The sequence below is a fragment of the Eretmochelys imbricata genome, chromosome 4, assembly GCF_965152235.1.
Source record: "Eretmochelys imbricata isolate rEreImb1 chromosome 4, rEreImb1.hap1, whole genome shotgun sequence".
Classification (NCBI taxonomy): Eukaryota; Metazoa; Chordata; order Testudines; family Cheloniidae; genus Eretmochelys; species Eretmochelys imbricata.
Genome location: NC_135575.1, coordinates 130,344,749 through 130,416,837, shown reverse-complemented (window position 1 = coordinate 130,416,837; position 72,089 = coordinate 130,344,749). Strand labels below are relative to the sequence as shown.

Genomic DNA, 72,089 nt, shown 5'->3' with positions numbered 1-72,089 from the left:
CCATATTTAGCAGGCACGGAATGTGAGCTTGAACTTTAATACACTTTCAGGGACTGACTCATCAGTGGATTTATTCCAGGGTAAAACTGGAGTAACACAGTCATGAATCAGCCATCATTCCATATTATGGGCCAGGCTCTCAGCTTGTGTAAATGTGAGTAGCTCCAGAGATTTCACAGTCGCTATACTGATTTATACCAGCTGAGGGTCTCGCTCTTTATCTTTTACTTAATTCAAAATAGACATCAGACATTGTCCTGAAGTGGATTCTAGAGTGTGATTCTCTGCTAAATGAAGGTCTAAATTCTCTGAAGGTCTTTAATTTTCAACTTGTGTTCAGGTTTCAGAGTAACAGCCGTGTTAGTCTGTATTCGCAAAAAGAAAAGGAATACTTGTGGCACCTTAGAGACTTCATCACTTCATCGATGAAGTGAGCTGTAGCTCACGAAAGCTTATGCTCAAATAAATTGGTTAGTCTCTAAGGTGCCACAAGTACTCCTTTTCAACTTGTGTTCAGTCGCTTACATGCCTGATAAGCCCTGGGAACTATTTCACAATAATTAAACAGCTTTTGTGGGGTTTGTTATGTCAAAGAATGCAAAGTCTCCCTCATATTATGATAAGAGCACACCTATTATAACAAATGACATTTAATATCTAGAATGACACAGCCATGAATACAGGGAATATAGTATCTACCAGATGACTAAAGGGTGCTACTGACATGAAATTAGCCACATGTGCCAGCTTTGCAAAAAGAACACTCTGTTTCTGCTTGGCCTTGGCACACTTTTAATCCTGGCTAATTTAACATTAAAGCTACACTAGTTGTCTCAGTTCCACATTGTTAAAGCCAGCTGAATATGCCAAAAACTGCAAAGACAGAAAGCTTGTGCCTAAACAAACAATACTGTCATTTTGCTTAAGGACTTAATCTTGTTAATGAGCAACAGGTAAGGTGACTACCCTGACTGAATACATTTTTCAGAGACAATTATATTTAACATATTGCATGCTGATATCCAATACAAGACATACACTGAAATCTTAACTTCAGTATTATGTAACAATTTGTACTTTGCTTATGTTTTGCCTTTACACTGATTATAGCAGTCACAGTATATTTACACAACCATGTATCAAAATGGCACGGGGGCCACTATTGTTAAGGTTGCATCATGATATCTGTTTAAAAGTCAACATTTCAAGTCCTCTAAAATCAACATGCTTGTTATGCAGGACTATGCAGATATGCAGGCCTGTTTGTAAAGGCCTAAACTCTAAGAATTTAGGTGTATTTTTATCACTTAGCTAGTTATAGAGGTATAAAAGAAAGAATCAAAATCACTGTCTGCTGGTGTAAGGGCCTTCTCTTACTGTGAGAGTCTGAGGCCCTGTGCTTAGGCTAAGATCTTTGGCTAAGCAGCAGAGGCAGCCATAAGCTGGAAAGCGACCGGTCACATCCACACATTCCAACCTAGTCACATTGAAATAAGGTGCTATTGGGCTGTTAGGAATACAATCCTGTCCTGATAATGCCTATTGCCGCCAGAGAAAGGGAAGTGCCTAGAAGATATAAAAGGAAACTTAGTTTCATAGTATCCTATCTGGCAAGAACTCGCTTATCAATAGCTGGGATGTGAAATTCTCATTTCTTTGTTGTTCTGTCACTGTAGTCCCCATTTCCCTATTGTTTGTCTGTATAATCTCTGTCTGGTTCTGTGATTGTTTCTGTCTGCTGTATAATTAATTTTGCTGGGTGTAAACTAATTAAGGTGGTGGGATATAATTGGTTACATAATCATGTTCCAATATGTTAGGATTGGTTAGTTAAATTTCAGGAAAATGATTGGTTAAGGTATAGCTAAGCAGAACTCAAGTTTTACTATATAGTCTGCAGGAATCAGGAAGCAGGTGGATGGGGGAAATGGGAGTGGGGAATTGGAATCATGTTTTGCTAATGGGGGAGAAATGGGAACAGGGACACAGGTAAGGCTCTGTGGTGTCAGAGCTAGGAAGGGGGACACTAAGGAAGGAAACTGGAATCATGCTTGCTGGAAGTTCACCCCAATAAACATCGAATTGTTTGCACCTTTGGACTTCGGGTATTGTTGCTTTCTGTTCATGCGAGAAGGACCAGGAAAGTAAGTGGGTGAAGGAATAAACCCCCTAACAATGCTGAGTCAGATTTCTTTGAAATTACTTGTGTCTCAGGAAGGTTCAGAATAGGGTTAGTAACACAAATTTGGAGTTGTTTGAGCCCACGGTTCCGGAGATGTAAGCCCCACATAAAATAGACATTTAAAAAAAAATTCTGCATGGTGGGGTTCTGGTTTTTTGTTTGTTTGCTTCCCCAGAGCTAGAGATCGAGCTATTGAGGTGCTGTGGCTTAAAATGGCATCAGTCTGCTGATTACAGTACTCATTAAATCTTTGGGGACCCTGTCATAAATATATAGGGAAGGGTAAACACTTTTAAATCCCTCCTGGCCGGAGGAAAAACCTTTTCACCTGTAAAGGGTTAGGAAGATAAGATAACCTCGCTGGCACCTGACCAAAATGACCAATGAGGAGATAAGATACTTTCAAAGCTGTGGGGGGGGGAGAGTGTTGTTTTTGCTTGGACCAGAGCAGGAATGCAGGTCAGAACTCCTGTAAAGAGTTAATAAACAATCTAGTTAGATATGCTTTGGATTCTGTTTTGTTTAAAATGGCTGATAAAATAAGTTGTGCTGAATGGAATGTATATTCCTGTTTTTGTGTCTTTTTGTAACTTAAGGTTTTGCCTAGAGGGATTCTCTAGGTTTTGAATCTGATTACCCTGTAAGATATTTACCATCCTGATTTTACAGAGGTGATTCTTTAATTAAAATTCTTCTTTTAAGAACCTGATTGCTTTTTCATTGTTCTTAAGATCCAAGGGTTTGGGTCTGTGTTCACCTATGCAAATTGGTGAGGATTTTTATCAAGCCTTCCCCAGGAAAGGGGGTGTAGGGCTGGGGGGGGATTTTGGGGGGAAAGACGTTTCCAAGTGGGCTCTTTCCCTGTTGTTTTTGTTCGATGCTTGGTGGTGGCAGCAATAAGATCCAGGGACAAAAGGTAAAATAGTTTGTACCTTGGGGAAGTTTTAACCTAAGCTGGTAAAATAAGCTTAGGGGGTTTTTCATGCAGGTCCCCACATCTGTACCCTAGAGTTCAGATTGGGGAAGAAACCTTGACGGACCCAAACTGAGAATGGTATTTAAGAAAATGTACACTTCTACACTCTGCATGCTCCAGTACAGAAAAACAGCTAGATGGTTTCCATTGCCACCATTTTATATGCTTTAAAGCTTGACTCTTGCAAGTGCTCTACAATCTGAACAGTTAATTTGATTGCTTTGAAATTTGGTGTGCCTCATGGGGGTGCAAGGTTGCATTATTGACTCAAATTTGGCATTATTTGACTAAGGGGTCCGTGAGTTACAGTTTCCATCTGTTCTATTCCATCAGTTTCCCCTGCAAACAGTTTCCATCTATTACTTTGTATTGTTAAACTGAGAGGTCCTAATGACTGGATTAATCCTGATTGCTGTAATCTCACCCTTCAATTAACATAACTAAGGACAAGGTAATCACACACCACCATTTAAGAGAAAGGGGTTTTGGACTGATGTTGGCTGGATGTTGCTATAATTTGTAAAAAAAAAAAAAAAAAAAAAAAAAAAAAATTCAGTGGATGCATCTGATGAAGTGAGCTGTAGCTCACGAAAGCTTATGCTCAAATTTGTTAGTCTCTAAAGTGCCACAAGTCCTCCTTTTCTTTTTGCGGATACAGACTGACTGGGCTGCTACTCTGAAAGCTGTAATTTGTGAGTCATGGGTGACACATTTTGTTTTGGTGCGAATGTAATCAAAGTCTTTAGTGGAAAATAATTAGACACTTGAATGCTTCCTGGGTGGGGAGGTAATGAGGGGAAGGGAGTGGAGGGATGGTCAGTGGACAAATAGGGGGTTTGGAGTTGCAGTAAGAGGAGGTGGATTTATAGGGGGATGGATATAGAGGAGGTGAGAGAGGGTAGGGGCTTGGGTAAGGGAGGCATGGTACACCTCAGCTCTGCCAGCTCACCCCAACCCCCATGCATTCCACAGGTTTGTCAATGCACCCCACTCTCCAGTTCTGCTAATGCTCCCCAAACCCCATACATTCCCCAGATCTGCCAGTGCACCCCAATTAACCTGTACCCCAAGCACCCTGCAACCCCAGCATGGCCAGTGTATCCCAACCATCCTGCACCGCAACTTGCCTGCATCTCCAGCTCTGCCAGTGTGTACCCCAACCTACCTGCACCCCACAGCTCTGCCAGTGCACCCCAACTGTTCACTCCAGCCCCTTCACCCCAACCTTCATACACCCCAAAGCTCTGCCAGTGCACCCCAGCCCCATGGTAGTTAATGCAGAATTAAGGTTGCTTGGTGGAACGTCATAGCCTTGCAGAACATCGAGTTGAGCAAAATTCAAATGTCTGAAAGGCAGTTAAAGTTGCCCATCCAAACTGATCTCTGCCCTCTTTTGGTAATACACCCTGTTAACTTTACTCTGCCAATCCCACAGTTGCTGAAATGCACAAGCTCCTCATCTCCTGTTACAACACATTCATTCTCTACGCTACCACTTATGTTAGTATAACTTAGGTCACTCAAGAGTGAGAATAAGGGCTTGTCTACACTGGCACTTTACAGCGCTGCAACTTTCTTGCTCAGGGGTGTGAGAAAACAGCCGCTTGAGAGCAGCAAGTTTCAGTGCTGTAAAGCGCCGGTGTGGACAGTGCCACAGTGGAGGTGGGGTTTTTTATAGCGCTGGGAGAGTTCTCTTCCAGTGCTCTGCCACAATCACACAAGCCACGGCAGCACTTTAACGTTGCCAGTGTAGACTAGCCTTAAGCAACCCCCCTGAGCGACATAAGTTATACTGACCTAAGTTCAAGTGCAGACAGGTCTAGAGAATACTTAATCCTGCCACGAGTGTAGGGGACTGGACTAGATGACCTCTTGAGGTCCCTTCCAGTCCTATGATTCTATGACAGTGCTATGTTGCAGGAGAGCCTCTCCTGTCGACACAGCTACCAGCACTCACTGGGGGTGGATTCATTAAGTTGATGGGAGATCTCCAGAGGTGAAAGGAAGCTGGTACGTCCCGGGATGGCATACTGGCAAGAGCCCGTGTGCCGTACTGGGACCGGCTTTCCCACATGGCAATTTAAAGCCTGGGGTAGCGGCAGCGGGGATTTAAAGGGCCCTAGGGCTCCAGCAGCCGCTACCGCCCGGGCCCTTTAAATCCCCGCCGGAGCCCTGCAGCCGAAGCCCAGGTCTCGGGCAGCAGGGCTCCGGCAACCACTACCACAGTGGAGCCCCAGGCCCTTTAATGCTCTGCCAGAGCCCAGAGCCGCAGGGTAGCAGTGGCAGCCAGGAGCCCCCAGGGCTCCTCAGTGATTTAAAGGGTCCAGGGCTCCACTGTGGTAGCAGCAGCTGGAGCCCTGGGCCCTTTAAATCGCCCCCGAGCCCTGGGACTCCCAGCCACCTCTTCAGCTGGTAGCTCGGGGGTGATTTAATGGGCCTGCGGCTCCCAGCTGCCACTACCGCAGCTGGAGCCCCGGGCCCTTTAAATCTTCTGGTTGAGGCCATGCCCCCTGCTCAGGGCTCCGGCATACTGGTAAGTCCTTTAACTTACTTTCGCCCCTGGAGATCTCTCTCCTGTTGGCTTAGAGCGGCTACACTAGAGAGCTTCCAGCGGCGTAGCTGCATCTGTGTAGCCGTAGGCATAGAGGAGAAGGCGGATTGAGGCACCTGGACTACAACTTCTATCAGTTAACTTTCCAAATATATTTTTTTAGTTCTTAGAAAAAAATTAATTTTTTAGCTGAAAACCAATAACTTTCTGGATTTGGGATATTGAGTTTTTTTCACAAAAAACAAAACAAAACAAACAATCCACAGCAAACAGACCATTTTCCCCCAAGAAATTTATTTACTTAATATTCCAGTTTGTGTTAAAAAACAGTGTCACCTCACTTCCTTAGGCACTTTTGAAATTCCTGCTCTAATTAACTTTTTTAATGCACTGCAGTTTATTTTTAAAGTAATCGTTAACAATAGCTATTTAAAAAAATATGAAAAAGGGTTTTGTGGGATCTAAGTATTTATGACAGAATAGGGCCCTAAGTAGTGTAGATAGTTGGCACCCCAAGAAAGGATATTCTACTGCTACACCTTAATCTAATTTTCTTCTAGCTTTACTAAATCATTTTGACAAAGTTACAGTAGATCACTCTTTACCCAAGTAATCAGCACCAAATTTTAAAGATATAAAGATATAATCAGACTTTTTGGAAACATTTCAGTCGTAAGCTCCATTAGCTACCAAGTCATAAATGTTTGTTCTCTCTCTTTTTATAAGAACCCAGTTGCCAGAAAATTGATTAATTATCAAATTATCTGGCAAGATGTATACATACATATCTTGCTAGATGCCAAAGTCCACAGTGTTCTTAGATGCAAATAAAACTGACCATGGTTCACTCAAAAGTGACCTCTACAGAAATTAATTGTTTGGATATTATAACACATTTTTGTTGTTCTTTAGTAAAAATAATTGTTAAGAAGCAAATAAATATACACTAAGTATTTCTGCCCAAAGAGTTTAAAATTGAGTAAAATTCACCCTTTGCAGAAGCCAGTACAAAGTCTATGCAGAGAGCCAGCATAAACCCCATGCACAACTTTTGTCCCACTTAATCTCTATTTTGAGGCTTGCATGGGAATTAAGTGGTGCATATGTCTTTTGCTGGCACTCCTTCCTTGAGTAAATGGTATGGCGTCTGCACAGGTAACTCAGGAAAAAAGGCGCAAAACGATGGTCTGCCGTTGCTTTTCACAGAGGGAGGGAGGGCCTGACATGTACCCAGAACCACCCCCGACAATGTTTTTGCCCCATTAGGCATTGGGATCTCAACCCAGAATTCCAAGGGCAGTGGAGACTGTGAGAACTGTGGGATAGCTACCCACAGTGCAACGCTCTGGAAGTCGACGCTAGCCTTGCTAGCTGTCGACGCTATGGAAGCACTCTGCCGAGTTAATGCACTTAGAGCATTTTGTGTGGGGACACACACAACTGACTATATAAAAACGATTTCTAAAAAACTGACTTCCATAAATTCGACCTAATTTTGTAGTGTAGACATACCCATAGTTTGGATCAATATTAGTATTCTAAAAGGTTTGTGGTATGGGCAGAGAAAGCTTGTGACCATGGGCATCTCTCTTTGGCTCCCCCCTGCCCTCCCCGAATGTAATCTCAAGTATGTCACAGCCATGTTGTTCAAATAGTTACTCCAGCACACTTGCAGGAGCAAATGAAGATATATGCCTGCAGTGGCCACTAGTGAACAGGATGGGGATGATGAATACCAGTTGATCAGGTGTTTGTCTTACACATACATACATATATCGTCTCATATTTGGCCCTGAAACTGCAAATGTATGAAATATTTGAAAAACAAAATTATTTAATTTTACTGTGTTTATTTTATAATTCCACCTTTTGTGTCAAATGTGAGGACTGCATGTTGTTATTATTTCATGTCAGATTCACTCATGTGAGAATAAAAATGAAAAGATAAAAGGAATACCATTAAGTATGCATGTATCCACGTAAAAGGTTTCCCTACATTTCGTTCACATACTTCCTACAACAGCTAGAAAAAAAAATGGAAACTGATAAAAGAGCAACTAAAATGCATATTTCATGAATACAGACTGTCATGTTTTCTTTAAATAATTTCACTCAAAGAGTGCTGTGTCAAAGAACTGACATTGTTATACACTGGTAATTTAGCACTGAAAATATAGTGTGAGTATTCAATATACTGTACTATAGCCACTTACCTTATAACTTTAGAGTTGCAGTTGCACCAAAAGCAGAGAATATGAAGGAAGCATAAAACTGCAAAATGGTCCCCTCCCCAAAACACACAGATAAGAGACCCTGTATCTAAGAAAAATATGTAAACCAAAGTACAGTATTAAAGGCTAGAACCTTGATAATTCACACTTCACTAATCTGCTCACCCTATAATTCTCACACACAAAAAACCCATGGTCTCTTCCCACATCTCAACAAAAATTTAATAAGTGTACTGTAGTGTCATACCATTACTAAAGCTTTGTTGTGTTTACAAAATATATGCATAACATCCATTCGCATGAATTGTTATCATAAATAATGAAAACTAAATTGCACTTGTGAAAAAAGCACAAAGTCTTAGATATCTTGAGGTGCATTACCCTTGCTTTTTAACTCTGTCCATTTACTCAATAATTTGCAAAACTCAGTAATTTGCAGTAGGTCTCCTGGCCACTAGTGTGAATTAGAAAGGGTCTCCTGGGGTATATGGGAAGATGGAGATAACTATTCCAGAGCTCAAATGACATCAGAAAGTTTGGTGTTTTCATCTGAAACTCTCTTTGAGTTACAAAATACCCAATTACATCTCCACTTGCATGGGTGCAACTCCAACAGATGTCACTTAGAGCTGCACTCAAATAACTGAGGGCAGATTGGGGCCAGAAATATTTCTTGTTACATCAGATGCCTGATAGGACACAGACATTAACCTTAAAATATCAAATACAGAAAGAACCATAGTCACTATTAAAAAGTCAACATTGCTACATATAATGAGAAATAACTACAGTATCTGATACCTCAGTTTTCAGAGTAACAGCCGTGTTAGTCTGTATTCGCAAAAAGAAAAGGAGTCCTTGTGGCACCTTAGAGACTAACCAATTTATTTGAGCATGAGCTTTCGTGAGCTACAGCTCACTTCATCAGATGCATACCGTGGAAACTGCAGCAGACTTTATATATACACAGAGAATATGAAACAATACCTCCTCCCACCCCACTGTCCTGCTGGTAATAGCTTATCTAAAGTGAGCATCAGGTTAGGCCATTTCCAGCACAAATCCAGGTTTTCTCACCCTCCACCCCCCCACACAAATTCACTCTCCTGCTGGTGATAGCCCATCCAAAGTGACAACTCTTTACACAATGTGCATGATAATGAAGTTAGGCCATTTCCTGCACAAATCCAGGTTCTCTCACTCCCTCACCCCCCTCCAAAAACCCACCCCCATACACACACAGACTCACTCTCCTGCTGGTAATAGCTCATCCAAACTGACCACTCTCCAAGTTTAAAACCAAGTTAAACCAGAACATCGGGGGGGGGGGGTAGGAAAAAACAAGAGGAAATAGGCTACCTTGCATAATGACTTAGCCACTCCCAGTCTCTATTTAAGCCTAAATTAATAGTATCCAATTTGCAAATGAATTCCAATTCAGCAGTTTCTCGCTGGAGTCTGGATTTGAAGTTTCTTTGTTTTAAGATAGCGACCTTCTTAAAACAAAGAAACTTCAAATCCAGACTCCAGCGAGAAACTGCTGAATTGGAATTCATTTGCAAATTGGATACTATTAATTTAGGCTTAAATAGAGACTGGGAGTGGCTAAGTCATTATGCAAGGTAGCCTATTTCCTCTTGTTTTTTCCTACCCCCCCCCCCCCCGATGTTCTGGTTTAACTTGGTTTTAAACTTGGAGAGTGGTCAGTTTGGATGAGCTATTACCAGCAGGAGAGTGAGTCTGTGTGTGTATGGGGGTGGGTTTTTGGAGGGGGGTGAGGGAGTGAGAGAACCTGGATTTGTGCAGGAAATGGCCTAACTTCATTATCATGCACATTGTGTAAAGAGTTGTCACTTTGGATGGGCTATCACCAGCAGGAGAGTGAATTTGTGTGGGGGGGTGGAGGGTGAGAAAACCTGGATTTGTGCTGGAAATGGCCTAACCTGATGCTCACTTTAGATAAGCTATTACCAGCAGGACAGTGGGGTGGGAGGAGGTATTGTTTCATATTCTCTGTGTATATATAAAGTCTGCTGCAGTTTCCACGGTATGCATTTGATGAAGTGAGCTGTAGCTCACGAAAGCTCATGCTCAAATAAATTGGTTAGTCTCTAAGGTGCCACAAGGACTCCTTTTCTTGATACCTCAGTGTGGCTGGCAACCATTACAACCATTCTATGCCTGAAAAGGAAGAATTACTAGTATTACTGTCCTGATAAAGAGCAGGTGTGAAACCACAGAAAAATCTCTTTTCTATGGAATGGATAAACAGTCCCACACATGGGCAGAAAACGGGATTAAAAAATCAATGTGATAATCCCAAAGCATATAAAAACAAAGTTCATGGCCTATATGGATGGCCTCCAATTAGTCCCTGAATCACTGAAACCATCTTTCTTTCACCCTGGGACCTAAAAGGGCCTAACACAGACAAAAGGACTATCTGATTTGGGAGCCCCTTGGAACCATAATTCTCCAGGGATGATGAGATCTGGAAGGTTGAAAGTACCCAAAGTAGAGTAAAAAGTGTCTCTGACCTGAATATTATCAGCCAATATCTTCTCCTTTTAGGAACTCCCCTGTTGCCAAGAGGATTAAGGGAAGCCAAAATTATTTCCTGGCCTTGAACAGGGTGAATGGTGGGAGGGGATTTATTAGGAGACAGCTTCTGTTTAAGTCTCTACAGGAATTGGCCAGGGCTAAAGGCACATAATGCTGATTTGCAGGTAGGGTACTTTCAGCCCTTTCTAACTTTTATTTTATCCATGCTGGCCTGGGAAAGAAACAAAATAGAGTTCTGTCTCAGAAGTCATGGAAGGAGTGAACTACTGAACTGCACTTCTTCAGATCAGAGGCCGATTAAGTGCTAGCTGAGAAAGGGAGTGTTATGGATAGATGGTGCCAAAAAATGCTGTACCCTGTTTAGTTACTCTCTCTTGTCAATCTTGTGACGAGATCTCACTGGCAGAACCTGAGAGTACAGAAATAAGCAGTGGCAATTTGGAATCTTAATCAGCTTGATTGTACAAAATGCTACTTGGCAAGCGTTAACTCACAGACTAAACATTTGTCTGCTGCAGACTTCCCCTCCATTACAAAGTAATAAATAATTGAGTGGATTGTATGAGAGTGTCATCTTGTGAGAAAGGTAAGTGAGAAAACTACACAGGGAAAATGAAGTAACTTGGTGCAGACACTGCAAATAACTGCTACACCTGTAACACAAGCAGTAATCCCAATGACATCTAGTAACTCATGATATACCACTCTAATTCATTATAAAAATTATACTCATTTTTTTGTTTAAATGTATTAAAACACCCTTGGTTTATTGGAACTTTCCACCAAACGAAAATGGATAAGCACCCTATCATTCCTTCCCAAGGAAAAGGGGAGGAAAACTCCATAACCTTCTTCTTACAGAGTTTACTCCCTCATTGTTCTGTTGGGGGAACATGGATCCCCTAGGATCACTGGGAGGTCTGGTTCCAGGCTGGCTCTGTGACATCCTAGGCCCCACTCCTTAGCAGCTCAGTGTAGCCATACTGACAAGTCTCAGGCAGTTGGTAGTTGCTCCTGGGAAGTGGAATCTCCCTTAAAGGAAGATTCCCCAGTACAGAAGGTATGGAAAGATAGCACAGCCAGGGGCCGTATTATTTTTCTGTGTGTTACTCTGGGGGGTTGAGGTGGACTGCCTAGCCTGGCCACTCCCCCCACAGATCCCAGACCCATGAACAGACTGCTATGGAAAAGATTCTGTGGGTCTCTTGATCACAGCTAGGTCCTAAGTTTGGTTTTGCTCTGAAAAGTGACTCTCTAAAACTGAAAAGGAGTACTTGTGGCACCTTAGAGACTAACCAATTTATTTGAGCATGAGCTTTCGTGAACTACAGCTCATGCTCAAATAAATTGGTTAGTCTCTAAGGTGCCACAAGTACTCCTTTTCTTTTTGCAAAGACAGACTTACACGGCTGCTACTCTGAAACCTCTCTAAAACTGGCACTGTGCAGTTCCACATTTATTATCTGTCAGCAAGCTCCAGATCAAATTTTCTCGGTTAACAAGTAAAAAGGTGCTTTTTTCTAACAGTCAACCTTGCAAATTCTACTTGAGATTGAAAACTCAAGCAGTGGTTTCTTTTCTGGCTTCCACATCCTCTACATTCAGTACTAAAGTAATTTAGTTAACAATTCTGCTGATAATATGCAAGGCAGAACAGACTCAAGCTCTTGTAGCTACATGACTAACAAGGAGAAAATGGTAAAACTATAGATTTATCAGTAAAGAAGCAGATATGCTTTCCATACATATAGAGTTCAGATCTGTTGATTACAGGTTACTCATCTGTAACAAGTTTTTTCAGATAAAAGCTTGTACAACTCCACTTGGATACACATGCACTCTCCATGCTTTGCCAGGACCCTTCAGTAAGCTTTGGCTCTTGGGGCTGTGTATATGCTTCCTTCTATTACCAGATATTTGTGCCATTGCTTGTTTGACCTGAGAGTGTATAAAGAGGTGTGGTGCTGTCCTGTTCCTTCCATTACCTGAAAGTCCATTACCCAGCCTAGCGTGGGGGACAGGGCAGGTCATGTGGATCTGCACATGAAATCAACTAAAAAGCCCTCCGGATACAGGTGAGTAACCTGTTCTTCTCCACTGAGTATTGCCTGAACAAATCCCTATCTCTTTCTTTGTTTCACCCACATTACATCTTGTCCACTTAGGGCCAGGTTCTCTTGAAATCAGTGGAAGTTAGGCTCTTGGGCCAGATTTTTACAGGTATTTAGGTGCCTAAAGATGCAGTAGGCACCTTGTGGGATTTTCAGAAGTGCTCGGTATCTAGCCCCCATTGATTTCAACAGGAATTAGGCAAGTAGGCACTTTTCAAAATCTCACTCCTACTGCATCTTAAGCTACCTAAATGCCTTTTAAAAATCTGGCCTTCAGATCTTAAACTCTTTGGGGGAAGGGTCATTTACTATATATCTGTACAGTGCCTAGTATAATGGGGCTATTGGTGTAACTGTACAAATAATATAAATAATAAATATTATGCAAAGGGCACCATTTGAAGCTTTTTACTAGGGCTGCCAATTAATCACAGTTAACTCGTGATTAACTCAAAAATTAATCGTGATTAATCACAGTTTTTATCATATTTTTAAACAATAGAATACCAATTGAAATTTATTAAATATTTTGGATGTTTTTCTACATTTCATATATATTGTATTCTGTGTTGTAATTGAAATCAAAGTATATATTATTTTTTATTACAAATATTTACACTGTAAAAATGATAAACAAAAGAAATAGTATTTTTTAAGTCACCTCATACAAGTACTTTATGTAACCTCTTGGTCACGAAAGTGCTACTTACAAATGTAGATTTTTTTTGTTACATAATTGCACTCAAAAACAAAACAATGGAAAACTTCAGAGCCTACAAGTTCACTCAGTCCTACTTCTTGTTCAACCCATTGCTAAGACAAAAGAGTTTGTTTACATTTACAGGCTCTCTTCTTACAATGCTGCCCTCTTCTTATTTACAATGTCACCAGAAAGTGAGAACAGACATTTGCATGGCACTTTTGTAGCCAGCATTGCAAGGTATTTCCGTGCCAGATATGCTAAACGTTTGTTTGCCCCTTCATGCTTCAGCCACCATTCTAGAGGACATGCTTCCATGCTGATGATGCTCATTAAAAAAATAATGTGTTGATTAAATTTGTGAATGAACTTCTTGGGGGAGAATTGTATGTCCCCTGCTCTGTTTTACCCGCATTCTGCCATATATTTCATGTTATAGCAATCTCGGATGATGACCCAGCACATGTTCATTTTAAGAACACTTTCACTGCAGATTTGACAAAACACAAAGAAGGTACCAATGCGAGATTTCTAAAGATAGCTACAGCACTTGACCCAAAGTTTAAAAATCTGAAGTGCCTTCCAAAATCTGAGAGGGACAAGGTGTAGAGGAGCATACTTTCAGAAGTCTTAAAAGAGCAATGCTCTGATGCGGAAACTACAGAACCTGAACCACCAAAAAAGAAAATCAACTTCTGCTTGTGGCATCTGACTCAGATAATGAAAATGAACATGCATCGGTCCGCACTGCTTTGGATTATTATTGAGCAGAACCCATCATCAGCATGGACGCATGTCCCCTGGAATGGTGGTTGAAGCATGAAGGGACATATGAATCTTTAGCAAATCTGGCACATAAATATCTTGCAATGCCAGCTACAACAGTGCCATGAGAATGCCTGTTCTCGCTTTCAAGTGACATTGTGAGCAAGAAGAGGGCAGCATTATCTCCAAATATAAACAAACTTGTTTGTCTGAGCGATTGGCTGAACAAGGAGTAGGACTCAGTGGTCTTGTAGGCTCTAAAATTTTATATTGTTTTATTTTTGAAGGCAGGTTTTTTGTACATAATTCTACATTTGTAAGTTCAACTTTCATGATAAAGAGATTGCACTACAGTACTTGTATTAGGTGAACTGAAAATACTATTTTTTTTTTGTTTTTTTACAGTGCAAATACTTGTAATCCAAAATAAATGTAAAGTGAGCACTTCGTATTTGTATTGTAATTGAAATCAATATATTTGAAAATGTAGAAAACATCCAAAAATATTTAAATAAATGGTATTCTATTATTGTTTAACAGTGCAATTAATCATAATTAATTTTTTTAATCCCTTGGCGGCCCTAATTTTTACCTTACTGGATTGTTCCACTCTTCAAGTTTTGCAGAGAAGTGCCTGCGGCAACATCAAAACTAAAAACAGAGTAAAAAACAATCAATAGTTGAACTTTACACTCTACCCTAAACTATACTACAGTAAATAAAGGAAGAAAATACACACAATAGGATGTGTGATTGAGAGAAAGCAGAAAGAGGAAGCTAGGGAGGTTCTGATCAGATACTCCTGCCCCTCAAAGAAACTGAAGAACAGGGTAGGGTTGTGGCTCTTGAGATCCACTTGAGCTCACACCTTTGTTTGAGTACCTCAAAAAAGTATGAGACTTCAGGGGACTGACGATGCAAGTCAAGCTCCTTCTTTTGTGCAGGGAGGAGCTAAAATCCTGGATGCAAGGCATAGGGAAGTGTTGGTACCAAAAGCAGCACTATATAATGGTGGGTGTAAAAAAGAGCTTTGTTTTTGCAGCTGATTTATTGGTTGGCCAGGTAAATTTGCTCCTGTTTAAATATTTGTTGTTTAAATGTTGCTGGGTATACTGTGCTGTTTTAAGATTCACTTTTAAGATTTACTTACATCAAAATAAATACACATCCAAAAGGAGTTGGAGTGAGGATAGGGCCATGCCTCAGATACCCCGTCCTATATTTAGTAGCAAAGGAAAGCCAGAGCTGGAAAGAGTGCACGTTACACTCCTTTTAAAAAGAATTAGTGGTGCCACCTCAGAGTGCTCCCAACTGCCACTGGAGGTTCCTATGGCTGGTACAGTACAAATTTTGTAGAATTTGTATTTAAGTAAGGAATACAGAGCTGAAATTCATAGAATTGTAGCTAAAAAGCCCAGACTAAAAACTCTTAGGTCATTCAGGCTGACCCCTGCATTTTTCAGAACGATACACTACATCATTCCCACCAACATCTTATCTCATGTATTCTTGAATATCCACAGTGATGGTGCCTTGACCCTATCCCCTGGGAGTCTACTCCATTGCCAAATTATTCTGTTAAGAATGTTTTCCTATATCTAGCCTAAATATTTTCTCTCCTTCACGTCACTGCTCCTTGCCCTACCAGTGCCACTAATTCTCTGCTTCCATTGCTATTATTACCTTTAAGGTACTTGTAGACTATAGATCATGCTCTCTCAGAGTATTTTTTCTGAATTTAAATATAGTCCCTTCAGTCACTTCTTGTATGTTTTATCTTCAAAGCCTTGTATCATTTTGTTGCCTTTCTCTGTATGATTTCTAGCTTGTCTAAACATTCTCTGAACTGAGGGAACCAGAACACTTCACAGCTTTTATACTAGCAAGCCATGAATTGCCTACAAAAATCTGATGACTGAAATTATTTTGTTTAAAGGTAATTTAGCACCCTCTGGTGTAGCGTTGCTCTATTGCAAATTTCATTTTAGACGAAGAAGAGTGAAATATCCAGAGAAACAATACTGTATACATTTTCATGTTAATGTTTGTGAAGCAATAGTTATGGGTGGTTCAGCAGTTTTATTATTTATGTTTGTATTCAGGAACTTATGGCTCATTGGAAAAATGCTCAGGACGGCAACATGTGGCTAAAAGTTAAACTTCCATTGACTTCAATAGAAGATGCTTAAATATGAGCATAATGTTTAGATCTTTCTGTTCAGTGTATTACAGAAAACACCTTCCTGATTTTTTTAGACATTCTCTTTTAAATATTTTAATCATTTTTGTGTTGTACAATGCTAAAAAAACACAAACAAAAAACGACAACATGGAAGTTAACCAATTTAAGATACTCCTTTTTTCCTTTGCTTACGCCACACATGGTTTCCATTAAAAAAAATAATTTTTGCAAGTAATTAGTCTGTATTGTAAATAAGATCCACTATGATGTTGTTGTTGTGGTTTTAAATTTCACATGACCTAATTATAAGCTCTTGAATAATGCACATACACAGTTTAAGTTCTCATCAATCTTGAGCCCACAGGCACCTATTAAGAATATTTCCCAAAATTTGCAGCCTCTCTGTCAATGCCATTTATTAATTTTGAATCAAACTGGATTTACCTTTCCTCTCCCTTTAAACTCATTACCACTGCTGAAGGTAGGGTTGGACTGGCAGCCACCAAGTGGACTAGATGATAGCTTTTGACCAATTTATAATATGGAGCAATTTGTAGCAGAACCATAAATAATATAAGCCCTCCATTCTATTCCCAAATCCCTGTCAACGTCAATGTTAAAAAAATAAATAAATTCCCCAAACCTTCCCCAATCAGTGTTTTGACTTTGAAAGGGGAGATGCGCCAGGGACTCCATGACATCCAATAGGAACTTAGCTAGTGCTATTGATTTTACGTGGAAGGCACCCATATACTTCAGGGATGGGCAGCAGTATAAAACTCTAAGATAGATACTACCCTAGTAAGGGGTTCCAGGCATATTTTCCCCCGATAAAGTGTTCTGAAAATATGCTATGCTTGCAATATGGTGCAACTTGGTGCAATATGGCACATTTCATTAAGTAAATTACTTTTCAGAAGTATTACTAAGATCGAGAGAGAAACTCAAACTGTGTGGGTGAGCATTCCTATAGAAGTTAGGCCGCTGCCTGGGAAAAGGAGTGAGGGAAGAGAGGACTCAGGCTGCCTCCTTCAAGGCCATGTGTGTGTTGGGAAGGGGAACTTCATGTTGAGCACCAAAAGTTTTGCTGCTGCCTAGGGTGACCAGATGTCCCGATTTTATAGGGACACTCGCGATTTTTGGGTCTTTTTCTTATATAGGCTCCTATTCCTTCCCCCCCACACACACACCCCGTCCCGATTTTTCACATTTGCTGTCTGGTCACCCTACTGCTGCCTGAGGGGAAGAGGAGGATCACAGGCCTTCCTCGCTATATGCTGCCTTTTACCACGCAGGCCTAACTGGGGGCCTAAGAACTCCTCTGAAGGGTAAGAAGATTCGCTAAAGGAAACCAGCAGGGCGATAGTGCTACCATCCAAAAAGTAGAAGGGGACAAGCTTGGCTGAGGCACAGTTTAGTTAGTCATTTTTCATTATAAAAGTAAACTAATTAAATATGGTACCTTCCTACTCACACAATCTGCTCCCTGTGTGTATTCAGAGTCACACCTGCTTATTTTAATGACAGAAGTAAGTTTTTACTACTTTTAATTACTGTCAACTCTGCAGAATCAACAGCTCTAAGAGTGAACTGGATTCTTTCCAGATGTGTTCAACATCAACAAAACTGTTAAGTAAGTTCCATTTGAAGAGCCAACTATGCAATGTCATTGTGTTCCATTCTGCCTTCAGTTACACCTGTGCAATTCCACAGAAAGCAATGAAGTTCAACAGTTATAACAAAGGGCAGAATTTGGCTTTCAGAAGCCAGAAAGAACACAGCTTGACTTTCAGATCCCAGGATGAATTTGCAGTGAGATGAAATGGCAGTTCAGAAAAATATTTTTTACTTGTACTCTGAAATAATCTGATATGGAAATCATTGACACCTATTTAGTATGGAAGCTTGCAATGCCATTTTTATGACTTCACCTCTCAGAGGTATTGTAAGCAGAGTGGAAGTATGTCAATTACCGGTAATTTTCATTATAATCCTTTGTTTTTATGTTAATATCTTTCTAAATCATTCAGTTTGGGATAAAATTCTGCCTGAAGATGGATTATTTGGAAATCTTTTCTGCTATTTGAGTTAGAGGAGAGTGGGGACAAAACTTTCTACTGTAAAATAAATAAAGTAACATAATATTAGTCACACATTTCTGAACATGTCTGCAATAAAAACATCTCAAATGTGTAGCTTGAAACTTGTTATGGACATAAGCCTCAATGAAGCCTTTACTTGGTTTGAAAAAATGTTTTTTCAATGTATCATTTATGGCAATAGAAAATTGTGTATTGAATTGAAATGGGCTGACCCAGATGTACTTAAAACTGGATGCTGTCAAAATTGGAATTGAGATTTTTATTCAAACCAGGGTAGCAGTTTGGATCCAAATTCAGACCAAGCATCTGAACTAAAATGGTGGAAATTTCATAAGAACAGCTGTTCTTACAAGACCAACAGCTGTTCTCAAAAGACCTCTATCACCCAGGCACCCTGCTGGTCTCCAGACCCCCATTCATTATTGCAGTGTTTTATCAGGGTAGCAGACAGACTTCCAGTCTCTTCATGGGAGTACCTGCTGCTCTTCCCCCACTTTACTCTCTGCTGTCTGGCAAGTGAGGAGTGCCAACCAAATCCAGTGGTGGACTTTGTGGAGTGTTGAATCTCTTACTTTATTATACTCATGGGCACAGCAGTGCCTGCCAGAATTTAAAATCCCAGAAAATTCGTGCATTTCTCTAGTGGAAGCTAACAGTGGTCTTCTGAATAGGAATCTAGATCTGGAATCCTGGATTCAAATACCACCAACTATTAAGATGTTAGGATCTGGAGTTTTGATTTAGACCCATCTCTAATACAGAGCATGCACACAATAGTGTATATGTGCACAACCATTTAAACAAATATGCACTTTGAAGCTATTCATATACAGAGCTAGTTTGGCAATTCAGAGAATTTATAAGCTCTCACCAACAGAAGAGTACTTTAAAGAAGTGCTTATTGAATATGCAGTCATGTTAGTCTTGATGCCTGGTTACAAAAGCGTGAATATTTATGCAATACATTTTTGGTCAAAGATTTTAAGACCAGTAAAACATTTTCCATTTCCATTTAAAAGAACTGTGGATTTTAATTAGCAATATTATTTTAAGAGTGCTTTCACCAAGGTGACCAGTTTGTTGTTTTATTCCAACATTACATTTTATAGAAATTACATATACTCTCTGATTTATACAAGCCAGTGGAGGGTTTCTCCAGATGCTTATTGAACAATATAGATTGCAGACATTTGCTTATCTTTCTACTGAATGTCCTCCAAGATTAGTAGATCCTATAAGGAAGATTTAAAAATACAAAGGTATAAATATTTTTACATAAAGCTAAAGAATCATTGCATTCATTTAAGTAAAATCTATTTTGTTAAGAAAAATAATAAAAAAATCAAAAATGAAAAATCATTATAAATATTAATATAAAAAACAAACATAAAGGAACACATGTTGCTGTGAATTTTGGCAAAGCTGTTTCTATGTATGCAAGTGCAAATATGGTAAGTGATTTTACAGGGAACATGAAAATAAGTGTCAGTGTACTTGTGAACAGGATTGAGCCCCATACTTAGAATTAGGATTCTAATTGTTTAAAAGATGCTAAGGTAAGACTCTCATCTCAGTTATACCAATGAACAGAAGCATTATTCAGAGAAACCGTATTACACTACATTTAAATTACTGGATTTACACCAGAAACTGAGATCAAATCCTTTTTCCTTTAATTGAAGCTCAAGATATCTTTCCATGATTACATGTCCAGTTTTCTACCCAATCCTCTATCACCCATTTTTCCCGAATCCATCACATGCATATGTCATTTCACAAGCCAGATCATAGCCTATGGAAGACATTTCTGGGGCAAATTGCATAGTGCTTTTGGAAGATATGGGGGTTCAACAATTAAGGTCAATTTAATCTTTCTTTCTTTCTGGCTTGTCATATTTCCAAAACTGCTTGGCCTACAAACTCCAAATTTTTCTGACTGTTGGTCTTGGGGACAGAATGGTGCTTCTTACTAGCTTTGGGAAGGAAGCTTGCAATTTTACATCTGAATTGCAATTTTTGAATATATCATAAATAGGGCTGTCAAGCGATTAAAAAAATTAATTGTGATTAATCACACAATTTAAAAAATGTATCACGATTAATCGCACAGTTAAACAATAATAGAATACCATTTATTTAAATATTTTTGGCTGTTTTCTACATTTTCAAATATATTGATTTCAATTACAACACAGAATACAAAGTGTACAGTGTTCACTTTATATTTATTTTTATTACAAATATTTGCACTGTAAAAAACAAGAAATAGTATATTTCTATTCACCTAATACAAGTACTGTAGTTCAATCTCTTTCTCATGAAAGTTGAACTTACAAATGTAGAATTATGTACAAAAATAACTGCATTCAAAAATAAAACAATGTAAAACTTTAGAACCTACTAGTTCACTCAGTCCTACTTCAGCCAATTGCTCAGACAAACAAGTTTGGTTACAATTTGCAGGAGATAATGCTGCCCATGTCTTGTTTACAATGTCACCTGAAAGTGAGAACAGGCATTCACATGGCACTGTTGTAGCTGGCATCGCAAAATATTTACGTGCCAGATGCACTAAAGATTCATATGTCCCTTCATGCTTCAACCACCATTCCAGAATATATGCATCCATGCTGATGACGGCTTCTGCTCGATAACGATCCAAAGCAGAGCGGTTCATTTTCATCAACCGAGTCACAAGCCACCAACAGAAGGTTGATTTTCTTTTTTGGTAGTTCAGGTTCTGTAGTTTCCGCATTGGAGTGTTGCTCTTTTAAGACATCTGAAAGCATTCTCCACACCTCTCAGATTTTGGAAGGGACTTCAGATTCTTAAACCTTGGGTCGAGTGCTTTATCTATTCTTAGAAATCTCACATTGGTACTATCATAAATATAAGGAGAAGGGTAACCACCTTTCTGTCCACAGTGGTATAAAATCCCTCCTGGCCAGAGGCAAAACCTTTTCACCTGTAAAGGGTTAAGAAGGTAAAATAACCTCGCTGGCACCTGACCAAAATGACCAATGAGGAGACAAGATACTTTCAAAGCTGGAGTGGGGGGACTAAAGGGTCTGTCTGTCTGTGTGATGCTTTTGCCGGGAACAGATCAGGAATGCAGCTCAGAACTCTTGTAAAAAGTTAGTAAGTAATCTAGCTAGAAATGCGTTAGATTTACTTTTGTTCAATGGCTGGTAAAGTAGGCTGTGCTGAATGGAATGTATATTCCTGTTTTTGTGTCTTTTTGTAACTTAAGGTTTTGCCTAGAGGGATTCTCTAGGTTTTGCATCTGATTACTCTGTAAGGTATTTACCATCCTGATTTTACAGAGGTGATTCTTTTACCTTTTCTTTAATTAAAATTCTTCTTTTAAGAACCCGATTGATTTTTCATTGTTCTTAAGATCCAAGGGTTTGGGTCTGTGTTCACCCGTACAAATTGGTGAGGATTTTTATCAAGCCTTCCCCAGGAAAGGGGGTGTAGGGCTTGGGGGGATATTTTGGTGGGAAGACATCTCCAAGTGGTCTCTTTCCCTGTTCTTTGTTTAACACACTTGGTGGTGGCAGCATAGGGTTCAAGGACAAGGCAAAGTTTGTACCTTGAGGAAGTTTTTAACCTAAGCTGGTAAGAATAAGCTTAGGGGGTCTTTCATGCAGGTCCCCACATCTGTACCCTAGAGTTCAGAGTGGGGAAGGAACCTTGACAGGTACCTTCTTTGTGTTTTGTCAAATCTGCTGTGAAAGTGTTCTTAAAACGAACATGTGCTGGGTCATCATCCGAGACTGCTATAACATGAAATATATGGCAGAATGCGGGTAAAACAGAGCAGGGGACATACAATTCTCCCCCAAGGAATTCAGTCACAAATTTAATTAACGCATTATTTTTTTAACGAGCATTATCAGCACGGAAGCATGTCCTCTGGAATGGCGGCCGAAGCATGAAGGGGCATACGAATGTTTAGCATACCTGCCACATAAATACTTTGCAATGCCGGCTACAAAAGTGCCATGTGAACGCCTTTTCTCACTTTCAGGTGACATTGTAAATAAGAAGCAGTCAGCAGTATCTCCGAATGAAGGCGCTGGGAACGCACCTTGACCTGAAGTGGAGCACCCACAGGGACATCTCTTGAAGAAGAACTTTCTCTTCCTCTTGAATCCCCCCTTCTCTCCTTATTTTCTGTCTCCCCAAGTGTCATCACTTCTCTCTCTTCCATCTTTGGACTCCTTTCTTCCTTCTTTCTCTTACCTGCTAATTATTCTACCCCATCCTTTCTGAATTCCTTCTAGACCTCCATGCTCAGTCCCAGGGGCTCTCATTCATCAGCTCCTCCATTAGTTCCCCCCAGCTCCTATCCAGATCACTACCAGTTCTTTTTTTTCCTTGACTCTCAGGATCTCCTGGTTTCTTTTCCACACAGTTCCTCTTCCTCCTCAGGACCTCCCAACTGCCACTCACTCTCCAGCAACATCCTATCCATCCTTCCAACTACTACCTACAGACCCTTCAGTTCATTACACACACTCCCTCAGTTTATCCCCACCACTACTGTTCATCCCTGCACTAAGAGATTCTCTCTACCTACTCCAGACATTCCTAAGTTCATTGCTGAAGGTTCACAGCTGAAACCCTCCTCTGTCTCTTCAAGGTTCCCATTCAGGCCTACATTTAATACCTTTGACCTCCCAGGGCCTCTAGTTCATCTCTTCAGAATACTCCTACCACATTTGTACCTCCAGTTCACCTGGTTCATTACTCTTCCCCAGGTCCTATAGAACTCCTTCCAGGATACCCCCTTATGTGCTCTGTTTTCTTTCCCTAGCCCTTACCATAACTGAAACTTTGGAGGAAGGAAGGTTTTGATGTTACCACTGGTGATGCTGGGGAAGAGGAGGGTGGGGGAAGGGAGGTACCAGAGCTGGCACTAGCTTCTCCCTGCTACTATCTGGGTGCCAACTGCAGAAGGATCATAAACAGCCTCATGTTGTCCAGCATCTGAAGCCCCAATAATCCGTAGACACCAAGTGCATGCTATTTATGAAAACTAAACTGCAGCCAATTAGAACCACTCGCTCTTGCATGTTTATCATCTGCATCTGCAGTTTCTTCAAGAAGGTAAGGCCACCACTGCTGTTGATTTCAAGACTTTCAGACCATGCCTACACTGCAATTAAACACCTGCGGCTGACCTGGCTCATGGGGTTCAGGTTGCAGGGGTGAAAAATTGAGGTGTAGATGTTTGGGCTTGGGCTGCAGGCTGAGCTCTGGGACCCCACAAGTGGGAATAGTCCCAGACCCTGGACTCCAGCCCAAACCCAAATGTCTACTCTGCAATTTTATAACCCCACAGCCCAAACCCTGTGAGCCCAAGTCAGCTGACATAGGTCAGCCATGGGGGCTTAATGTAGCCTTATATTCAAATAACATTACATTTTAAAATATCTCTTAGGGTATTTGCCAAAAAGGTCAGTGGTAATAACTTCTTATTCAAGTTTTTTGCCTCGGAATAATTACAGATTTCAAGGGATTAACTAAGGGAAAAAGAAGTACATTAAAGTTGCCATCACAATAGCTTTTACCAAATTATTATATAGATTGAATTTTTCAAAAGTGGAACTTTGCTTAAAAGCAAATATTAAAATTACTAGATTTAAGCTTCTCTATATCTTTATTCCAATATCATCATACAAATTAAAACAAAAGGTACATTCTCAACTACTCTAAATATTGTATGGAAGGCTTCACATTGTGTTGATATTATACCCCAAAATTTCCAAAATTATAAATTGTGCATTGCATAATCAATAATTTATATTGTACCTTGAAAACTTTTCAAGGCAAATAATTTAATTTTGATAATTCATAGAATTTACTTGCCTACATGTTGCCTCTGTAGAAGACTGGAGATGGTGATTGGCTGTCTTGTTACAGATGTCTGTGAGAAAGGTGGTGTACATGCATACAACTGAGGAGTTCTGAAACGAGAAGTATCCCATAAGCCTATTCTAGTACTTTGTGATCCAGATGATGAAGTGAACGAATGTCCGTTATTTGGTATTCTTAGTGGTGTTGATCTGTTAATGCAATCAGTGAAAAGATCTGAAACATTTTTATATTTCAATAGATTTCAAAAATTGTTAAAGAAATTCTCAAAGTTTATATTTTAAAGGAAAAAATTATTATCAGTTATTTCACACACACATGTATTATTTATCAGAATGTTAGACTATTGGGTGACATTTTTGCAAACAACTGAAAGACAAGACAAGGGAGAAAGTGATGAAACAGGAAAAAAGGACTTTTTATATTTGTATTATGTATTTTCATATCAATCTGAAAATGTATAATAATATGAAATTAATAGGTAGCAGGTTTAAAACAAACATAAGGTCACACAACACACCTCCAAAAGTCTAACTGGGTTCAAAAAAGAATTAGACAAGTTCATGGACGATAGGTCCACCAATGGCTATTAGCCAAGATAGTCATCCTCTGGGTGTCCTCCAAGACTCTGACTGCCAGAAGCTGGACTGGATGACAAGTAACAGATCACTTGATAATTGCCATTTCTGTTCATTCCCTCTGAAGCATCTGGCACCAGCCACAGTGGGAAGACAAGCTACTGGGCTAGATGGACCAGTGGTCTACCCCAGTATGGCCATTTTTCTGTTCTTATGATTGAAAATTGTGGATGCAATGCACTTGCATGGTCTGGAACCATACCGCATTGTTCTGTGATTTCCACAGTTCGTGCAAGTTTAAAAACGAGGCTGGTCAATACTTGGATGAGAAACTTCTAAGTGAGATGTAGGTGCTGCAGGAAGTGTTTCAGGTGATTTAGTGGGTAGCACTATTCTCTCTGAGTAATTACAGAAGCCATATCCCAAGTATAATGAATGCAATATTGTGCTGGTGGAAGTGCTGCCTTTCAGATGAGACATAAAACAAAGATTTTGGCCACTTTTTTCACATTAGAGACAGATTTTTGTGTGCAAATACCATGATTGCAGGTGCAAACAGCTATATATACTCTAACTGCCTGTGCAAATTTTGGAACCCATAGTTTCAAAATCAGGCCATCCAACAAGAATAAAAACATGTATAAATTACAGTTAGCTTGCACAATATCTTTTCTTTTTTGGAAAGGCAAAATACACAATTCAGCCGTTACACTACATAGATTAAGTAAGATAAAGTAGATTAAGTAAGATAAAGTAAGGCAAGATTTAATTTCATTCTCTTTACAAAACCTGTAACATTTTGAAAAGCATGAGCTGTATCTAGTTACCTTAGAGATCCTGCTGTGCTATTTTGACTTGCAGTTGGTCCCGATGATTGACAACTTTTATAAGAAACACTACCTATAATGATTTAAAAACTATATTAAAAATTAAGTGCCTTTACTGAAGGTATCATTTTTGGAGACAAAGGTAAGAATCTTAGTTTATAAAGTTTGGGCCAAATTCATCACAGGTTTATGCCAGCATAAACAATGGTGGAGAGCCCTGAGGACAAAAAGTGAAGGATAGAGGTAGGCACGTTGTGGCGGCAGAAAGTGACAACTAGTATGTGGATGAGGGAGTAACATAGTATTAAAATTGTGTACAGCTGTGTGAATAGCTAATTTTTCAGTTCACTCACCATACAAAAAATTTTAAACAAAAATTTATTTCAGTTGACCCAACACAATTTTTTTGGGGAGTTTTTCAATAAATAAAAAAAAGTGTAAGGGTTTTTTTTCCAACTGAAATAATCTGACAAATTCTACATCAATTTGTGAAATGTTGATCAAACCAAATCTACATTTTTTGGTAAAAAAAGGGTTTGGGTGAAAAAATTTGCCCACCTCTTTTCTTAGTTTCTTTTTCCTGCTCTTGTCAATTAAAATATTAAAATAGTATCCACGAGCTGCTTCAATTCTCCAATTATTGTTTCTCTCTTTCACCCATCCTTTCTTAAGAAGCTTTCCTTAGTTTACCAAGAAATTGCTCTCCGTATTAATATTCAGTTTTGCAAACATTATGCCTCTTGTACCAGCTTGCTTTGATTCACTGAACTTTGTCAACTACAAACGTTTGTTTTCTTTGGGCTGAATCCTGAAAAGTGCAAAGCATTTAATTTTATTTATGTCAGAGACGGTGCTAGCCCATTAGGGGCTCTAAACAGGAATACTCCTCCCTAACACATAATAAAAAGCTAATAGGGGCCCCCTTGAGCTGCTCAGGGCCCTAAGCAATTGCTTAGTGTGCTCATGCCTAGCGCTGACTCTGGTTTACATTTATGCTCAATTTTATTATTTAATTCATTTCATGCATTTATTTATATTTAAACATCATGAGAAAATGGTTATCCAAAGCTCTAGACATACAGACATCTTGAAAGGAAATATGTAGCTTCGGAGGATCTGAACATTTAAATAAAATATGAAATAGATGATAAAATCATTATTGGTTACTGATAAGTAGTAAGAAAAGTATGTGTATTACAATTACAAAATCATGTGTATTGCACACAAACTAAGGACTCAATCCGGCAAGGTGCTGAACAATCTAGCCCTGATCCTGTGAAACACTTAAGCATGTGCAGAACTTTAAACTTTAAAATATGAGGAATGCCATTGCAGCCCTGGAGCACCTTTGCTCCAGCTTTTTTACATCATGTAAAATGGCTAGAGGAGCGTAAAGGGCCCCTAAAAACTCTTTATCCAGCTGGTAGAGAATTACCCTGGTGCAGGAACTGCAGAACCCAGCCATAAGGCTGCCTCCTGAGGACTCCCCCACAAGCTGTGATATAAGGAAGCATGTTGGGGATAAGGCTGGAGGTGAGAGGGGCATATTGGAGATGGGTCTACAGGATACAGCACTGTGGAAGATCTGGGAAACATTGTGGCACACAGTACACCCCAGGAAGGTTTCCATAACATAGACATGCCTCCAGGGTTGTCTAGTTTACCTCAGGGACCTCTCCAACCCCAGAACTACCCACTACTGGGAAGGTGCAAAGGTAACTTAAAGCCACCATAGCCATTTCCCATTCTCACCCCACCCTTGTGCTAGCAGAAATCAACTCTTATGAAGCTTCCAATTTGGACTCTTACTTTCATTAACAAACTTCATTTTTTCCTTTTCATACCAAATGTCTGTACTAAGACAATGTTAATCTGTAATAACTAATAAGAGAGTATACGAATCAAGTAAAAGGCTGTGCATGCACCACAAGTAAATCACTTCTGTTTCTGAGCATTACATTAGTCTAATTGTTCTGCAACTATTAACAATGGTTGTTTAGCAAACATTACTTAGTTTAAAGGAGGTCACCCACTGACCACTTCATTTCTGCTTCTTAACTAGCTCCTTCTTACTGGACTGATCTCTCCACAATACCTTTCTTACAGCTCAGAGGGCTCAAATCAGCAATCCATCCCTATTCAACAAATCACTCAAGCATGTATTTAACTTTACACATATGCTTAAAACTAAGCATTATAGATATATAATACATTATGTCTAGACAGGTACTTAAAAAAAATCTTACCCATACGTCCATCATGAGGTGGGCTTATCAATGACAGTCTTGTTGGACCAGTCACTGTCTCAGGCTAAGTGCATGGAAAGGTATTAATAATAGTATAATACATGAGCTATTTATTAATGCACTTTAACAATAAATTATAGATATTTTATAAAACATTAAGGTAAAACATTTTAAATAATTTTGATAAATACTGCTCAAATGTGAGACTACTCTTCATGCATAGTACTTAACGCATACTGGTACGGGTGTATGCAGCATTCATGTAGTTTGAACGTAGTACAGCACATATATATGCTGCCTTCATTTTCAAAATGATGCTCACACATAGTGATTTCTATTTCCCCTCCATGCCTCATTTCTCTACTCAGTAGCCCTCTCAGAACCTTTTTCTAGCAACCAGCACTTACAGCAATTCAACAAAATAGCTCTTTTCAACTGGGCTTCAGAGATATTTTCATTTAACATATATAGCTATAAAGCAAAAACTCTCAGACAAAATACTGGAGACAGGGTTGATAGTATATATTAGTAAGTTAAGGATAAAAAAAATTACAAGACTGTTCAAACCTTATGTGAGATAAAAACAAGGAAAGATTGGAGGCTAGTGCCACTACAGCAAAAAGTTAAGATTGTCTGGGTGCCTTAACTGTGCATTTGCATCCCTTAAAATGTTGAGATTTCTTTTAAGTTTAACCTTAACTCTGAAGTTCCTGCATACGGATGATAGAGGATGATTACAACATTCTTGTAATGTTAACATTTTGGGATTCATTTCAGAACAGATTTCAAGCATTTTGCTATATGACTTGGTAATGGCACATGGCTACATCTCTATTTATTGTATTCAAAGGATGGACTATTAGAAACTAACTGCTAGAATTTAACAACTAGTGCTTCAAAAAACATCCTTGTTCTGAAAAGCATGCAAGCACTTAAACATGCTGCGATAAATGAAGTGGTGGGAGGGAGACAACTCCCTTTTATGGACACCAAGCCACCCAGTTAGCTATAAAATTCCTCTTGGTAGCTGCTCTCTACTTGCTTTACCTGTAAAGGGTTAAAAAGTCTGACTGCATGCATAGGTCAAAGGAAGTGAGTGGGCACCTGGCCAAAAGAGCCAATGGGAAGGCTAGAACTTTTCAAAATTGAAATAAGACACCCCTTTGTCTGTATGTGGTTCTTCTCCCAGAGAGCAGGGACACGGCTGGAACAATGCTGTAAGAGCTTGCCCAAGGTATGAAAAATCATCAAATCATACCAAGAAACTACTCATTTGAAACACCAGATATGTAAGTAGATCAGGAAATGTCTAGGAAGACGTGATTAGGTTTATCTCTTTTCATAGAATCATAGAAGATTAGGGTTGGAAGAGACCTCATCTAGTCCAACCCCCTGCTCAAAGCAGGACCAACACCAACTTTGTCAAGCCAGGCCTTAAAAACCTCTAAGGATGGAGATTCCACCACCTCCCTAGATAACCCATTTCAGTGCTTCACCATCCTCCTAGTAAAATAGTGTTTCCTAATATCCAACCTTGATCTCCCACACTGCAACTTGAGACCATTGCTCCTTGTTCTGTCATCTGCACCACTGAGAACAGCTGAGCTCCATTCTCTTTGGAACCCCTCTGCAGATAGTTGAAGGCTGCTATCAAATCCCCCTCACTCTTCTCTTCTGCAGACTAAACAAGCTCAGTTCCCTCAGCCTCTCATGTGCCCCAGCCTCCTGATCATTTTTGTTACCCTCTGCTGGACTCTCTCCAATTTGACCACATCCCTTCCATAGTGGGGGGCCCAAAACTGGATGCAATACTCCAGATGTGGCCTCACCAGTGCCGAATAGAGGGGAAAATCACTTCACTTGATCAGCTGGCAATGCTCCTACTAATGCAGCCCAATATGCTGTTAGCCTTCTTGGGAACAAGGGCACACTGCTACTTATATCCAGCTTCTCATCCACTGTAATCCCCAGGTCCTTTTCTGCTGAACTGCTCCTTAGCCAGTCAGTCCCCAGCCTATAGCGGTGCATGGGATTCTTCCGTCCTAAGCACAGGACTCTGCACTTGTCCTTGTTGAACCTCATGAGATTTCTTTTGGCCCAATCCTCCAATTTCTCTAGGTCACTCTGGACCCTGTCCCTACCCTCCAGCGTATCTACCTCCCCCCACAGCTTAGTGTCATCTGCTAACTTGCTGAGGGGACAATCCATCCCATCATCCAGATCAGTAATAAAGATGTTGAACAAAACCAGCCCCTGGACCAGCCCCTGGGGTACTCCGCTTGATACCAGCTGCCAACTAGACATCGAGCCGTTGATCACTACCCCTTGAGTCCAACAATCTAACCAGCTTTCTATTCACCTTATAGTCCATTCATCCAATCCATACTTTTTTAACTTGCTGACAAGAATATTGTGGGAGACCATATCAAAAGCTTTGCTAAAGTCAAGATATATCACGTCCACCACTTTCCCCCTATCCACAGAGCCAGTTATCTCATCATAGAAGGCAATCAGGTTGGTCAGGCATGACCTGCCCTTGGTGAATTCATGTTGACTGTTCCTGATTTTATTTCTTTATGGCTTGTGGAATCAGCCTTGACACATGCTTAAAAATAAGCATGTGCTCAAGCATTTTCCTGAATCAGGGCCCGGGAGTCTAAGAGTTTCTTTATACAATGATTATCAGCATATAGGAGAACCCAAGTTTGTATACATAGAAATGAACTCACTTTCCTCACTGGGGAAGGTACAGGGTCAACCTCCATGGATTCTACCCTAGTAATACAAAATAAATTTGCATGTTGTAATAATAAATAACAAATATATTCTAATTAAAATAATATTATTGAAAACTATATGTTATATCCTCACATCCATGAATGACAAATAATATATTATTGCAGTATTTATTGTACTATTTTAGTTAATATAAATACATTTATTTACAGCTCCTTCATTTGTATAGACAATAATATTATTCTGAATTATGAATAAAACATGCTGTTTTGAAGAGTATCAGTTACAGGTTATGAGATCTGCTCTGCTGTCAAAACATGGAGAGTTATGGCTGGGATTTTGAAAGACACCTAAAGGAATGAGGTGCCAAATCCCTTTGAAATTTAATGGGATTTGGGCATCTAACTCTTGTAAACTCTGTTGAAAATCCTAGTTTATGTGTATAAATGAGAGGAAAGCAGATTAAAAACAGCATTAGAAACAGATATGAAAAATATGGCCAATATTTTAAAAAGTGATTAATAATTTGAGGTTCCTAACTTGAGACACCTTATGGAGATCCTGATTTTCAGAAAGTGCTGATCTCCTACACTCCGAAAATCAGACCTCTTTAAGTCACCTCAAATGGAGCTCCAAAAATTAAGTCTCTCAAAATTAAGTGACTACACTTTTGAAAATCTTTTTAAGAAATTAATGTTCATTGTATTGTCATGTACAACTTAAATATTAGAAATGCAGATTCTGACATGATATTGGTCTCTCTCAGACCAAATTCTGCTCTGAATTATAACTTGTGCAATTCCATTAAAGACAGTTTGGGGTTTGCACAGAAGTAAGTCAATAAAGAATTTGGGGTTAAATTATTTTAGAGATTGAAACAAAAATATAGGTAGGAATTATGGTCCCAATTCAGCATGGCTTAAGTACATGCCTAACTTTAAAGATGTGAGTAGATCCACTGAAATCAATTAAACTACTCACATGCTTATTGTTGGGCACATAGATTCATAGATATTAAGGTCAGAAGGGACCATTATGATCATCTAGTCTGACCTCCTGCACAATGCAGGCCACTGAATCTCACCCACCCACTCCTGCAATAAACCTCCCACCTATGTCTGAGCTATTGAAGTCCTCAAATCATGGTTTAAAGACTTCAAGACATGCTTTAATACATTGCAGAACTGAGGCCTATACCAGTAATACAACAATATTTAGTACTTAGCTGACTAAACTAATTGCATCCTGAATTCATTGACTACTGTACCATAAATAGCTGTCGTTCTCATGAATTCTTTAGTCTCACTACTGAGGAGAGACTAGATACTAAAATTAGAATATATATTAGTGTTTGGGCTCATAGCCAATAGGACATATATTCTTCTAAAGTAAATATAAGAGGCTTCAGACAAATACTAATTTTAAACCTCCCATTGTTCCTAAGGTTTTCAGTGATAATTAATGGATCTGTACCTACATTTCTGAGGTTGATGGGCAGCTGGGATGAAGTGAGTACGGAGAATATCCATTCTGTTTTGCTGAAGGAAGTAAAGTAATTAAACTGAATGTTAGAGCACTGTTACAATCAATGGTACATATTTCATAGTTAATGTTTTAAATTAGTACTTCTCTTACTGGAAATGGGATTTCTAACTGTAGCGGAAACTGCAGGTCGAGTAGTTTGTTGGGGAGGCCTCATGCTAAATGCAAAACAAAAGTTACAATGGACAAAAATTAAACAAAAAATATGTTTGAGTTATATAACTACCATCTATTGCTCTTTTATCGTGCAAAGTTGCTCATAAAAAATGCATATGATTAGCTATAAAGTCTATTATATGTGTATTATATTGTCCACACCAATTCCTCTATCCATAGCAATATCTACTTATGGTAACATCTGGCAGACTATCTTATTAAAAGGCTCAATATTAAAGTACAAGTAATTGCAATTAACTATGCAACCTTAGCTTTGTGAATTTCCTCAGCCTTTTTAAATAAAGTTTTCAAGAAAAAATATTGACATGCATGTGTTTATTCATTAACATATCATCCTGCATATGAGATGCAGGAGGATCTGCTGTTTGTGTTTCTGAACTTCTAATGTCCATTGGAATCCTTGTTGAGCACAGAAGCTTTATTCAGAAAACCATAAGTCACATGGAAAACTTGCCAGGCCCATCAGACTTTTTGCAAATATTTCTAGTTAACATGGTGAAGTTTTAAAAATTGTAATTTTCAATTACTTTTAAAAAAAGTAATTTTCAAATGTACATCTATTCAGATCTGAGTCATTGCCTGGTACAAACATAAAATATGGACAGCAAAAAAAATGTTAACTTCTTAGAATACTTACTGATTTGAATGTTAAAATAAGAAGCTTGTTTCCTGTCATGTTATGTTTGTATCAGTGGGAAGAGGTAGGATGGCAGAAAATATCATTCATTCATTTCTAGAAAGCTAAATAATAAATTCATCTACTCGCACAAGTATGCGTCATAGAAGAGAGAGGCAAATAAGCATGATTCTTTTTGTATTTTAATTTATATAACTTCTTGTTAAACATGTGGTATTCCAAATGCAAAGCATACCTCAAACTTATCTTTGCTATGCTAAGCCTCTTACCATTGAATCTGATGTATCTGTTGTGTTGCCTTCTTAAGAGATTCTTCCAATTTTGCAATCTATATGACATAATCAAAGACTTATAAAAATTCTATTTATGCGAGACACAGTTTGATTGTCAAACACATAGTTTTATAGAGAGTTTACAGATTGCATCCCAGTTATTCTTAGATACTATTGGCATACCAGTACACAGAAAGAGTCAGCAGAGTAGTGGGTATATGGATCAGAGTCAATTTTATTTCTGAAGATCTACATGTCCATGTTTTTTGGCTGACATAAACTTCGATTTTGATTCTAGAATGCACTGCCATTTTACAAAGCTATGGTAAAGGGATATTGAGAAGAGAGTTTAAAGGAAGTTTCTATCTTTCTTCTAATTCTTGTCCCTGATATAAAATTGGAGAGAATAAGAATGAAAATAAATGAAAAACCCAAATATAAAAAGTGTTATCACAGATTTCCTTTCTGAGATCTGAAATGCAATTAGCTTTTTAGAGTCCTTCTTTGTACTCTGACTTGATTCAAAAAGAATTTTCAAGAGATACAATTGATTGTATCACATAAAATACATTAAAAGAACATCAAGATTTGCAAAGTCAAGCACTCTAAAGGTCACAACTTCAATGAATCACTTGCACGTCAATATGATTTTTTTTCAGTTTGCTTTAGTAGGTATCTAGGAAATCAAACATTCACACAAAAAATATGATAAAAGAACATTATTAAGGCAGGGGGTCTGTGGAAAAATAATATGTAATCAGGTTAGGTGTACCAGGTTAGTCACACAGAGACAGAGGAAAAATGGATGTGAGCAACAATAACAATTTTATTGGTAAAAAAGGAATGTAGAGTGTCTCCAGCATTCAGTAAAGATGTGCTGCCGTATTCTTCACACGGCACCACTTAGTAATTAAACATTATAATGCAGTTTAAGCTTTCCACCACAACTACACTTATTTTTTTCTTTCTGCTTTTTAACAATTTTAAAACCATGAAACTATTTTTTTTAAACCAACTTCAAATTTCAACATGTGTCCATCTGCTATTCATCCTTAAATCATACCGTTTGTTTTAACTATACAGCCAGAACGGGTAACAACTTGGTGGCTAAGCTGCCTTTTACTTGCAACGGTTGTCTCTGACAGCTCTGGAATAGGTGAATCATCTCCTCCTGGTTCTGCATTTGCAGCTTGTAGAGTTTGCTCAGTTGATTGTTCAAACTCTGGAACGAACTGAAGATGTCGACAGTTTCTGTTGCCTATCTGTCTCAATAAAGTATGCCAGGGACTGGCAACCTCTGGCACGCGGCCCATCAGGGTAATCCGTTGGCAGGCCACGAGACATTTTGTTTATATTAACCATCCGCAGACCCGGCTCCCCCCGCAGCTCCCAGTGGCCGCGGTTCGCCGTTCCCAGCCACTGGAGCTGCGGGGGTCAACATAAACAAAACATCTCGCGGTCCACCAACAGATTACCCTGATGAGCCACTTGCCAAAGGTTGCCGACCCCTGGCATAGATTAAGACCCTAGCCTGCATCTCCCTATTCACCTTGTGGAGTTCAGCTGCGATGCGAAATCATGTACACTGTTCCTTCCAGTATGATGGTCTGTCAAAGATTAAGTTCTTTTGTGCATAAGGAATTATGATGAAATTCTGCAGTTTCTACTCTGACACCATGTCAGCTTAGTCACACAGAGACAGAGAAAAATGGATGCTAGCAACAACTTTATTGTAAAAAAAAAAAAATGTAGACTGTCTCCAGAATCTAGCATTCAGAGATGATGTGCTGCAGTAATCTTCAAACAGCAACACCTAGTGACGAAGCATGATAATGAAGTTTAAGCTTTCCATCACAATCATATAATTAAAGATTCTATCATTGTGCATGTGCATAAATAGGTTGAATTAAGGTTATACAAACAAGCTTAATCCTGGCATTTCCTAACTTTGGAGTGTTTGATTTGCAACCTTAATGATGTTCTTTTAACATAGTTTTTTCGTATATAATTGCCCAGGTTTCTATAAAAGCAAACTGAAAAAACCTCTGCCCCTTGAGCTAATGGAATAACTCGTAGCAATAGCAGGTTATCCTCTGTGACACCCTGTACCCGATGTGATACCCTGTACCTCTTTTATATGGTTATGATGATACGTTTTGTAGAAAGGATGCCTGGTGAGGTATCATTTAAAAACTCATAATCTGCTGAACAGCATTGTCCTATTAAGATGTGTGTAACATCACTGCAGATAAAATTATGAGATTTTTGCTATATGATTCTTACTGAAATGTGTTGTAGTACTGCGTGACTCCCACAAACCGTTTTCTCAGAGAAAAAGGCACACTGGCATGCCAGCAAGGTGCTAAAGAGCTATTGACTGTTTAATCAGACATTCCTCTGTGGGGGGAGGGAGGTATAAGAAAATAAGAATAAGAAAATTTACAATTCATCTGAAGGACATCTTGGAGTTCACGTAGACAATGGAACTGCCTGGCCCTATGACCCAGCAAGGATTTTTCCAGCACAAAAGGCTTGGAGTATAATAAGTAGGGGAAAAATTCCTCTAGCCACCTCTCCTCTCCTGTCCACTTTATATCACTCTGCACATAACATCAGTGAATACTTGAAGAACACTGAAGTAAAGGGAGTGGTACCAGGCTAAAAGAAAATCTGAACTGAGAATTGCTTGCAGCATTTGGTGGTCCTCAGAGTTATTCTGGGTAGCCCTAAGAGACTTTTGGGAAACTGGCAGTTTACTACATCTCTGCTACCATTTGGAATTATAGACTGTGACTCACCTGCTTTGACCTCTCAATAACTCTAATTTCCTTTTCTTAGCTAATAAACCTTTAGTTAGTTTACTATAACATTTGCTACCAGCATTGTCTTTGGTGTAAGATCTAGGGTACCAACTGATCTGGGTAAAGTGATTAGTCTCTAGGAACCGGAAGCAAACTGACTGTGGTGTGATTTTTCGTCTAAGTAACTGTTTCATCACAATGTCCAGTTTGTTTGGGTGGCAAGATAGACAGGAGTCTCAGGAGTCTGTGGAGTCAACTCCATGGTAAAACTAGTATAGTGAGCCAGCAGTTCACATCTGTTACTGGCTTGGTGAAATCTAATTATAGACTACACAACCAGTTTGCAGTGTCTGCCCTGTTTTCTGACAACCTACCCTGAGGTAGGCATTCATGGTTGTGAGCCACTCCAGACAGCATGACAGGTGCTAACAGTCCCCTCTTAATAAGTAGGAAAGTTCAATCAAAAGTTGTTTTCTAAATATAAACCAAAGAAATAAGGCACACAAAACAATCCTCCTTCCCATCCAAAGTCAAGCTTAGTTACCTTTCCTCTATAGTATGCTAATAAGCGTCTTCTGTGTTTTTCTTGAAATTCTGAAATCTAAAAATAAAACTTGTGTAGTAATGGTCTTCAACTAATCATATGGACAAATTGAAATCACTTCAGCTATAGTACATTTCTAAAACATGAAGGAAAAAAAAACTGAAGTGATTCTGTCATCTCAGATCTGCTTAGGCTTCATCAGGGGAAGTTTGAGTCGCAAGACCGAGGTCCCAGTTATGCTGGTACGCCCTGAATATGATATTTGGACATTGGACTATAACCTATGAACTATGTCTAAAAGAACTCTTTGCACCTACAAAGCTCATATCTCTGCTATGAATCTGCACCTAAATGAATTGAACTCATGTCTGTATGTATATTGATCTTTTAACCATACTGTCTCTCTCTTGTTTTTTAATAAAGCTTAGTTTAGTTAATAAGAATTGGCTGTAGCGTGAATTTGGGTAAGATCTGGAATATTCAATAACCTCAGAGGTAATGTGTCCAATCCATTGGGATTGGTAGAACCTTTTCTTTTATATGATGAAATAAGATTTTCAGAAATCATCATATTTGACTTAGGTACCTGGATGGAGGCCTGAGGCCGGGTCACTTTAAGGGAACTGTGTTGTTTGGACTTCTGAGTAACCAGTGAGCTAATAAAGAAGCTGTTTTATGCTGGCTTGGTAAATATAAGTATTGGAATATCCACCAATTTGTGGGGATTGTCTGCCCCATTCTTTGCAGTTCACCCGAATTGAGTGACCATAGCTGGCTCCCACTAGGACCCCGGTCAGAGTGAGACATCCTGCTTAGTTGTTAGTACTTCTTTAGTCAATAGTAACTCTTGCTGAACTCAAAGAATAATTTCCAGCTACTTGGAAACTGCCATATTGTGGCAAATCTCACTAATATGAAGTAGCAGAGTATAAATTTACACACAATAGCATCAGTTTTATTTTTATAGTTGGGTTAAACACATAATGTATTTTTCCAGCAGCTGGAAAACTACGGCACATCTACAATGATTTCATCCTGCCAGGTATATGTTGTTTTTGTTTTCAGAACTCATTGAAAGGCAGTAAAAAGAACACATAACCTAGCAGTGAATTTCATAATTTTTTAAATTAAAATAACATTTTATTGGGGCTTGAAAAATCCAATTGTCAAAATACTAATGTGGCTAGGATGTGATCTGTATCGTCAGTGCAGACAGCACTTCTACTTGTAGGTGGAAATGTATCTTTATCTTAGGTTTAAGTTGTCTTATTTTTATATTATGTTGTTGTCATAGTTGTGGGGGAGGGGTGGCTAGGAGGAAGTTCAGTCCTGTCTCTATGTGCTGGAGTTGTTACTTGCAGTGTTCCAATAAATCCTTTTATTTCTATAAGAAGATATTACAATGCATAGTCTGTGAGGCCAGGCTCATGATGGGAGTGGGTGAAAGATAAACTGTTAACTGTATATTTCAGCTGGGCTGGAAGAGAAATGAGTGACTCTCTTTATGCTAATTTCTTGTGACTGTGTCAAAATGGCATGAGGTGTTTTGGGAGTAAAGTATTAGGCACAGGAAAAAACAAAGGCTTGGGTGCCTGATCAAATGTTACTGATAAGGAGGCTGTGAGTATAAAATAGAAGAGAAGCAAGAATAACCAACCGCTCTGTGCCCCTTACAGGGAAAAAAGAAATATATTGTACAATAAAAAACATATTCTAATATATCCAGATCTGCGGCTCAGTACCCAGGCCATGTGCCATGTCCTAAATGAAACTTGGATTTTGTCACATGAAACTTCATTTTCTGGAAAATTAAGAAAGCTAAGAGTTTACTGGAAACTATTGAACAGACGTCTGAATAACTGTCTTTTGATTCTGACTGTAGTCTTGAAAATTTCTGAATGGATTCTGAATTGTGCACATTGAAACATTTTCTATAGACTACTCATCTAGACAACATTCAAATGCTCACGAGTTTCTACATCATATTTTCCTTCTCCTTCCCTTTGAAGCATTTTGTGGCTTGTATTTTTTTTTTTAGCCATAGCATGTGGTGCCAAGAGTGATTTAAATGTACCTGTTTAATTTCTGATATAGCTAATATTTGATACTTTTCCATTGCAAATATTTATGCATCATTAAAATTAGAAGTAGTGATAATTAGTATGAAATTAAGACACAAACAGTAGCCCTGATGCTTTCTTAAGCACCTTGGAACTGTGTACTGTTTGTCTGAAGAAAGAAAATGTGAAAGTTGAACTATTCATACAATGTTTCCTTTACACTGAAGTCAATAGAAGCTGCTAAATGCTTAGCACTTTGAAAATCAGGCCATAATGAGTTGCTCAGTCCAAAAATGCCAAAAAACACAAAACAGAACAAAAATCAACCAACTAAACAAACAAAAAAACAGAGAAAAGAAATGAAAACTGGAACTGCTAGACCTACAACTATACTGACAAAGGGAAAAAAAAGGGTTGGGAATGAAAATAAGTCAGTTTCTAAAAAAGAAGAAAAAGCACAGAAAAAAATCTGGATTCTTATTGACAGATGGCAGTCAAATCTCACAAGGACTCACAAATCTCGTAGGACTCACCTGTGTAATTTCTCTTGAATATTTTTTGCATAACATATCTATTCCCATAAACAGTGACTGAATTTCAGGATTTGTCTGCAGAGAAAGAGTAACTAAATATTACCAAAATTAATATCTACAATAGAGCATTTTCAAAAGTAATTTATGTACTTAGAAGCCTAAATTTCATTGACTTTTAATAAGGCACTCTTGAAAATTTTACCCGTGGTACTTAGAAAAGCTTTAAAATACAGCATTACATTAAATGTTCCATAAACTGATTGATTGAACAGCTATACATGGATAATAAATGTTAATGCAACAATTTGTAGGGTGGTATCTAATAGGAAAATGCAGGGATTGAGATTAAGTCTGGTTTCATTCAGTATCTTTTTAATAATCTGGAAGATTTGAAAAAAATATATTTAAACACTCTAGATAATCTATTAAAGAAATGTGCTTCATACATGTAAGAGTGAAATTTAAAAGTAAACCTTCATGGAGAGTAATATCTGAAGAAGTGACAGTTTTCTTATCCTGGTATTTTATAAGTGAGGCCCCTAATATAACATTAATGATGTGCTGAAATTTTTAAATATTCTGCATAATTGTGTTCCATATTTTAAGCTCTCATTCAAAAAGTGAATACCTCCATATAGTGGCAAGGAACCCTAATTGGAACGGAGTTTAAAACTGATGCCTGAAGAGCCTGAAACAAGAAATCAGAGAGAAGTATGGGATATTTTAATTCATGTGTAAAGGGTGCTGACTCTGAAGCTGAAGACGAATGGTCTACATAGCCATATGAACTATTTCAGAGCTGAGCATTTCAGCAGAAATTGCAAGATAATGTGACTATCCACTGTTGTTGGATGCAGTAGCATACATTAAACATTTTGCAGTGGGACAGCTACTTGCTGAGGTGGGTAATTTTCTCCCCCAAATTATAAATCAGCTCTGTTCCCAAAAAGTTGGAAAATTAGAATTCTATCCATTCCCCAGTAAGAAAATTTCAGCTGTCTCCTGAATGCCAAAAGAAAAACACCACCTCTCATAGTTACTTTGATGCCAAAAACCCCATCTGTTCCCTACTCCATTATGAAACCTCCTGAGTTTTACTAAAAAATTTCCACAGTGCAATTAAGTATTTTCTCTTAAGAAAATGTGGTGCATTTTAAAATTTGGAGGTAGTGTATAATAAACTGAATTTAACATAAATAACATAATACATGATGATAGCTTTCTCTGAAATGTTTCTGGTTCTGTGTTCAGGGACAACTAGACAGGATTTCAATTCATGAATGAATAAATGATGTAAAGAGGTGGGGCTGTAAATTTATTAGCTGTTGTAACTTTTTAGGGGAGGGATGAGCCTGTATAGAAACATAGTGGAATGACAAATATAAGTTGGATAATGGAGTACTTGCCTATGAAACATAAAGGAAAAACAGACTAGATTGTAGAGGCTGGTAAGTAGTGCTATTCAAGAAAGATTTAATAGACTCTGAGATATAATTTCTTTGATAAAATTTTCTTTCCTGAAGCTTCTGCTGGGGCAGTGCCCCTCCACACTGTCTCCGAACATAATGACATGGTTGATCCCCTATTGTTTTACCATGTAAGTTAGGAAGCAGTTATCTAGTTTTCACTGAGTGGACATTTTGTAGACCTATACAAATATAAACTAATGCACTCTAACCTATCTTTTATTCAAACTGAAACCTGTGCTAGCAAATCTCAGTGACCTTTATTCACCAATATAAGAAAATAAAATTTCATCCAGTGAGCAACCGTCATATTCATACAAATGCAGTATGCATATTTAAAATACATTTTGTGGACAAGTTATAAAATCTATTTAAGTTCTAGCAAAGAGAGAGGTCCCTAGATTGAATTAATGCTAGAAATCTATTAAAAGATATGGACACAAATGAAGAATTCCACTAGGAAGAGATTTACAAACCATCAAAAATAAGGGTTTGTAACAAATGTTTAGATTATTATTGTATAAAGCAATATTGGATGTTTTCATAATATCCCGAAATAATAAACACTGAGGCTTTGATTCAGCAAAGTACTTAAGTCTGTTCTGAAATAATGACCAGTTTGGTGACTGAAGTACAAAAATAGTAGAAATGTAAAGCGATAAATGACAATCATGCACTAATTGAAAAATGTGACCCTTCAACTACCCCAAATAAACAATGTAATGAGGAGTTTTAGCACATTTATAGGGCCCTATCCTGCTTTCATTGAAGTCAGTTGGGAGTTTTGCCCTTAGTAGCAATGGGGTCAGCATCATACCCATAAAACTTACTCGCCATTTTTCCTCTCGGATCCCTAAATTATGGAGCTCCACCATTTTTTTGTTTGGATCCTTAATTATCATTCCCATTGATTTACTTAAGCAAGGCTTACTGATCACCACTAGTACCTTTTTAAAAGATACAGTAATTAGCTACCTTTCGGTACTCCAATATAGTGGCAGATTTTAATGAAACAGCCACTACATTCTTGAATTCCTTTCGAATGCTTGATGTCTTCCATCCAGTTCTGTTGATGTGTTCCAATTTAAGACTGAAATCCTGGCCCTACTGACTTCAATGACACAACTCCCATGGATTGCAATGGAGCCAGAATTCACTATACTTTATCAGTTTGTTGACATCTCGATCTCTCACAGTGATTCATTGACGTTACCTGAAAATAGTGGGTATGGGCCTGGGCATGTAGCTCCCAACACCATTTGTGGTGAAAACTGATGCTAAGAAATAATGAAACTTCTCTGCAATGTTCTGCCCATCTTAATGACTCCCTGGTAGTCCAGCAGACCCACAGATTCTTGCAGGCTTTCTACTGATGATATATTTATTAAAAAAAAATCTTATTTGTTCACATGTTTTGGCTATTTGCTGTTCAAATTCTTATGCTTCTTAATCTCATTTTACATGTTACCTGCCAGAGTCTGTCTCCTTCTGCTGGCTTCAGTTGGGCTGGATATCCATTTTTGAAAGATAAATGTTTTGCTCTAATAACGTTTTGTGCTTTGCCATCTAATTATGCGTCCTTTTTTTTGGTCTGTATATGCATGCCTACTCACTCTATTTTGGTATGCTTAAATAGCCTCCATACTAAGTTTAAAGATTTTCATTTTTGTCTTTAGGGTCTTCTTGATTAGCTTCCTCAGTTAAACCATTTTGAAAGTTTAGTATCATGATGTTGAATTTAATTATCTTGCGATCAGCTATTATAATGAGCCTTAGTGATTCATCTGTTGTTATTCCTTGGCCTCGTTCTTGTGTGTTGCTTAGGACTATGTCAAGAAAAGTCTCTCCTCCTGTTATAGAGGACAGTAGTAAAACTATTATCATATATTTACATTCTTATGACCTGAGTTTTATATTCATACATAGTCTACTCAACAGTAATACATTTTAGTTCAATAGATTTTATATTATTTTTGGTATAATTGTACTTCCCCCAGCTCTACAACCTAATCTGTCCTTATTGTATGACTTAGACCTTAATAATAGAGTATTCCATAGACTTTTGTTTGTCATGCCACCAAGTTTCAGAAATGCCTAGGCCATAAAGATCTTCAATTGCCTGACAGTCTAGTTTACTTATTTCCTTTTAAGCTTCACACGTTGATGTTGATATAGATATATACACACATTTAGGGTGGGGTTTTTAAAAACACTTAGTGTTGGCTTAATTCTGCCCCACTGAAGTCAATGGGAGTATTAACATTCCTAAGTATTTCTGAAAATCACACCCTTAGAGTTTTTTATTCTGGCCAAGTGTCAGACTCCTTTATCTGACACCCTATTACTTTTCTATAATGTGCCTCTGTGATATCATCCTGTCCTTCCTCCAGTTCAGCAGTATTTTTCACTCTGTACTTTATTCATAAATACAGAATCACCTTTGTATTATTGGCATACTTAGTAGATGTATGTTAACCTGCTGTTAAATACTTCTAGGGATACTAAACACTAGTACCAGGCACAGGAATGTAATACTGATTTCTGCCCAACTCTGCCTCTGTTCCAGGGGCATGATTGCCATATGGGCTTATAGGAATGCTGTTTTCACTAAGCATTTTTATGTCGTCCCCCTTACCCTCATAAGGAAGGTGTGGCCTTTACCTGGCTGGTAGTTAGTCAGGGAGGAAATATAAAGTGCCTCCACAACCCAAATATGAATTTAGCTAAGGAGAAGAAGGTGTCTAGGTAGGAAGAGGAAGGATTAACTTTTCAACCCCATCTTAACAAAAATAGGAAGTGGGGGCTGCACAATCCTCTGGTGAGTGAGGGCAAGAACCCCTATGAATACTTTTATTCAGCTCTATCACAACAAAGGAAAATAATACAAGGTTGAGTGGATTATTAAAAAAGGGAAGGCTAGAGCTAATATCCATATGTCTAAACACTGCTTGGACTGTACATGAGTTTTTCCTCCAATCCAAGAGCCAGAGTAACTGGTGCAGGTTGCACACTTTTTGTGGAGGGCAAAAAGGCCACACTCAGTATAGCGAACTGTAGTGCACAGGAGGACAGGGGAAATCTGATAATGACATGGAACTTTCTACTTTTTTGACAATCCCCTCTAACCTTTTACATTAGTCACCAACTTGGTTCCTGAAGAAGTTGGACTGATTTGCTGCTGAATTCTGGGGTGTACAAACTCCAGGCTATATATAGTTGTATCTGAAGAAATCCATTAAGTGTACCCTATATAGTAACAGAGCATCTAAGACTACTGTCAAAATGTTAGCGAATGTCCATGTACAGTTGATAGACAAAAGGAAAGTATATTATAATAACTCTACTGTTAAGGAAACTACAAATTAGTATAATACAAATATTATGAAAGCCTTAATTTACCTTTTTAGAAAGAAATATTGTACGGCAAGGAGCTCTACAAATTAAACATTCATCTTTTTTGCCTGTAAAATAAAATGAATGTCATATGAGTGTATGTCATACAGTATATGCAACCTGTTTTGATGCTTAGACCTTGTTTGTATCAAGAATCAGAGAGGCTGTACATAATTGCAAATAAAATCTTAAAAGGGGTTTGATTTTTCAAAAATGCGAACACACAATTGCACAGGGAAAAATGTGCAATGCCTCCCAGGCCTGAATCCTACAGACACTTATGTATGCAAGCAACTTTATGCACAAGAGTAGTCTCATTGAATCCTGAAGTACTGAGTACTTCTGTTGACTTCAGTGAGACTACTCACATGCTTAAATTTAAGTTCATGCTTAAATGATTTGATAGACGAGCGCTAACCAGAGGTATGACTAAGATATTTGGGGACCAATTCTGCTCTCACTGAACTCAGTGGGTGAAATTTGTGAAGTTTTGACTTCAGTAGAGCCAGAATTTCACCCTTCGTGTTTTTTTGTCTGTGACTTCAATAGAAGCAGGATCAGACTTTATTCCTGAGCATAAAAGTAATCATTTTCTAAAATATGTCTTTATTATTTGAAAAAAGAAAAGGAGTACTTGTGGCACCTTAGAGACTAACCAATTTATTTGAGCATAAGCTTTCGTGAGCTACAGCTCACTTCATCGGATGAATTCAGTGGAAAATACAGTGAGGAGATTTATATACACACAGATCATGAAAAAATGGGTGTTTATCATACACATTGTAAGGAGAGTGATCACTTAAGATGAGCTATTACCAGCAGGAGAGTGGGGTGGGGGCAGAGAAAACCTTTTGAAGCATTATCAAGGTGGGCCATTTCCAGCACATTTCCAGGAGTTAACAAGAACGTCTGAGGAACAGTGGGGGAGGGGGGGGAATATACAAGGGGAAATAGTTTTACTTTGTATAATGACTCAACCACTCCCAGTCTCTATTCAAGCCTAAGTTAATTGTATCCAATTTGCAAATTAATTCCAATTCAGCAGTCTCTGGTTGAAGTCTGTTTCTGAAGTTTTTTTTGTTGAAGAATAGTTACTTTTAGGTCAGAAATCGAGTGACCAGAGAGATTGAAGTGAAGTGTTCTCCGACTGGTTTATGAATGTTATAATTCTTGACATCTGATTTGTGTCCATTTATTCTTTTACGTAGAGACTGTACCTGTTTATTATTTGAAACACATTAACAATTATTTTAAATAGATACACACAATCATAATATTTAAATACACTCCTTATCTTCCTTGATAGTTGACTAGATATGTCTTAGGTATTTATACAATAGCTATTTGCTTACTGCCTAACGTGTTCAGTATCGATGTTTATAATGATGTTTGGAGATGAAGAACACTGTAAAAATGGTATTATAACAGGTAGAAATGGTATCTGAATTCACACCAGTAAAATCCTAGGAGAGTAAACATTTTCAGAGTAAACATTTTCTAGGCACCTATGTTTCAGAGTCTGGGCATACGCACTAGTGCCTTCATCTATCTGTCCGGCAGTGCCTAAGCCCCAGAGCAACTTGCGAAGCAGGGGCAAACAGGTGCATGCACAGACCATTGACTGGATGGGCTTCCATTCAAAATGCATACGAAGGACGAGATGGTGCCTGCCTTATAATGTTTAGCCCAGTGGCTAGAGCACTCAGCTAGGATGTGGGAGACCTACATTCAATTCCCACTCTTCTGCCAGCTGGGGAGAAAGGGAGGGTTTGAATAGGTACCCCTATTCAAATCCTCTGTGGGACATGCTCTAACCACTGAGATATTACATATTCTGATGTGGTGACTCCCTCAGTTTCTCTTGTTGAAGCTGTGGCACTATTGGATAAATAATGACAGAGTGTGTGGAGCTGCGGCACTGGACCCAGGGTCTCCCACGTATCATCTGGGTGCCCCAACCGCTGGACAAGAGTCATTCCCATGTTCTCTCTCTCTCTGGCCCAATGATTATTCCACTGTGGATAAATACTTCAAACATAATTGGGCCATTTTGTGTGGAGCGAGGTGCATAATTCATTCCCTCAAAGAGGCTTAGGTGCCTAAGCTGCCTCACTCCAAGTGGTGTATACCAGTTCATGGATCACAAAGTAGAAATAGGCATCTCCCTGCAACCTGGACTTGTGTGCCTATCTCTGAGAGAGGAGCAGGGCCTAGCACACACCCTTCTGGTTAGCATCTCCCATTGGCTAAGTTAGGCAGCTCCTTGCCTACTCTGCTGGCTTTTGTGAATTCCATTCTGAAGCGTGTGTCTCTCCCCATTTATTGTAGAAGGAGCCTAGACAACTAACTCAGCATCCGATGAAGTGAGCTGTAGCTCACGAAAGCTCATGCTCAGATAAATTGGTTAGTCTCTAAGGTGCCACAAGTACTCCTTTTCTTTTAACTCAGCTTTGTGGATTTTCTAGACACCTAAGCGTTAGCTGCTGTGACACTGCAACGCTTAAATCCTGTTGTGGATCCCACTTTATGAGCTTGATATTTCCAAGAGAAATCTGCCTCCCCTATGCTTCTGCCACAGCTCCTAAATATATATTGGAAGGCTTCCAAGATGGAGGACTAAAAACGTTGCAGGAACTTCCCTTTTTTAAAAGGTCCTGTAGCTGTCAAACAGTTATGATTTAACTAAGGAAAATTTCATAATATTGTAGTGGGGTTTGAAATGTCTGAAGCAACTAGCAAAATCTATCTTATAATGTAAATCCCATATGTTGAAAACTGTTCTAAAATTAAAGCAAAATGAAACAGTGCTTCAGAGTGAATGAGGCAGTGAATGTGGGGACCATATCTGTCTTGCCTCAGACTTTTTATTAAAGCCTCAGATTTGGGATACATAAGGCATGTTTCCAAAGTATCAAGACTTTGAGTAACACTATAGTCAGATAAGGAGTTTTTAAATTCATTTTTTAAAAAAATTTAATTTAGAAAACATTTAATATTTGTTTTAACGATACCTGCGGTAGGAAAGTTATGTTAGGTGATTTTTTTTAAAAAAGGAAACTCTCAGGCTTTTCAATTTCAGTGGACAAATACCACACAGCTCTGTGATCTTTTGATTATATGAAGGTGGAGGCTGCCCGGGGGAAGGGGCAGGGCAGGGGGCTGCACATTCTCCTCATAAAAAGACTTACTTACTTACTTGGCTAGTCTGCTCTGGTTCACACTGATCACGCTCACAGTGCCCTTCAGCCACAAGCTAATTTGCTAGTGTGGCCAGCATAGGTGCTGGAACTAGGGGTGCTACTGCACCCTCTGCCTTGCAGTGGTTTCCATTATATACAGAGTTTACAATTTGGTTCAATGGCTCTCAGCACCCCCACTGTACACATTGTTCCAGCACCCTGGTGGCCAGTGGGAAATATTGCACAGCTCTTGATGTGACCCTGATGGGTTGAAGCACCACCAGACCTGCCACCCTCTCTCCCTGCCTGAGCCCTTAGGCCAGGGAGCTGCATGGCCTGGGACAGGGCAGACCAGGGCACATCTCCCTCTCGTGATAGGATGTTACCTTTCTGAAGACATGGCTCACAGATAACGTGGCCGCAATTGGTCAGGCAGAACCTTGGCGTGGCCGTTCGGGGCTGTCGGAAACACACGTTGCAGAACACCAGGGCAGCCATCTTAATGGGGGAGCAAGAGAGCTAATGGGCCCGGAGAGCCCAACCACGATGGAGGCTGTCTCGTCTCCTGGCCTTCCATCCGCGGCAGGCAGCATTTGGCAGCTGCACCCGCAGCCCCACTCCTGTTCCTCCTACCTGGCGCGGTGGCAGTTCAGGGCTGGAAGTGAGTGGCAGTTATGAGAGGAGGGAATTCCAGCTGACAGTCACCCGCCCCTCCCCCCCAAGAGGGCGGTGAGCGTGTGTGAGGGGGGATTCACCAACCCCTCGCGCCCCAAGAGGGCGGTGAGCGTGTGTGAGGGGGGATTCACCAACCCCTCGCGCCCCAAGAGGGCGGTGAGCGTGTGTGAGGGGCGATTCACCAACCCCTCGCGCCCCAAGAGGGCGGTGAGCGTGTGTGAGGGGGGATTCACCAACCCCTCGCGCCCCAAGAGGGCGGTGAGCGTGTGTGAGGGGGGATTCACCAACCCCTCGCGCCCCAAGAGGGCGGTGAGCGTGTGTGAGGGGGGATTCACCAACCCCTCGCGCCCCAAGAGGGCGGTGAGCGTGTGTGAGGGGCGATTCACCAACCCCTCGCGCCCCAAGAGGGCGGTGAGCGTGTGTGAGGGGGGATTCACCAACCCCTCCCGCCCCAAGAGGGCGGTGAGCGTGTGTGAGGGGGGATTCACCAACCCCTCGCGCCCCAAGAGGGCGGTGAGCGTGTGTGAGGGGCGATTCACCAACCCCTCGCGCCCCAAGAGGGCGGTGAGCGTGTGTGAGGGGGGATTCACCAACCCCTCGCGCCCCAAGAGGGCGGTGAGCGTGTGTGAGGGGGGATTCACCAACCCCTCGCGCCCCAAGAGGGCGGTGAGCGTGTGTGAGGGGGATTCACCAACCCCTCGCGCCCCAAGAGGGCGGTGAGCGTGTGCGAGGGGGGATTCACCAACCCCTCGCGCCCCAAGAGGGCGGTGAGCGTGTGCGAGGGGGGATTCACCAACCCCTCGCGCCCCAAGAGGGCGGTGAGCGTGTGCGAGGGGGGATTCACCAACCCCTCGCGCCCCAAGAGGGCGGTGAGCGTGTGCGAGGGGGGATTCACCAACCCCTCGCGCCCCAAGAGGGCGGTGAGCGTGTGCGAGGGGGGATTCACCAACCCCTCGCGCCCCAAGAGGGCGGTGAGCGTGTGCGAGGGGGGATTCACCAACCCCTCGCGCCCCAAGAGGGCGGTGAGCGTGTGCGAGGGGGGATTCACCAACCCCTCGCGCCCCAAGAGGGCGGTGAGCGTGTGCGAGGGGGGATTCACCAACCCCTCGCGCCCCAAGAGGGCGGTGAGCGTGTGCGAGGGGGGATTCACCAACCCCTCGCGCCCCAAGAGGGCGGTGAGCGTGTGCGAGGGGGGATTCACCAACCCCTCGCGCCCCAAGAGGGCGGTGAGCGTGTGCGAGGGGGGATTCACCAACCCCTCGCGCCCCAAGAGGGCGGTGAGCGTGTGCGAGGGGGGATTCACCAACCCCTCGCGCCCCAAGAGGGCGGTGAGCGTGTGCGAGGGGGGATTCACCAACCCCTCGCGCCCCAAGAGGGCGGTGAGCGTGTGCGAGGGGGGATTCACCAACCCCTCCCGCCCCAAGAGGGCGGTGAGCGTGTGTGAGGGGGGATTCACCAACCCCACCCCCCAAAAGGGCAATGAGCCTAAGAGTCTTTTTCCCCTCACTCCCAATGAGGCGGCGAGCAGATGAGGGGATTCACCCACCTCCCCCCAGAACTGGACGGTCAGGGGGGATTTACCTGACCTTGCCACCGAGCTGGGTGAAGGGCATAGATTTTCCCACCTTGCTCCTAGCCCCCAACAGAGTGGTGAGAGGGGCAGGATTTATCCACTCCTCTCCCTAGCAGGGTGAGGAGGTGGGATGGATTTACGCACCTCTGACCCCCTACCAGGGTGGTTTATATCTAAACATTACCATCTGATGGCATATTGGAACAATAGTATCCATGATCTCATTCATAAGTTTGTGGGTTCAATAAGATTGTTAATATTAGAGCTAGCCAAAATTTTCCAACAGAACAGTTTTCAATTAAATCAAAACATTTTGCTGGAATGTATCAATTTCATCTAACTTTTGCGGGTAATTATTTCATCTAACTTTTGTGGATAATTATCAAAATGTTTTGTTTCTATAATGGCAAAACATTTTATTCATGTAAACTTGAAACATTTCATTTTGACGTAATCATCTCATTTGACTTTATTGTTTCTACTATAGTATAATATAGCAGAAATGAAATTTTTTTGGCCTTGTTAAAATGAAATGCTCTGATAAGGTCAAAACAAAATATTTTGGAATCTATTATTTTGTGAATAATTCTTAGACTTTGACTTTTCATCCCTATTTGGGATAAATTCAAATTTCAAAATCTCAATTTCACACAGGACGGATATTCTGTTTGCCTGTTTTTTTTTTTTAAACTAACTCTAGTTAAAAGGTACCACAAATTTTTGTTTCCTGTGTGCAGCTCTTAACAGATATGAGCATGCAAATACTGATTTTGTCCAGGGCCAGATAAATTAATAACCACGTACTGGCACAAATATATTCCTTCTGTGACAAATCGGGCTCAAATGATATTCAAGAATCACTCTCTTTTACTTGCTAGAGTCTGAGCTCAGGTTTCTGCTGCAGCTGATGACATCACTAACAGTTAAATCATGCTAAGAAAGGCACTTCACTGGTCTGCTCAGCTGCATGTGTTGTTGATATTATCAGCATATGTATGGGAAACACAGATCCAAGAATTCAGGTCCTGGAAGGTATGAGACAAAAAAATAATTACTTTTAGAATACCTTTCTTAATTTTCAGAATAGTGGTGGAAACTGTTAGTGATTTAAGATCAGTTAAGTGCTTTCTAAACAGTTGTAAGTATTCCTTTTTCATTTGTATTAATGGTGAAAAAACAACAAAAATAAAAATTCCTGCAATTTGTCTCACAGTGCCAAAAGTGCTTTTTAAAGGAATATTTTGTATTACGAAAAAAGACATCATTCATTGCATCTACTTACTTAATTTTATTAAGCACCTACTGATTTACATCTTTCAATAACTGCATTTCAAAAATATAATGTTAAAAACTCTCCCATGATCTGTAGCAATAGAACAATCAGTTGCATCTGGCAACTCTTTTAAAAGGAAAAATATTAGAATGTTCAGTCAATTAATTTAAATAGCTGAATATAGGTAGTATTTTATAATAGAATTTTATCAAGACAAACTTGTTAAATCAGTAGATGGGTACAATAATCACAACTAGAGATAGTTAGAAAATGGTAAAACTTTTCCATGAAAACTTTTTTTAATTTTTGAGGATTTTGTTTTTTAGTAAAAACTTATTTTAGGTTTTTTTTACATTGAGGAAAACAAAGGCCATTTTGGTTGAAAAAAAATTTCAATAGAAAATTCTCAACCATCTCTAATCTCTACTCTAAATGCTGTTCTGAATATAAGATAAAGAAATGTGAGAACCATAAACTTACCAGGAGGAATTAGTCAGGCTTTTAGGTTGAACTGCTGCTATCCAGCATAGGTCCTCAAAGGTTCTGGACTCATGTTGCTTATTGAAAGAAACATGATTCCGTATCAATTTCTAAATCTTATTAAAAATCTTAAAATAGAATCAAGAAAACATGTCACCAAAGCTAAGATATTAGTAATAATAAAGTAAACTAAGAATAAAACACTGTCATATCATAATCTAATCAAGCCAGGTAGTCTCAAGAGTGAACTGAAGTTAAATCATCAAATTAATGCCAGAGATATAATCAACCCTTATATAACTTTTAAGAGGGAGGCTAAGAAGGTGGCTGTCCATTTATTTATAAATCCCAAAGAAGGAATTTTACTAATGTCAATCAATAAATAATTTGTATCTGGCTAAATAGCTTAATACTGAAATCAAATTATTATCTAATGTTTGCACCACAACCTTAGAGCCAATTATAAAACTTCCTTCTTAACCTTCAATTAGTATGCGGTATCTAACCCAGCAGTTCTCACACTGTGGGTCAAGGCCAGTGATGAGGTGCCAAAATCTTAACAACTGGTTTCCTCCTCACCCCACAAGGGGGTTGTTGCCCACCCCCACACCCCCGGGACTCCTGCCCCATTCAACCCCCCGCGTTCTTTGATGCCCCCCCCCACACGACCCCTGCCCCATCCACCCACCTCCCCTGTCCCCTGACTGCCCCCAGAACCGGACAGGAGGGTCTAGTGGGCAACCCTAAGAGCCAGAGGGACCTGCCAGGGGGCGAGGTGGGGAGTCCCGGCGGTGCTTACCTGGGGCAGCTCCCAGGAAGCATCTGGCAGGTCCCTCTGCCTCCTAGGGGTGGGGGAGCGTAGCTAGGGGGGGAGCAGGGGGAACGGTCGCTCCCCCCACTGATCACATCAAAAGTGGTGCCTTAGGCACCTACTCAGTGGGTGCTCCAGGGCTGGAGCACCCACCAGGAAAATTTGCTCCCCGGCCCCGGCCCCTGCCCAGCCCCAGCTCACCTCCACTCCGCCCCTGAACGTACCGCCCCACTCTGCTTCTCCACACCCCCCCCCGCTTCCCCTCAAATCAGCTGTTCGGCGGGAAGCCTGGGAGGGCTGAGAAGCAGGTAGCGGCTTCCTGCTCAGGCCGAGGGTGGCGGAGGTGAGCTGGGGCATGGAGTGGTTCCCCTGCACGCCCCTGCCTCAGCTCACCTCCGCCTCCCTGGACCTGAGTGCGAAGCCGCTGCCTGCTTCTCAGCCTGCCCCGGCTTCCCGCGCGAACAGCTGATTCACGGGAAGCCAGAGGGGATGGGGCGGAGCAGAGCGGTGCAGTGCGGTGCGTTCAGGGGAGGAGGCAGAGGCGGAGCGGAGGTGAGCTCTGCACCCACCAAATTTTCCCCTTGGGTGCTCCAGCCCTGGAGCACCCATGAAGTCGGCACCTAAGGCGCCACTTTTGGCCAGTTAAATTTCGAAGCCCTTTTAGAACCGGTTGTCCCAAGGGCTTCGAAATTTAACAACCGGCTCCAGCTCACCACTGGTCGCGGCCCTGTTTTAATGGGGTCGCCAGGGCTGGCTTAGACTTGTTGGGACTCAGGGTTAAAGCCCAAGCGCTTCAGCCCTGGGCAGTGGGCTAAAGTTACAGTCCCGCAGCCTGGGGTTGAAGCCCTTGGGATTCGGCTTTGCCCCACCCAGCCTGAGGCAGTCAGGCTTTGGCTTTGCCCCCTCCCTCTATCAGTTGAATTTGACCCAAATTAGGCAAATAGTTTCAGGACCCTCCTCCCCAAATGAATTTTTATGTAGAAAAACAATTAGTCAAAAAAAATTGCCTAGCTCTACACATACCTGTGCGCATACCACCACACTTTTATTTTCACATGCTAAAAATAAAGGATGGAACAGCTTTCAGGGAATTAAAACCAAAAAACTAAACAATACAAAAAGATGAAATATGATACTTAAAATTATAGAGGGGTTGTGTTTTCTGGACTTTCATTGTTTAGGAGCTGGAACTGCAGAAAAGTTGCCAAATGGTGATGTTCTGCTGGCAGTAATAGACCTTCTTCGGGTGCAGGGAGAGACGTTGATGTCATTCTTCTCTCTAAGCTGATCAGTTTTGGAGACTCTGGAACATAAGTTTTTCCTTAGATGGCTTGTTGATCTGAAAGTTGAGGCTTCTTGGCCTGATCTTTGATTCTTATGGTTTACAGATTTCTCTCACTCACTATTCAGTACCTACCTTCAAGGTCTATGGACAAATCAGGGGTGAGGCCTACCTGGGAACCATGCAACTTGGTCCTATCGAGTCTGAATTAGGTCATAATTAGCAAGCATCAAGTTAGAAAAGTCCTACTTAAATCACCATTTTAAAAATATTTAGTATATTCCATATGCCACAGACTTAGTCTGGGACCCCTCCCAAAACATAAAAAATTCAGATGCATAGACTGCTTGCATCAAATGTTTTAAAAAGATTGTATAGGACACATTTTAAAAACTACTTAGGTACCTAAAGATGCAGATAGTGGGATTTTCAAAAGTACCTAGGTCCCTAATTCCCACTGATTTCAGAAGACAAACTGTCTGACCTATAACCATTGATTTCAATGGGAGTTAGGTTAATAAGAACTAGGTTCCTATTAGTTCCCCCTAGTCGGGTCTACATGAGGGCAGACACATTGCATGCTGCCGTTCATAACCCCCCATAGTCCGCACTGCGGGCTATGTACACAAGCCCAAAAGCTTGATAGAGAAAAATTACTTGAAAGCTGATGAGGATGAAACCCATTTGAAATATATAACTTTAAATTTTATAAAACGGTCTATGTGTCCTTTCAAGCTATTTTCTTCACAGAAGGGAATAGGACATAAATTAGTAAGGAAGTAAGTTGCTAGATGTTTGCCGTGATAGATGCACACCACCCATCTTCTGCTTTTAAATCAAGTTCTCCATAAACTATAACTAAATAAAACGTGTCAAATTATAGAAGAAACTCTCTCAACCCATCTGTTAATCCAATTGGAGGGGAACTACATTATTAAGTCATACACTGCAAAGCTCCTGATAAATCCACTATGATCTGTACTCAAAAGTAACATCTGTGGCCTCTTAATTAAAGTAAAAATAGCTTTCCAAAAAAGAAACATACTGAAGAATTGAAACTGTATGAATAATCTTACGTCAAGTTGAGAGTCACAAATCCAGGGATTGCCAGGAATTCTATAATCCAGACTGAATAAAATAGTTCTCACATGTGATAATTTACATAACTATTCAAGATTACTTGGAGTGGGACTACAAAACTGCCAAAAGGCAGGATGGACTGCCAACTGTATGCCATTTAGATTTATATATGTATGGTGCTAGTCAGATTAAGATATAAATTAAATCTTTAGAAGGAAGTGGGGGGAACTACGGTTGGGATTCTGCAGAAGGAAATGGGAGGGGAGACCCAACAGTGTGAATCTGGGAGTGGTAATTATTGAGCGTGGGAGGCATGAGTGATGCTTGAGAAGAGTATATTGCCAATTTCCTCCCTCCCCCCACTCAATTCATATACTTCATATTTTCTTGTAATATTTTTCTTACCAGAGGATTACTATATTCAGCTACTTGAAAACTAGTTTCATTTCACCTTTTTATGTATATGAAAGACATCAGAAATAGTGCATATTTTTGCATTTTGTGCTTTATTAATGTAGACATTATGCATTATATGTTGAATAATTTAGAAGTGTATTCACTTCTATCAGTCTTAAACAAGCTTTTTAGCTATAAAGAAATCTTTAAGACATTTCATTTGCCAGACTCCAACTAACATAAGGATTAATGTTTGTGCAAGAGCCCACCACAGGATATTGCTGTTGGTTTCTTCACTTGTCAATCGAAAGTACTCCTCACGTTCCTGTTGAAAAAAGGGAAAAGGCATAATTATTTGATTTAAAAAAAAAATCTAAGTACAGTACTTGATGCTGCCACCTGGTATCAAGGCATGTGTTGTCTGTTCACGTACTAGAGAGAATGAACAAGCCCTATACAATGTTCTCTTCTTAACTATTATCAATTTGATGAAAATAAGATTTTGAACTTACTCTTATCCATATTACTATCAGGGTTGCAAATCACTGCTTGAGCGCTGAACAACAGGTTATGTAAGGTTGGCTTTTGTGCTGCAGTGAAAGTATGAGCAGAAGTTTCATATGGTCATGGGTTGGGCTGGGCATTAGATATAGTTCTTTAAGCACATGCATACGTCCTATTGAAGTCAGTAGGACTAAAAACACATGCATAAATGTTAAACATATGTTAATGTGCTCTGCTGAACAGGGATGGACTTAAGCACAGACTTTTTTTTTTCCCCTGAATTGGAACCACAATAAGGCACTTAGGGCCATACATTTAAAGGTATTTAGGCATCTGAAGAAGCAACTAGGTGCCTGGAACTAGATTCACAAAAGGGACTTAGATGTTGCAACACTGCAATCTGACCCTTCACTCCAAATTTCCTTCTCTGGGACCTGCTCCGGCCCCTGTTAAAGACAATGACAAAACACCATTGATTTCAAAGGTATCGGATCACATCCTGGGCTTTATTCCTACTACTAAATTGGAGCAACTTGCATACACCTCCACTCTCATGACCGCAGGATTGAGTTCCCTTTTCCAGCCTAACAGACTTGTTTTTTAACCTTGTATGTGCATATGCACTAGTCTGCACAAGCATCATGCAGGATGAAGCTCAGAAAGTCTCACGGGGCTTCCTTAATTACTTTTTCTTCTATTTTAGAGAGAATTGTTCTAGATAGAAAAATTAGAACACACTGCAAAAATCCAGTGTTGTTATGCTTAACGAGCTTATAGCTGGCACAGGCACAAAGATTTCAATCAATAATATGCACTATATAGTAATAACACTCATAGAATTAATTCCTACATTGCAATCTCTGTCCAAAGAAAATGTCTGTGTTTAAAACATTCTTCATAGATATTGATCCTACAAATAGTGCATGTGTGCAAAATCACTCACATCTGTGTTGTTAGAATAGGGGTTTGTGGTGCTAAGCACCACAGTTAGCATTGTAGTTCTTATTATTAGCAAAAATTACTACTATGCATGCTCAAACAGCTTTTTTAACATTGCAACTCACATTTATTTATTTCATTGCTTTATTTATATACAACTAGATCTTGTAAGTGTCCTCCTTTTCTATCCTGTGCATCCATATTAGGACTGTTGAAACCATGGCTCTGACATGTACAAGGGAGATACTTTCTCCCTTGCAAGCAACTGGTCAGAGAAGATGAATAGAGTGGGCAGCTAAATGCTATAATCTATCCCTTATTTACTTAATTTTTGTGAAAATAATGAGAGGCCCTCGTCCTCTGTGAAGAGGAGTGAAACTGAAATTACCACTCTTGTATTCTGTTAACCAAAAAGTGTCTACAAATTGCTGTTGCAAATGGAAGGATTTTACTCAGTCCTTCTAAAACAAATTCACTTTTAGGTTGAGATTAAGTATTGAGAATCTCAGCCCAAAATAGTAATTTATCACAAAGTTATGAGCAAGTGAAAATAGAATTTAAATGAAAATCTGAAGCACATACAACTTGAATTATAGAAGTTATGGCCAGCAAAACTAAAATTAACCAAATGATTTAATTAGTGGAAAGTACTGTCGAGTAAAACTGATCGTTATATAAAGAATAATTAAAAATCAATGCTTAGCTTATATACTGTATTTTGCTTTACAGCTTCAAAGTGTTTTACAAACCTTAATGTGTATTGTTCAGTTTTAAGTAATAACTTACATACTGTAGAATCATTTTGGTTAAATATTAATAGTACTTTTAATAACATTTAATTTAAAATAATACTACAACTAAATATTGTAATATGCCACCCAACATTTTACTTTCCAAATCCAGATGTTTCCATGCATTATTCTTTCATATTTCTATTAGGGAACAAACATACTCTGTGATAGTTTTGTTCTTTGGATATGTGATGAATTTGCTCAATTAGATGTCCGAGTCTAAAGTTAACTTCATTAACTTTGTCCTTGGCTTGAGCGATAGCTTCATCAAGAAAATGCTCTCCAACTCTAATGTCCAAGTGGATACGCTATGAACACAACAACAACAATTATTAGTCCCATGGATTTATGGTGTGGGGTTTTTTAAAAAAAAAAAAAAAAAGTCTTCAGACACAAAGTGAGTCATAAATAACAAAGGTTTCCTTTTAGCCTTCTTGTAGGAATGGTATTTAACTTATTTATAGATGTCCTTACTAAAGAGATAAGATATTTAAAATTAATATATTTCAAGGTTTTAATCTTTAATTACACAAATTTACATACTTTGTTATTAGTGTTGTATTTTATACTGATGCTATTGATTCGACCAGTATGAACTATTTATTATAGTGTGTCCAACAAAGGGCAAAAAAAGAACATTCTTAGGACTAACCACTCTAATTAAAAATTGATACCATTATCAATCCTTTTTTTTAATACTCTTCCCACTTAGGTTGTAGCTGAAGCAAAGTCAGAAACAGAGATAATGAGAATCAGTCCTACGTCTTCCACCCGGCATAGTGTAGCACTTCCAGTAGGTTATTAAAGATGCATCTGAAGGCAATTTCCTCCAGTAACTTCCAAAGTTTAGCTTAGTTTATAATGATAAAAAGAACAATAAATATATGATTCATGTGTGGCTCTCTCTCACGAAAGCTTATGCTCAAATAAATTTGTTAGTCTAAGATGCCACAAGTACTCCTTTTCTATTTTGCGGATACAGACTAACACGGCTGCTACTCTGAAACCTGTCAAAGTTTATAGAGTTATTGCTCAAAGAAATTGGAGTGACAGAAATGTAATACCTTTCAGATAAGTGTGCTTTTGTACCTGCATTTGTGTTGATAAACCGTTCCCCTTATAACATTTCATCATATCAATCAGGACTTTGAAGCTTTACATAATCAAGGTGCTGTACAAACATTAATTAATCTGCACTGTATTAGACTGACTATGCCCTGACTCCTTGGACATGAAAGGAAAGTCTGTTTCATCTCTTCATCTTCTGAGCTCCAGCATTATATTTTGCAATCACTAGGAAATGTCATATATTGACTGAAGAGTCATCTGCAATATCTGAGATAATTCATCAAAGCAAGATTCTTCTAGTTTCAAACACTGACCACAGCCAAATAATACAGGATGCTCTGCATGGGTGGAGCTCCATTGAATTCAGGAAGTCCAAAGGTCCACCTATGTGGAATTGCTTTGCAAGATCAAAGAGCAACATAGAACAAATGGATCGACTGCGATACTTTCATAATCCCTTCACTCGTCATTAATTATGCTCCTAGACCTCTATACTGTAGGTCCATTTGTCTTCCAGAGCCTGTATTTAGATAGGACAGATATCACCATTAAAAAAAATATTCAAGAAATACTCTTACCAGTTTACTTCCTCCAAATGAGATAAGCTTTGTGGAGTTAGACTGCAAACAGATATTATGCTCCCCAGGTAAGTGTGACGTAAAAGAGAATGTTCCTTGTGGACCATACAATTTTGACAACAGTAGCTGTAATGTGTTAAGTGTATTTTTTTTATTTATGAACTATAGATATTAACATAAAAATAACATTCTATGTATCATACCTCAGAATATATTTAACATTTTAAACTTGTATTTATATTAATAATATAATATAATTAATATTCAAGTAACCTAAGTTTCACATTTTATTTAGGGAATAAAAACTAGAAAAAATGTGGTCCACACTGAGGACTAAAACTTGTCTATAGACACTAAATTAAAGTCAAAATTGTGTGTTTAAGCATAGCTCCTAAGTCCTGACTTTGGCACATAAATAACTAGCCTGATTTTCAAAAATGTAGAACATCCAATGGCAATGAAGGTAGTTGTTGTGGATTGCTGGTATATGCATCCTGATGATTAATCTAATATTTTTGGTTTAATTTATCATCTCCTTCTTTTCTAGTACTGAGTACCCTTCTTCTCTTATTGACCTTAATGACAACCAACATGTGCTCTGCACTTTTGAAAATCAGCCCACTTATTTAGCTGCTTAAATATGGATTTAGGAACCTAATTTTAGGCACCTATTTTTAAAAATATTGTCCATTCCCCTTAGATTGTATGACCTTCCTGTTCCAAGAGTCAGTACAAATGCCTCCAAAAATGTGAATAATAAGTTTTACCTCCTTAGCAGGAGTTGTAACGGTCACAAACATTCCCAAACCAGGAGCAGATTCAAGAAACCTGTGTTCATGTATGTCCCATTGCTGTACCTTGTAACTCCCTGAGAAGACAGATACAAATCTGTTAATTACAAGTTAGTATATTAAATATCTTTCACTTTTTCATTTCACATCAAATCACTATAAAAACAAAATTAAGTACAAGATAACTTACATATTTAATAGAATTATGATTTTGTCCAGTTCACCGTATAATTAGATTGTGGCATTTTGCACCACAATGGAGTGAGCAAGAAGTTACAAACTAATGAAAGAAAAGTGACAATTTATTATCATTGCCTTGCATGCTCTGGCCTGGTTAGCAAGCCATGGCACATGGCAGATCGTCCCAAAAGTTCAGGTATCCATTACTCTAGTTACGTTTATCTTTTATGCAGCCCCCAGCACTTATGAACAACAAGCTATCAGCTCTTTGATGGTTCCCTGGCAATCTTGCATATTTCTCCTTCTCAAATAAGGGCTTTTTGCTTTCTCATTATCTGGGAAGATTTTAATGCACTCACTATAAAACACATAGTGGAATGGTTTCTTTTTTTTTTTTAAGCAGGTGTTGAATGAGGTCCTGAGCACTGCTAAACAGAAAATGCAGATCTCACGTTGGTGGGGAGAGTGGCAAAACCATGCTGTAATAGGTTGTAGGAGTAATGGTTGACAAACCAGAATTCCTCCAAGGAAGCACACACTGCAATGGCATCTGTAGAAATAGGTGCTTTGTGTGCTTTCCATCTTAGCTCAGCCAGCTCTTCTGGTCAGTGCAGAGGACTCTTGTAGCAACATGCATGGAACTTGGAGGGACGAGCACAGGAGATAGAAGGGAAGAGTTTGGAGATGGCATCAAGAAGCCATTCTGTGCACACACAGCTTGAATGCTAGCTGCTGTCACAGCAATTCTGTAACTAATTCTCTTAATAAAGAGCTAGTTTAAATTCAGAAACATGGAGTCCTCTCATGTTATTACTCAGCATGCAATACACGACACAACTGTAACACTTGCATGGCTAGCATGGAGCAGTAGCTATAGTGCATTTCCATATTGTGACCGGCCCTTGTTTTAGGAGTAAAGAAGGAAATACTCTTTGTGCCTTGTGACAAAGTTCCTCCTCTACCTTGGTGGGTCCTGCGCTTATTGGCGGATTTGCTTGCCTCAGAGATTCACGGCTGCCCTCAGTTTGGCCACTTTTGCTAGTGACTCAAACCTGCTGTTCACTCAGCTAACCTCATCACTGGCCAGCATGGGGAAAGGGAGGAGAACAATCCCGACAGTCTCTACTGACCCACCTAGTGGGTCGGGGAATAGGCCAAGGACCTTCCCCTCTGGTGGGACCCACAGATCAGGTCACCTCCTCTTGTCTCAAATAGGGAGTTGAGGGGGATGGGGGGAACCCGGGACTGCCCTCTACTCCGGGATCCAGCCCAGGGCCCTGTGGATTACAATTGTCTACAGGTTTCAGAGTCTACAGTCTGACTACAGTGTCTCTTGTAACAGCTGCGTGAGAGCTACAACTCCCTGGGCTACTTCCCCATGGCCTCCTCCCAACACCTTCTTTACTCTCACCACAGGATCTTCCCCCTGAAGCCTGATCACACTTGTACTCCTCAGTCCCCCAGCAGCACATGTTCTCACTCCCTGCTCCTTGCACAACCTCCCCTAACTGATGGGAGGTCCTTTTTAAACCAGGTGTCCTGATTAGACTGCATGCCATAATTGATTCTAGTATGTTCTTAATTAGCTCCAGGTGTCTTAATTAGCTTGCCTGTCTTAATTGGTTCTAGCAGGTTCTTGATTGCTCTAGTGCAGCTCCTGCTCTGGTCATTCAGGGAACAGAAAACTGTTCATCCAGTGGCCAGTATATTTGCCTTCTACCAGACTCCTGTACCCCACTGGTCTGGGTCTGTCACAGTGCCCTACTCACCATCACCACCACTCATTCACCTAAGCAGGGCCAGCCACAGGGCTTTGGCATTATAAATCAGGCTGTCAGTATTAGAACTTCATAGATTAACATTTTAAATATTAAACACATTGACCATTATGTAGCAACATCTACCTACCAGTAATCAAGGTATCACTTGGAATGTCTTCTATTATGCATTTCTCCTCTCTTTCCCCTGAATGAAAATACAAAGCAGGTGAGACAGCAACCCAGACGCTCAAAAGAATTCCTATTAAGTGGCTCTTCATGATTTTGGTGTATCCTTATTGTACTACTTTTGGAAATGATTAGTTAGAAATGAGCACAGCTCTGTGCTCACTCCTTGTTTGCTGTTTATCAGTGTGGTTTTGGGAAAAAATGTGAGAAAAGACATCTGCTAGTTACTTCAGTTATTTATACATGTGTATGCGCCATCGAATGAGATAAGAAAAAGATAATTTGTGAAGTCTTTCCTAACATGACAGGAGCAAACTTTTATTTTGTAGCTCAGATATATGAAGTTTTATAGGACTAATTTATAATTCTTTGTGTGCGCACACACACACGAACTACATTAGGACTGAAAGTGCCACAATGGGAAAATGAAATACTTCATTTTTTTCTGAGTTGTATGTGTAACCCTTTGGGGTTTAGAGAGCATGGCCCCTTTAAATCTTTTTCCTATTGGGGAGGGGGAGCAGTGAGAAAAAGGAGGGAAACTTGGGGGTGTGGCTCTGGAGCCCCCGGAGAGAAGGCCTGCAGCAGGGAGGCCCTGGACAAAGTGAAGGGGAGAGAACCTGCCTGAAGCCCGGGAAGGATAGGGCGGCCGATCGGGGACACCCCAGGACAGGAGCCAGGAGCAGCACTGTGCAAGGGAGGAATTGCCCGAGAAAGACAGGCCAGAGCTGGACCCAGTATCACTGCTGCCCAGAGCTGCACTGGGCTGTGAGAACTAGGGCTTGTGACTCTGCATTGGAAATAAGGAGGGGTGCTGCTAGTTAGTTAAGTGGGGAGTTTGTCGCTCTGTGTGGCTTTGCAGAGAGCGGCAGAAGAGGGCACCAGACTGTCTTCGGCACCAGTGAACTTTCCCCAACAACCAATCAGGAGCACCCAAGATTCAGCAGTGGACTGGAACTTTGCTCAGGACTCCTGAACTTTGTGTGCAGACACATTGCTCGGTGTCTGCCCTTTCAGACTGTGCTACCACTGGGCCTGTGGGGCCTTGGTTTGGATGCAACCCTGTTGTACTGCTCCCCCTACATTTCCCCTTGTTGTTTTTCTCCTCTCATCCCTCTGTAAATAAACATCTCCCTTTGTTATATCCATTGTTCTTTTCCTGTGGGTGTGTGTGTTCACTCTGAGGGGTTTGGAACAGGTGCCTCTGGGGTGGAAGAAATTTTTCCTGCTGCATTCCTGTGTGCGCCGTCTCTTGGCCAGAGCTGCCTGCAGAGCAGACTCCATCTTGGCCACAAGGGCGCTGAAGTTAAATATGTTTTTACTGTGTTTGTCAGCTTTGCCAGTTACTGCTGGGTTTTTGGTCCAATGAGTCAGCTGAGTATTCTCTCTGTGTGTATTTAAAAATAAAATCCAGCACAGCTGGCTTCATAGTCAATAATATGGCCAAGATCACTTAGTAGTGGAATGTCCCTATCAATGGATGTTGTCATTATGAGAAATCAAAATTGTTTGGGGAGGGGTGTAGATAAATTAAATTTCTCTCTTGCTCCTAAGTTCAACAAATAAGAGAAAAATAGATTAAAATAAACTATTCTCTGCTTCCAATTCCAGCATCACTGCACTGTGTGGGATAGTTTATTGAGTTGCCTGGCAACATCTCAAAGTTTTGCTGTGTTATTATTTCTGTTCATCTGTCAAAAGGGATCTCTGTTGTGTATGTGTTAGTGACCAAAAATATCTTTTTCCAGGAAAGGTCTCCTTCTATGGCACAGGATCATTCAAAAAAAAAAAAAAGTATTTTCTATGGAAAGGATGTATTTTGCAGTATAATGCAGCTTTACATTTTGCTGGGGCTTCGCTCAGCCCAGGACAAGGCAAACATTTTTGGCAGTCCTCTTTCCCTGTTTGTGTGTCTCTGTGCTTGTCTGGGGTCTCAGTCACTGCAGGGCTCAACTCTGCCTCTTGCTTCCCCAGTATGAGTAGGTAGTGAGGTGGCTGCCATAGTCATAGCTTTCTTCAAGCTATCTTAGGGTCTAATTCAAAGCCCACTGAAATCCACGGAAATATTCCCATTGGTTTCAGTGGACATTGGATTGGACCACTGATGTTCATACATAGACTGGGAGGCAAGGCATTGCTAAGCAGGATGGACAATAATTTAGTGGATTCTTCTCACATTCAGACACTCCAGATGCCTTCTTTTTGTTGTGCCTTCATTTCATGGGAAGAGAACAGATTTTTGCACTGAGGGCCTCTATTCTATTCAGATTCTTATAAAACATTCATCATAGAATCAGAGATTAGGGTTGGAAGACACCTCAGGAGGTCATCTAGTCCAAACCCCTGCTCAAAGCAGGACCACTCCAACGAAATCATCGCCGCCTCGGCTTTGTCAAGCTGGGCCTTAAAAACCTCTAAGGATGGAGGTTCCAGCACCTCCTTAGGTAACCCATTGCAGTGCTTCACCACCCTCCTAGTTTTTCCTAATATCCAACCTCGACCTCCCCCACTGCAACTTGAGACTATTGCTCCTTGTTCTGTCATCTGCCACCAATGAGAACAGCCTACCTCCATCCTCTTTGGAGACCCCCTTCAGGTAATTGAAGGCTGGTATCAAATCCCACCTCACTCTTCTCTTCTGCAGACTAAATAAGCTCAGTTCCCTCAGCCTCTCCTCATAAGTTATGTACCTCAGCCCACTAATCATTTTCTTTACCCACCGCTGGACTCTCTCCAATTTGTCCACAAGCTTTTTGTAGTGGGAGGCCCAAAACTGGATGCAATATTGCAGATGTGACTTCATCAGTGCCGAACAGAGGGGGAATAATCACTTCCCTCGATCTGCTGGCAATGCTCCTACTAATTCAGCCCAATATGCCGTTAGCCTTCTTGGCAATAAGGGAACACTCTTGACTCATATCTAGCTTCTCATCCACTGTAATCCCCGGGTCCTTTTCTGCAGAACTGCCGCTTAGCCAGTCGGTCCACAGCCTGTAGCAGTGCATGGGATTCTTCTGTCCTAGGTGCAGGACTCTTCACTTGTCCTTGTTGAGCCTCATCAGACTTCTTCTGACCCAATGCTCCAATTTGTCTAGGTCACTCTGGACCTTATCCCTACCCTCCAGCATATCTACCTCTCCCCGCAGCTTAGTGTCATCTACGAATTTGCCCAGGGTGCAATCCATCCCATCATCCAGATCATTAATGAAGATGTTGAACAAAACCGGCCCCGGGACAGACCCCTGGGGCACTCCTCTTGATACCAGCTGCCAACTAGACATCAAACTGTTGATCATTACCCATTGAGCCCGATGATCTAGCCAGCTTTCTATTCACCTTATAGTCCATTCATCCAATCCATACTTTTTTAACTTGCTGGCAAGAGACCATATCAAAAGCTTTGCTAAAGTCAAGGTATATCACGTCCACTGCTATCCCCATATCCACAGAGCCAGTTATCTCATCATAGAAGGCAATCAGGTTGGTCGGGCATGACTTGCCCTTGGTAAGTCCATGTTGACTGTTCCTGATCACCTTCCTTTTCTCCAAGTGCTTTGAAATGGGTTCCTTGAGGACCTGCTCCATGATTTTTCCAGGCACTGAGGTGAGGCTGACCTGTCTATAGTTCCCTGGGTTCTCTTTCTTCCCTTTTTTAAAGATGGGCACTATTTTTGCCTCTTTCAAATAGTCCGGGACCTCCCCCATTCGCCACGAGTTTTCAAAGATAATGGCCAGTGGCTCTGCAATCACATCAGCCAACTCCCTCAGCACTCTCAGATGTATTCTCTCTGGCCCCATGGACTTGTGCATGTCCAGCTTTTCTATATAGTCCTTAACCTGTTCCTTCACTAGTGAGGGCTGCTAACCTCCTCCCCATACTGTGCTCCCCAGTGCAGCAGTCTGGGAGCTGACCTTGCCTGTGAAGACCAAGGCAAAAAAAGGATTGAGTACTTCAGCTTTTTCCACATCATCTCTCACTAGGTTGCCTCCCCCATTCAGTAAGGGTCCCACACTTTCCCTGACCTTCTTCTTGTTGCTAACATACTTGTAGAAACCCTTCTTGTTACCCTTCTCATCCCTTGCTAGCTGCAACTCCAGTTGTGCTTTGGCCTTCCTGATTACACCCCAGCAGGCTTGAGCAATATATTTATACTCCTCCCTAGTCATCTGTCCAAGTTTCCACTTCTTGTAAGCTTCTTTTTTGTGTATAAGCTCACCAAAGATTTCTCTGTTAAGCCAAGCTGGTTGCCTGCCATATTCGCTATACTTTCTGCACAGTGGGATGGTTTATTCCTGCACCCTCAGTAAGGCTTCTTTAAAATACAGGCAGCTCTCCTAGACTCCCTTCCCCCTCATATTAGCCTCACAGGGGATCCTGCCCCATCAGTTCCCTGAGGGAGTCAGATTCTGCTTTTCTGACATCCAGGGTCTGTATTCTGCTGCTCTCCTTTCTTCGTTTTGTCAGGATCCTGAACTCAACCATCTCATGGTCACTGCTGCCCAGGTTCCACCCACTTCTACTTCCCCTACCAATTGTTCCCTGTTTGTGAGCAGCAGGTCAAGAGGAGCACAGTCCCTAGTTGGTTCCTCCAGCACTTGCACTAGGAAGTTGTCCCCTACACTTTCCAAAAACTTCCTGGATTGTCTCTGCACTGCTGTATTGCTCTCCCAGCAGATGTCAGGGTGATTAAAGTCTCCCATGAGAACCAGGGACAGTGATCTGGAAACTTCTGTTAGTTGTCCACAGAAAGCCTTGTCTACCTCATCCTCCTGGCCTGGTGGTCTATAGCAGATGCCCACCCTTGTTGCTCTCGCCTCTAAACTTAACCCAAAGACTCTCAACAGGCTTTTCTCCAGTTTCATATTGGAGCTCTGAGCAATCATACTGCTCTCTTACATACAGTGCAACTCCTCCACCTTTTCTCCCCCGCCTGTCCTTCCTGAACAGTTTATACCCATCCATGACAGTGCTCCAGTCATGTGAGTTACTCCACCAAGTCTCTGTTATTCCAATCACATCATAGTTCCTTGACTGTGCCAGGACTTCCAGTTCTCCCTGCTTGTTTCCTAGGCTTCTTGCATTTGTGTATAGGCACTTGAGACAACTCGCTGATCGTCCCTCTTTCTCAGTATGAGGCAGGAGCCCTCCCCTCTCGTGCTCTCCTGCTCATGCTTCATTCCGGTATCCCACTTCCCCACTTACCTCCAGGCTTAGGTCACCATCCCCTGGCTAACCTAGTTTAAAGCCCTCCTCACTAGATTAGCAAGCCTGCCTGCAAAGATGCTGTTCCCTCTCTTCATTAGGTGGATTCCATCTCTTCCTAGCAATCCTTCTTCCTGGAACAACATCCCATGGTGGAAGAATCCAAAGCCCTCTCTCAGACACCACCTGCGTAACCATGCATTTACCTCCACAATTCGATGGTCCCTACCTGGGCCTTTTCCTTCAACAGGGAGGATGGAGAAGAACACAACTTGCGTCTCAAATTCCTTTATCCTTCTTCCCAGAGCTACATAGTCTGCAGTGACCTGCTCAAGGTCATTCTTGGCAGTATCATTGGTGCCCACATGGAGGAGTAGGAAGGGGTAGCGTTCCTAGCAGACATTCCATCACATCCTGAATTCTAGCTCCAGGCAAGCAGCACACTTCTTGAGTTTCCCGGTCTGGACGGCAGATTGATGACTCCGTCCCCCTTAGGAGGCAGTCTCTGACCATCACCACCCATCTCCTCCTCTTGGGAGTAGTGGTTGTGGAACTGCCATCCCTAGGACAATACATCCCATGCCTTCCAGTCAATGGGGGTCTCCTTCTGATCCCTTCCCTCAAATGACTCTTCCAAACCATTCTCCTCCATAGTACCTGTGCAGAGAACCTGAAAACGGTTTCTTACTTGTATCTGCAGTGGAGATACATGGGTTCTCCTCATCTTCTGGAGGTCACATGCTGCCAATTTTCTTCCCCTTTCTGCACTGCCCTCTCAGATTCTTCAGCATGCTGTGCCTGCAATACCAAATGCTGACTTCTATCCAGAAAATCTTCATTTTCTGTGAGGCAATGCAGGGTCGATACTTGGGTCTCTAGTCCTTTAACCTTCTCTTCCAATATGGAGACCAGCTTGCACTTCGTACAGACGAGTTGCTTCTATCCTCTGGGAGAAAGACAAACATGGCATATCCTGTGCAGGTCACAACCACTGATTGCTCACTGTCCATAATCTCTTTCTTCTAAGAGCCTCTTCAGATGTTGTATTTACTGCTCACAAAAGCCTGAAAGGCAAACAAAAATTCTGTGGGAACTCCCCCGCAAGCAAACTCCCAGGCGAACTCCATTTGTTCGCAACTGGCTGCCTTTTTATAAGGCTGCTGGCTCGAAGCACTTGGCCCACCTTAAAGCCTTCCCGCCAATCAACCACTCAAGGCCCACCTGGAACAAAGCACTCCCAATTCACACTTTTCAAACAAACAAATACATGGTCAAACAGTCCCTGCAACTAGCTCCAGTCAAATGGTCACAGCAGACAGACACTCGGATATTCATCCCACCAGCTCAAAATACATCCCTCTTAATGTAACATTCATCATAGTACGAGAGCCTCTTCCAGTAGTTGGTTCACTCATCTTCTCCCCAAGTGGACAAGTGTGCACTGGACACACACATTTTGGTACATTTATGATAGAAAAAGATAAGGAAAAATATGCCTTGCATTTAGAGTGGAAGATGGTGAGGCTTGTAATGGCCTGCAGTTCCTATTGGAGTTCCTTTCCTAGTCTTTGCCCAGCCCCAGGAAAGCTCTGTCTCCTGCACAGACAAACTTTATTTTTATTGCAGAAAGTTCCATTGTGCCAGAGGAGCAAAATTGTCGACCACATCCTCATCCCGGAGCTTTAGTCAATCTTTTAGTTACTCTGGGCACAGACCATTGAGCACCTTGCAGATAAAGACTAAGACCTTGCACTTGATATGATATTCTATGAGAAGACAATGTAGAGAGTGGAGGACGGGACTGATGTGTTCGCAGTAGCCAGTGTTGCTGAGCAGACATGGTGCAATGTTGTGTAACTAAGCACTAAAGGCTTCATTCCCAGGTATATTGCATTGCTGTAGTGCAGCCAAGAGGTGACAAACATGTGAGTAACTGTGATTAGGTCATCGTTTGCCAGGATGAGACAAACTCCTCGCACTCGTCGATGCTGCTATGTGAGAACTTAACATCAGTGAGGAATCCAGGAACATTCCTAAGCTACAGACTAAATTGGCCTATAGTGAGGGAGTACCATCAACCAAAGGAGACATTCCACTGTGGTTGCAAACCTTTAAAAATGCTTTCCTCTGCCTATTAACATAACCTCTGTCTTGCTTGAGTTCAGCTTCAACCTGTTGGTTTTTTCCATGAGCTGATGTCGTTCAAATTGTGGGCCATCTTGGTGGTAGTGGTATCATATATTGTGAAACACATGCAGAGCAGTGTATCATCTGCATATTGCTGGCACTTGGCATCTGACCAGTTCACTCTATGCATGTATGTAGCTGTTGAATAGAACAAAGACAGAGTTGATCCTTTTGAGACTCCACAAGTGAGCGGTCTAATAATAGAGGTGCAGTTTCTTATCAAAGCTGCAGAGACGTTCAGGAGGATGAGAGTCTCTCCTCTATGCATTGATTGCAGGAGATCATCAGTTCCTCTAAAGCCTGGCCTGAATCTAGATTGTGCCATAAGGTAAGGTGAGGAAAGAACCACCACCAGGTATGTTGTAAACCCAGAGTAGTTTTCTGAGCCATATGGAGTTTCCTTCCTTCACTGTACCAGCCCTTAATCTCCACGAAAGGACACCTATCCACAGAAATTTTTTGCAGCCTCTGTCACAATCTGCAAATGACACACTTGGATATCTTTGTGATGCCCCAGTATCATAGTGTCCTCTACAGTTTCCACAAGGTGATCCGCAAGATTCTGGGAGACAGTGCCTTCACAGTTGACTTCCCAGAATAAGTTTGTTTCACAATAGTTGCTTCAGTTGTTAATCATAGAACCATAGAATAGCAGGGTTGGAAGGGACCTCAGGAGGTCATCTAGTCCAACCCCCGCTCAAAGCAGGACCAATCCCCAACTAAATCATCCCAGTCAGGGCTTTGTCAAGCCTAACCATAAAAACTTCAAAAGGAAGGAGATTCCACCACCTCCCTAGGTAACCCATTCCAGTGCTTCACCACCCTCCTAGTGAAAAAGTTTTTCCTAATATCCAACCTACAACTCCCCCACTGCAACTTGAGACCATTACTCCTTGTTCTGTCATCTGCTACCACTGAGAACAGTCTAGAGCCATCCTCTTTGGAACCCCCTTTCAGGTAGTTGAAAGCAGCTGTCAAATACCCCCTCATTCTTCTCTTCCACAGACTAAACAGACTCTTCCTCAGCCTCTCTTCATAAGTCATGTGTTCCAATCCCCTAATCATTTTTGTTGCCCTCCGCTGGACGATTTCCAATTTTTTCACATCCTTCTTGTAGTGTGGGGCCCAAAACTGGACACAATACTCCAGATGAGGCCTTACCAATGTTGAATAGAGGGGAACGACCACGTCCCTCGATCTGCTGGTAATGCCCCTACTTATACAGCGCAAAATGCCATTGGCCTTCTTGGCAACAAGGGCACACTGTTGACTCTCATACAGCTTCTCGTCCACTGTAACCCCTAAGTCCTTTTCTGCAGAACTGCTGCCTAGCCATTCAGTCCCTAGTCTGTAGCGGTGCATAGGATTCTTCCATCCTAAGTGCAGGACTCTGCCCTTGTCTTTGCTGAACCTCATCAAATTTCTTTTGGCCCAATCCTCTAATTTGTCTAGGTCCCTCTGTATCCTATCCCTACCCTCCAGAGTATTTTTCTCTCCTCCCAGTTTAGTGTCATCTGCAAACTTTGCTGAGGGTGCAATCCACGCCATCCTCCAGATTATTAATGAAGATATTGAACAAAACCGGCCCCAGGATCCACCCTTGGGGCACTGTACTTGATACCGGCTGCCAACTAGACATGGAGCCATTGATCACTACCCGTTGAGCCCGACAATCTAGCCAGCTTTCTATCCACGTTATAGTCCATTCATCCAGCCCATACTTCTTTAACTTGCTGGCAAGAATACTGTGGGAGACGGTGTCAAAAGCTTTGCTAAGGTCAAGGAATAACACGTCCACTGCTTCCCCCCATCCAGTTATCGAGCCAGTTATCTCGTCATAGAAGGCAATTAGATTAGTCAGGCATGACTTGCCCTTGGTGAATCCATGCTGACTATTCCTGATCACTTTCCTCTCCTCTAAGTGCTTCAGAATTGATTCCTTGAGGACCTGCTCCATGATTTTTCCAGGGAATGACGTGAGGCTGATGATACTGTACTGCCCAGTGCAGTAGTCTGGGAGCTGACCTTGTTTGTGAAGACAGAGGCAAAAAAAGCATTGAGTACATTAGCTTTTTCCACATCTTCTGTCTCTAGCTTGCCCCCCTCATTCAGTAAGGGGCCCACACTTTCCTTGACTTTCTTTTTGTTGCTAACATACCTGAAGAAACCCTTCTTGTTACTCTTAACATCTCTTGCTAGCTGCAACTCCAAGTGCGATTTGGCCTTCCTGATTTCACTCCTGCATGCCTGAGCAATATCTTTATACTCTTTCCTGGTCATTTGTCCAATCTTCCACTTTTTGTAAGCTTCTTTTTTGTGTTTAAGATCAGCAAGGATTTCACTGTTAAGCCAAGCTGGTCGCCTGCCATATTTACTATACTTTCTACACATCGGGATGGTTTGTCCCTGTAACCTCAATAAGGATTCTTTAAAATATAGCCAGCTCTCCTGGACTCCTTTCCCCCTCATGTTGTTCTCCCAGGGGATCCTTCCCATCAGTTCCCTGAGGGAGTCAAAGTCTGCTTTTCTGAAGTCCAGGATCTGTATTCTGCTGCGCTCCTTTCTTCCCTGTGTCAGGATCCTGAACTCGACCATCTCATGGTCACTGCTGCCCAGGTTCCCATCCACCTTTGCTTCCCCTACTAATTCTTCCCAGTTTGTGAGCAGCAGGTCAAGAAGAGCTCTGCCTCTAGTTGGTTCCTCCAGCACTTGCACCAGGAAATTGTCCCCTGCACTTTCCAAAAACTTCCTGGATTGTCTGTGCACCTCTGTATTGCTCTCCCAGTAGATATCAGGCTGATTGAAGTCTCTCATGAGAACCAGGGCCTGCGATCTAGTAAATTCCGTTTGTTGCCGGAAGAAAGCCTCGTCCACCTCATCCCCCTGGTCTGGTGGTCTATAGCAGACTCCCACCACATCACCCTTGTTGCTCACACTTCTAAACTTACACTTCTAAACTTAATCTAGAGACTCTCAGGTTTTTCTGCAGTTTCATACAGAGCTCTGAGCAGTCATTCTGCTCTGTTACATACAATGCAACTCCCCCATCTTTTCTTGCCTGCCTGTCCTTCCTGAACAGTTTATATCCATCCATGACAG

The 72,089-nt window shown here is 40.7% G+C and overlaps 2 protein-coding genes across 2 annotated transcripts; both read right to left on the bottom strand.

Annotated features, from left to right (window-relative positions):
* Positions 1-14,671: 14,671 nt before the first annotated feature.
* On the bottom strand, positions 14,672-47,731 carry RNF212 (ring finger protein 212). Its single transcript, XM_077816183.1, has 6 exons — positions 47,620-47,731; positions 44,061-44,122; positions 39,196-39,270; positions 36,603-36,659; positions 33,255-33,313; positions 14,672-14,729 (listed from the first exon to the last, which is right to left on the bottom strand). The coding sequence occupies exons 1-6, from the start codon at positions 47,729-47,731 to the stop codon at positions 14,672-14,674; spliced, it is 423 nt and encodes a 140-aa protein (XP_077672309.1).
* Positions 47,732-54,978: 7,247 nt separating this feature from the next.
* On the bottom strand, positions 54,979-61,692 carry LOC144263714 (transmembrane emp24 domain-containing protein 11-like). The gene is made up of 5 exons (XM_077814677.1): positions 61,563-61,692; positions 59,451-59,551; positions 58,684-58,809; positions 57,199-57,345; positions 54,979-55,128 (listed from the first exon to the last, which is right to left on the bottom strand). The coding sequence occupies exons 1-5, from the start codon at positions 61,690-61,692 to the stop codon at positions 54,979-54,981; spliced, it is 654 nt and encodes a 217-aa protein (XP_077670803.1).
* Positions 61,693-72,089: the final 10,397 nt, after the last annotated feature.

What these genes read in the sequence shown, in the direction of transcription:
- LOC144263714 (XM_077814677.1), bottom strand. Translation starts at nt 61,692, where the DNA reads ATGAAGAGCCACTTAATAGGAATTCTTTTGAGCGTCTGGGTTGCTGTC. An exon ending in CATTTGGAGGAAGTAAACTG is followed by an intron (nt 57,346 to 58,683) that starts GTAAGAGTATTT and finishes TTGTGTTCATAG; the next exon opens with CGTATCCACTTGGACATTAG. An exon ending in AAGAACAAAACTATCACAGA is followed by an intron (nt 55,129 to 57,198) that starts GTATGTTTGTTC and finishes TTTTTTCAACAG; the next exon opens with GAACGTGAGGAGTACTTTCG.
- RNF212 (XM_077816183.1), bottom strand. Translation starts at nt 47,731, where the DNA reads ATGGCTGCCCTGGTGTTCTGCAACGTGTGTTTCCGACAGCCCCGAACG. An exon ending in TGAGCCATGTCTTCAGAAAG is followed by an intron (nt 44,123 to 47,619) that starts GTAACATCCTAT and finishes TTTATTTTACAG; the next exon opens with GCAAAAAAGATGAATGTTTA. An exon ending in TAGCATACTATAGAGGAAAG is followed by an intron (nt 33,314 to 36,602) that starts GTAACTAAGCTT and finishes TATGTCATATAG; the next exon opens with ATTGCAAAATTGGAAGAATC.